Source organism: Gossypium arboreum, chromosome 13, assembly GCF_025698485.1.
Source record: "Gossypium arboreum isolate Shixiya-1 chromosome 13, ASM2569848v2, whole genome shotgun sequence".
Classification (NCBI taxonomy): domain Eukaryota; kingdom Viridiplantae; phylum Streptophyta; class Magnoliopsida; order Malvales; family Malvaceae; genus Gossypium; species Gossypium arboreum.
Window position 1 is genome coordinate 110,067,632 of NC_069082.1, and position 57,769 is coordinate 110,125,400.

Genomic DNA, 57,769 nt, shown 5'->3' on the forward strand with positions numbered 1-57,769 from the left:
AGCTATGTCTGGCCTTGTATGTGATAAGTAAATTAACTTACCAACTAATCTTGGTACTGCCCTTTATCAACTAATCGACCTTCTTTATTTTCAAATTTTACATTTGGATCAATTGGTGTGTCAGCTGGGTGGCAACCACTCATCCCAGCCTCTTTTAAAAGATCAATCACATATTTTTTCTGAGAGACCACAAGACCCTTCTTTGATCGAGCAACTTCCATTCCAAGAAAGTATTTCAAAGGACCCAAGTCTTTGATCTCAAACTCCAATGCTAGATGCTCCTTGAGACGTCTTATTTCATCCACATCATCTCCTGTAAGAATGATATCATCGACATAAACTATAATAATGACTATTCTACCTTTTTGTGAATGTCGATAGAACATTGTGTGATCAGCTTGCCCTTGTGAGTAACCTTGTTTTTTAACAACTTGAGTGAATCGTTCAAACCAAGCTCAAGGAGACTGCTTCAGACCGTATAAAGATTTCTTGAGTTTACATACTCGAGTTCCAAATTTTTCTTCAAAACCTGGAGGAGGATCAATGTAAACTTCTTCTTCAAGTTTTCCATTTAGGAAAGCATTCTTCACATCTAATTGCTGTAAAGACCAATCAAGATTAACAGCAATTGATAAAAGAACTCTGACGGAATTTAATTTGGCCACTAGAGCAAATGTTTCAAGATAATCTATCCCGTATGTTTGAGTGTACCCTTTTGCTACCAACTGGGCTTTGTATCTATTTAAAGATCCATCTGGTTTGAATTTGGTTGTGAACACCCATTTACTGATTTGTTTTTTTCCCTACAGGTAATTCCATTGTTTCCCATGTACCTGTTTTTTCAAGAGCATGCATCTCCTCTAAAATAGCCTCCTTCCACTCAGGAACCTGTAAAGCATCTTTCACATTTTTTGGTATTTGGACAGTATCGAGACACGAAACAAAGGTTGAGAATGTCGGAGATAAGGCTTTATAGGATACAAAGTTAGACATGGGATATTTGACAATATTTCTAACACCTTTTCTTTTGGCAATTAGAATATCTAAATCAGAAAATTCATTGGCTGGATTATGAACTTTACCTGGGCTTTTGACAGGATCTTGTGGGTCAGATTCTTGGTGATGAATCTGGTGGATTCCACTTTCTTGATTTCGATTTCTTCTTGAGTAAACAATTAACTCATTTGTTTGTTCTTTATTTTCATGATCAGACTCTACACCTTCATCCTCCTTTTCATTAACATTAACATCATTAATTTTTGTGTTAATTATAAATTCTCCTTCCCCATTATTAGAATCCCTATGTTGTATATTCCTAGTCTCTTCTTGATCAATTATAGAATCTTCTTTAGTATAATTCCCTCCCTGAAGATTAGAATGAAAATAAGATTTTGTTTCAACAAATGTGACATCCATGGTAACTATAATCTTCCTATCAATTGGATCATAACATTTGTAACCCTTTTTATTAGAAGCATAACCAACAAAGACATATTTTTTTGCTCTAGGATCTAGTTTACCTTGGTTGTGAAGATGAACAAAAACACTACACCCAAAAACTTCGGAGGATAAATCGTAATCAATTTAGAGTTAGGAAAGTTATCTTTAAAGAGACTAAAAGGAGTTCTATAATTTAGAATTTTATTGGGCATTCTATTAATAAGATACGTAGCTGTTAACAAGGCTTCGCCCCAAAGATAACGTGGTACTTGACTAGTGAACATCAAGGCTCTAGTTACTTCCAAAAGATGTCGATTTTTTCTTTCTGCAATCCCATTTTGTTGTGGTGTATTTGTACAAGAACTTTGGTGGACTATTCCATGTTTGGTTAAGAAAATACCTAATTGGTCGCTAAAAAATTCCCCACCATTATCAGTTCGAAATACTTCTATTTTCACACCAAATTGTGTTTTCACCATAGCATAAAAAGACTGAAACACATTTTTAACTTCGAACTTATCTTTTAATAAAAACACCCAACAAAGTCGAGTATGATCATCAATAAATGTGACAAACCAACATTTTCCTGAAAAAGTCGAGACCCTTGAAGGTCTCCAAACATCACTATGAATTAACGAAAAAGGTTTGGAGGCTTTATATTTTTGAGGTGGAAAGAATGACCGATGATGTTTAGCCAATTCACAAAATTCACAATGATATGAAGAAGGACTTTTATTTTAAATAGATTAGGTAACAAATATCTTAAATAATAAAAATTAGGATGTCCAAGCCTATAATGCCAAATCATAACCTTATCAAAATCGAAATGAATTTAAACATAAAGTAGTTGTTGGTTGACTTAGATGGTCGTCTTCAAGAAAGTAAATTCCACCAAATTCTTTAGCATTGCCAATCATCCTCCCGAGACCATGTCCTGAAACTTACATAGAGAGTCAAATATAACATGACAATTTGAGGATGGGATAATTCTTGACCGATATGAGATTACAAGCTAGATTTGGCACATGTAAAACATAATGTAAAACCAAGGAAGATGAAATTTTAACGATTGCCTTTCCGGCTATTGCCGAGAAGGACCCATCTGCTACTTTGATCTTTTGTTTCTGCGCAAGGTGTGTAAGTTGAAAAAGAAAATGACCGCTAGTCATGTGATCACTAGCTCAGAATCAACGATTCATGTGTTTGTTTTACAAGGCTTGACTTTGAAAAAAGAAAAATCGATTACTGATTGGGCAAAAGAGGAAGAAGGATTATTGGATGAGTTAGGAATAGAAGAATTCATCCGAAATTGTGGTGATTGAAAAAACTTGTGTAGATGCTCTAATTGTTCCTTAGTGAATGGAGACCCTTCCAGAGAACTTTGGCCCTCATAATTTCCATTAGTTGTTTGGAAAGCTCTGCTATCCCCTGATTGTGAACCACGACCATTGCCATTCTTTTTCCTTCCATTTGTCGGTTTCCCATGGAGCTTCCAACACGTTTCACGAGTGTGCCAATATTTTTTGCAGTGATCGCACCAAGGTTTTTTCTTTTTTTCACTATCATCATTATTTTTAATAGTTACAAGAGCAGAATTATCATCATTAGCTTCAAACCCTGGCTTTAACATTACTTTTCTCCTTGTCTCCTCTCTTCTAACCTTAGAAAAAATCTTACGAAGTTTTGAAAGTGGTTTTTTCCCTAGGATCCGAGATCTCACTTCATTAAATTCTTTATTTAAACCAGCCAGAAACAAGTAAGCTCTTTCATTCTCTTCTTTTTTTATAGCTTTTACACCATCTCCGGGACACTCCCATTCATCATTATAACACTGATCCAGTTCTTGCCAAAGAGACATCATCTCATTATAATAAAGAGTAACTTCTTTTTCCCCTTGCTAAGCTTTCCACAGTTTTATTTTTAACTCAAAAATCTGTGAAGCGTTTTCTAAATCTGAATAGGTGTCTTTCACAGCGTCCAAAACATCTTTAGCAGTTGGGAGAAAAAGAAAAGGTTTACCTATGGAAGCTTCCATGGAATTAATAAGCCACGCAATTACCATAGAATTTTCTGACCTCCACTTGCTCATCTTTGGATCACCCACCGTGGTTGCTCAACTTCTCCATTTAAATGACCTAGCTTGCCGCCCATCAATTGCTAATTTTACTGATTGCAACCATTCCGGATAATTCTTGCCATTCAACTTGTGAGATGTCGGTTGAAAAGAAAGGTGAGACGCCTCGTCCCTTGAGTCATTGTACTCTCGGTAGTTGTTTCAAGCTGTAGAACTTTTTCCTCTGTTTGATTCTTGGATCTCTTATCTCCAGTGAAAATTTGTTTTAACCATGATGTTACTAGAGATTTTAACCTAGCTCAGATGCCATAAAAGATTTCAAGAGAGCTTTGAATAAAATTGTACTTCTCTTAACTAAAGAATTGAACTTAAATAGAGAAAAAAGTCCTAATCCTAATTGGGAAAATAGTTCCCTTATTCTAATAAACTACTAAAACATAAAAAGAAAATAGTTCCCTTATTCTAGTAAACTACTAAAAATAAAATAAAAATATTTCTAGAATATGAATAAAACTTATCTATCCAAATAAGATTTATCTACCTAAATAAATTTAAAATATATACATATTTCAACAAGAATTACTAGCACAAACAAGTTCTTGATTTTTGGATTTAGTCTATGTTGTCATTATAGAAAATTTAAATAAAATGTTTTGACAATGAATGGGTCTATCTAAAAATAGAATTATTAGATGAATTCACTTATGATTTTCAACACAAGTTTTATAGATTTGAATAAGCTTAATATTTACTCATATTTTTATTATATATAAAAAATCTTTTTATTTAAATTTAATTATAAGCAACATTTAAACATAAATATAATTTTTCAATATTATTTTGAAATAAAATTAATTTTTCTATCTACTCAACCAAGGTTTCAGATAGGTGGTTGAAATAGTCAAATCATCGATTCTTGATTCAACGGTTTAATTAAGTTATCCAATTTAATTAAATAAATTATTAAATACTTTAAAATATTTAAAAAAACAGTTCAATCAAGTTAACTAGTTCAGCCTTTTATTTGGTATTGGTTTTTAACTTAGCTCGTCTAATACAATTCCAAAATCAGTAAACTCAATTAAAGAAGAGTTTTGGGATGAACTTTTTAGAGTAAGCTTCCATAAACTCCAATTACACCAAACATTTATTGGTTTATACATATTATGACAATCCTTTTAATGTTTTTAATTATATAAAATATTTTCTAATTATACAAATTATTATAACCATTGTAATATTTCTTTATAATTACACAAGGCATTATACAACTATACAAATTATTATGGATCTCATTTTGTGTAACACTAATTATACAAAGCATTATTCAATTACACAAACTATTATAACTTCTGCAATATTTTATGTAATAGAAACTCATTCTAAAGAACTTTGCTTAGGCAAGGAAATAAAAGCGCAGACTCCGATACATAAATATCTTTATATTAAAGATTGAGAACATTTTTAAGATTAATTAATATTAGGGTAAACTATAAAAATAGTCACTTTTGTTTACCTCATGTTACGTTTTAGTCACTTATGTTTAAAATGTTACGTTTTAGTCACTTATGTTATTATTTTATTACGAAGTGATCACTCTTCCGTTAAATTCTGTTATATTCTAACGATAATCCTATGTGGCAGTCTAACTAGATATCAAGTGCCAACTTAAATTTTTAAATGAAATGTAAATAAATTTTTAATTAAATAAAATTAATTAATTAAAAATTTTAAACCTTAAATTTTAATAGAAAAAACCGTTCATCTCCTCTATTTTTTTTTAGCTTTTTTTTTATTTGACTAAAAAATTTATTATTATCAAAATTTTTTATTCCCTTACAATAACAAAAGAGGATTCAATGGAGAGTCCAGTATTTTTGTTTATTTGTTTGTCTGTTCTAAAATAAATTTATGTCTTCTTCACATTCTTGAATAATTGGTTTCTTCACGTTGAGGCGTTTTATGTTTTGTGTTTTTGCCCATGTGGGTACTTTTAGAGATGATCGAAAGAGTATGTTTCATCATGCTTAAATTGTTTGTATCTAGTTCTTTGGGGTTTACCTTCCTGTTGGTTGCTAAAAAAAGAAGTTTAATTCTTTACATGTAGCTGACATTTAAGCTCTTCGATATTGGAACAGGTAATTTTATTTATTTTTCGATTTTTCTAACCATTTTTCCCTCATTTAGGGTTTCATTTTCTTTTTGTTCGTCGCTGAAATAGAATTTTTACGGAAAGGAATGAACATTTTCTCGAGAAACAAACAGATTTTTTTGTTTAAATTCACAATACTGTGTCGGATAAGATAGTATGGGAGCTTAATTTGCTGATTTTCAGCTTTGGATATTCTTCCATGAGAAATATGTGTCACTGATTTTCAGTTCCTTTGCAGCGAATGCAGCCTCTGGGTTTATAAGTTTCATTTTTGTTTTTACTCAGGTGAAAGCCATATCCTTAAAAAGTTTGTCTTTTTCTTTCAAAAAGTGAACAATTTCTTAATCTTTGAAGCCCAAACCATCATTCCCGGTGAATTATTGTATCAAAGCCTGCGGTAAAACTGGGTTTTTCTATTCAGCCATAATTGCAGCTAACAATAAACTTCACCTTCATTTCTCAGTTGAAAACATGCAAAATTTTGTGGTTGTTCTTGTATCGAAGCCTGTTGTAAAACTAGTTTCTTCCTGAATTTCATTTGTGCTTGTTCTTGTAAATTTACATATCTTTATTGTGTTCGTATAAATGCATGAATATAAGTACATAAATTTTTATGGATTTAAATTTAAATTTAATATGTGTGTGTCTGTTTACATTGTTGACATGGGTCATATTATGTTATTTGCAATGCAATACTAGTTCAGGCTAAGATTATGAAACAGAAAAATACATGGTTTACTTAATTACATGTTACTGCTAGTGAAAAGAGCCTTCCTTTTTATTTTTCTTGCAATGATCATCTTATTTTTAATATAATTTATATAGCTTGAACTTAATCATTTATAGATACTGTGGTTGCTTAATTTTTGCAATAAATTGTGATTGCTCAATTTTTGTCGCTGTCCGAGCAAAACAAGCCTTATTTTTTGTCAGTCCTTTATGCTTATGTTTCATCTTTTCATTTTGACTCAGGTGTAGTTTGATGCAAGTGTATAAAAAATAATTGATTTAAATATGTATATAATGTTAGTTTGATGCAAGTGTATAAAAAATAATTGATTTAAATATGTATATAATGTTAACTTCACTCTAATTGTCGAAGTAAAGATTGAAGTTTCCCAATTTTGCCACAATGTGTTAACAATTTGCACTTGTATCTTAATGTGTTAACTTCACTCTAATGTGCATATTTATGCTGTTCAAATGTAACTTACAGCTGCTGTCACAATGTATCTTAATGGTCATATTTATGTTGTCAAAATGTGAATAATGACTATTGTTTTCATGTTCTAGATTGTGTATTTTAATGCTGTCTAAATGTGAATATTGACTGCTGTCCGAACGTCCTAAAATGTTCATGAATTCATTAGTGGTGTGCTTTGAAATTGAACTGAAGTTGATATAATATTTTTTCAGGTTTGAATTGTTGTGCAATTTGTTGATACTAATATAATGTTTTATTTTCCTTTTTTGGTTTAGGGTTTGATGTTGAACAAAATACTTTAGGGGGAGATTTTGGAGGAGAAGCGTCTGACTTAGATGATAGTTCATATAAAGCTTATGAGTCAGGTACTTCTTATTCTGATTCATTTGAGTCTGATGGTGATAGGGTAGACGAACCAGAGGTTGAACTAGTAGGTGAAATGATACAGAAGGAGTTAGACCACTTACTTGGTTCAAGTTGTTGGGGTTTAGAAGATGATTTTGATAGTAACAGTGATGATGATTTGAATAATGATGTGGATTATGATAAATATGGGAATAAAAAGTACCCTCTATTCAATCCTCAAACTGATATGAGGAACCCTATATTGATAAAGGGTTTGGTTTTCCCTAGTAGAGACATTTTAAAAGATGCAATTAAACAGTATGGGAGGATAAATAGGGTAGTAACCAAACTAACTAGGAATGACAAGCTTAGGGTGAAAGCAGTCTGTGTACCTAGTTGTCCATGGACGTTGTGGGCATCCAAATTAAATCCCAAGGATCCAACAGATGGGAGTTGGCAAATTAAGACATTAGTCAACCACCATAAGTGTGGCAAGGCAATGAAAAATAAAAATATTACTTCAAAGTGGATGGCTAGACATTATTTACACAAATTTCAAGTTGATCCCAATTATTCCTTAACATCTTTACAAAATGATATTAGGGTAGATTTTGGAACAATAGTGTCTCGGACTAAATGTATGAGGGCTAAGATTAGGGCTCTGGAACTAGTTCAAGGGAATCACAAAGCCCAATATGCCAATATATACGATTATTTACTTGAGTTAAGGAGAAGCAACCCTGGTACAACAACCATCTGTAAATTAGACTGTAGGCTATTTCAGAGGCTTTATATATGCCTTGAAGCGTGCAAGTCAGGTTGGTTAACTGGTTGTAGGAGAATTATAGGGTTAGATGGGTGTTGGCTTAAAGGATATTATGGTGGACATTTACTTGCTGCTGTTGGGGTTGATGCCAATAATTGTATATATCCAGTGGCTTTTGCTGCAGTTGAGAGTGAAAACAAACAATCATGGTTTTGGTTCCTCGAGTTGTTACAGAGGGATTTGGAGATCGACAACTCTTACAATATATGCTTCATGTCTGACAAACAAAAGGTACTATAAAGTCATAGTATACGCTAAATTGTTTATATAAAAATGATTGCTTATCATGTTGTTTTAATTGTTTTACAGGGTTTAATAGAAGCGATATCTTTGTTGTTCCCTAATGCTGAAGCAAGAAATTGTGCCAGACATCTTTACAACAATTTTAAAAACATAGAAGGATTTAGAGGCCAAGTTATGCGTCTCACTTACTGGAAAGCTGTTAAAGCAACTTTTCCAAGACAATTTGAAGAAGCAATGTCTGAAATGAGGTCACTGTCAGAATCTGCTGAGGGTTGGCTGCGTGACAAGGATCCAAGGACTTGGTCAAGAGCCCACTTCTCAACTAAATGCAAATCTGATCTACTACTGAACAACAACAACGAATGTTTCAACAAGGTTAAAATTTATTTTTTAAATCTGACTATTTATCACTTCATGTTGTATAATTATTGTTGAAGTTATTTAAGGACTTTCCTCTTATTGCAGATCATTTTAGAAGCTAGAGATAAACCTATCCTAACGATGTTGGAAATAATTAGAAGAAAAGTCATGACTAGGTTGGTTTCTATGAGAGAGGCTGCTGAGAAGTATCCTGGACCTTTATGTCCAAGGATACAGAAGAAGTTGTTTGAAATTGTTAGTCAGTCTAATAAGTAAGTGTTGCTAACTTTTTTTTACTAAGCTTGAATTCTGTTACTTGGATGGAAAAATTTTTAACTTTAAAATGTTACTTTGTTTGTAGTATATGGCCGGTATATGCTAGAAATGAGAAGTATGAGGTAGACTGTGGATTAGGTAACAAGCATGTGGTTGACCTCCTCAACTCCTCCTGTTCATGCAGAAAATGGGACTTGTCAGGAATCCCATGTAAACATGCTGTTTCTTGCATGCAATTACTTGCTGTGAGCCCTGAAACTTACGTCAATACATGTTATACTGTCACTACCCAGTTGAATATTTATAGCCACTTGATTAACCCTGTAAAAGGTAATAGCCTTAAAACTCTAAACCTTTATGAAATATTACTTATTTATAAAATGTGTCTGACATCTTTAAATTTTTGTGTATAGGTCCTATACAATGGGAACATGTGAGGGACATGGAACCCATTCTTCCTCCCATAATTAGAAAGCCCCCCCGGAAGACCCAAACAAACAAGGAGGAAGGAAGTAGGTGAAGAAAGAAAGAGTGGACCAAAATTAAGCAAGATAGGACAGCAAGCCAACTGCACCAAATGTGGCAAACCAGGCCATAATACAAGGACTTGCAAAGGGATGGGTAACCAAATGGCAAGCCAATCATCGAGCCTACAAATTTCGAACCAAGCCACTTCAATGGATAACACATCAAGCCAACCACCCTTAACCCAACAAAGCTCAAACCTTACAGCAATTTTTAGGGCCAAATTACCTTTCAAAAGGAAATATGTTTTGTGAATAAAGAATATATCTTTTTGAAAGGGTTGTTGAATCATGTTAACAATAGTTAGATTATACATTTTGTCTTAATTGAGGGTTAGAAACAATTTTTTTTTTAAACTATTGGACAATTACTTGAGAAATGTTAGATTATACATATTCTCTCAAAGGGGAGTAAAATAGTTCAACTCTTCTTACATCTTTTAAGGATATCATCTATATGCCATTTTTTGCCTCACTATGCATTATGTTCAACTCTTTTAAGGATCTCATTTGCATATCTCATAAGTTTATTTTCATCCTTACACTAATATATATAGATAAATTAAATATATATCTTATAGAGCAAACTTATAGAGTAAAATTTTCATAAACTATCGTGAGCTATTCATGGTAAAGACAATCATATGTGAAATTAAAATGGATTACTTTCATTTTGTAGACCAGATCAACAACCAGTTGAAGTAAAAAATATATATAAATATAGGATCAAAATAATGTAGTGCCTATTTATTTCTTTCTCTCCTTTTTACAATGCTAATTAAGTAAAAATAATTATTAACTACGAGACAAAAGATTCTGATTTTTCTAGCATGAAATTGCTCATATTATTTGGTAATTAATTTCAAATTTACATGTCTGTTTCATATTTTATTTACACCCATGATTTCTTCCTCGTCCTCTTCGACCATGTTAGCTTATCCTAACCAGCTCTTAGTAGGAGTGGATCGACAATGCATAAGCATAAAAAGTATTTTTAGGTGGGACTGCAGCAGCTTGATCATCAACAAACGTAAATTCTCAATCTTAAATCTGAGCTCTCCTTCAGGAAGCTATTTCCTACAGTGCCATCCAACGCAAAACAAACATAATTAGACTTAGGGGAAACAAGGAAGCTTGAATGAAACTATGACACAATGGTTAAGAAATATTCATAGGGGTGAACAAATTAAAAGTGGAGCTATCAAAACAGCGTAAATTGTCATCATTACAAGAGAAAGTACAAACATAAATGCCCAAAGATAGATAGCTAAATAAGGACCTCCACTCTGTAATCACAAAATAAAGATTCACCATAGTCATAGAAGGATAACAATAATAGCAAAAAGACTAGAGAGTAATTAAGACCATAAAATCTCATTGTTAAGCTAACAATTGTCTGATTATAATAGAAAGGACCGGTAATATTTGACCAGAGAGACCAAATGCTAGAAATGTACACAATTTTACTTGTACTATGACAATAATAGCAGAAACAATGGGTGGACCAAGTACAATAGCAAGACATATTCCTTTGATAAGGTCCTTAAAGAATAGCCATATTGTTTGCTGCCAAACATATGATAAAATAATTAGGAACAGCAAGATAAGTGTGATCTTAAAATTTAAAAAAAAAAGTTCCAAAAATAGCAGTAAACAAAGAAACAAGAAAGAGATTTAACGATTAAGAATACGAACTTTATTGAAACCATGGCTGGCCTTGATTACAAAAGTTGAATAAAGAGAAAAGGGTAGGTCAGTGATCTGCAACATAAAACCACAAATAAATGGTCTGTGTTAACTTACACAAAATGATAATTGTATTAAGGGATGCAGAAGACAAAGAAAATATCATGAACTAACTTGTGGCCATATCATAACACCAGCCAAAAATCAAAGGGTGTGCAATATTTCATTCTCTTCATTTAGACCAAGAAAAGGCAAGAAAATTCCTGATTTCTGCGATAAATAACAATTAATTTACAAGATAGTGACAATCAACAAAAGGGATGATCCATTTATTAAACAACAAACAACTCACATTCCAAAACCAAGACAATATGCCAAAGAACAAAATTGTAGAATCTATCAGGATCGTCACAAACTCATGAACAAAATGGAAGTGGCTGCGAAATAAGAGAGATGCATCAAGGACTATGTCAAATCAAGTTAAAAGGAAGCTTGATTATTCCCTAATGTAACAATGTAATCTAGTAAATGATCAATAAAAACAACAAACCAACCTCTTATAGAGACTATAGGCTTGGAACTTTTCAAATTTCTCTTGGCTGATTACTCCTTCCAATGTTTTTGGAAGAGTTGTCAATTTGAGAGTAGCATGTTGCCGTAAGTCCAAATAAGTTTCAAATAAGTACATTAATATCATAAAACCTGTAAATAACAGAGGGTAAGTTGGGAGAGAAAAAGAACAGAGCACTTACAAACTCATAAATAACCATCAAATTAGTACAAGAATGAAAAAAAACTTCTTTAAGAACATAACCGAGTGATTAACAAGTCCCACAACCTGTGTCATGTACTTTGCACAACACATTCCTGAATAAGCAGAAAAAAAAAACTAAAAGCCAAAGAGGTTGAAATGCAAAAGATAAAACTAATAAACAGGCTAAAATTATTTTACAAATCATTGGACCCTCAAAATCAATAAGGTATATTCAGTTCAATCAACAGTTTACAGCAACAAGAACTATCTAAATATTTGGAATTATCCTTTTACTTATGTTCAGTGTTTTTTTAGCAACCAACAGGAAGATAAACCCCAAAGAACTAGATACAAACAATTTAAGCATGATGAAACATACTCCTTCGATCATATCTAAAAGTACCCACATGGGCAAAAACACAAAACATAAAACGCCTCAACGTGGCATAAATGCAAGTACATGTTTTGGTACTTTCGAGTGAAAATTTTCATTATCATGATTGCCCAATTTCCTGCAACTTGTAAGCTACTTAATTAGTAAATCAACCCCCGTCCTCTTCCAAAAATCACTAAATAGGACACTTGAAAAATATGGAATCCCCACAAAAGGATTATGAACAAACAAGCCGGTTCAAATAAAAAAAAACGGATTGAGAAACTAATTATTCAAGAACGTGAAGAAGACATAAATTTATCTTAGAACAAACAAACAAAAAAAAAAATCGGATTGAACAAATAAGCCACTTGATTTTAAGTCTTAGAACGTAAATTTATTAGTAAAGAAGATATACCGGAACCTCCATTGAATCCTCTTTTGTTTTTGTACATGTAAAAAATTCTGATGGTAATAGAATTTTTTTAGTCAACTGAAAAAGAAAGCTAAAAAAAAATAGGGGAGATGAACGGTTTTTTCTACTAAGATTTTGAGTTTAAAATTTTTAATTAATTAATTTTTTTAATTAAAAAATCTATTTACATCCCATTTGAAATCCAAGTTGGCACTTAATATCTAGTTGGACTGCCACATAGGATTACCGTTAGAGAGATAACAGAACTTAACGGAAGAGTGATCACTTCGTAACAAAATAATAACATAAGTGACTAAAATGTAACATTTCAAACATAAGTGACTAAAACGTAATATGAGGCAAACAAAAGTGACTATTTTTATAGTTTACCCTTAATATTATTTCTAGTAATAACATAAAATGTGAAAATGAATAATAAAAATGATCCTAACAAGAAAATAGTTGAGTGATTAATTTTTTTGTTCGTATTTCAAATACTAGGATTAAAGTTTTATTATGCTCATCCCCTCCTTAATTTGTATATACAAAAAAAAAAAAAAGCTGCTGGTAGAATTAGCTAAACTTAAACCAAAGAGTAGAGTACAACCAACAAAAAAAAAAAAAAGGAAGCAAGGAAAGGTGACTAAGCAAGGCCTGAGGAGTAGTCCTGATTATTGCGTTTCCATGACTATTTTAATTTGGAACACATTGGGTCTAATCCTTTAAAGCAAAATGGGGTTATTAGGAGGGTAAATAAGTTAAAAGTTGAAATTCTTTGTCTACAGGAAACAGCCATGATAGGAAATTTAAAGGTTGGAAAGTTGTAAATAACTATGAACAAGCACCAAATGAGAGAATTTGGGTACCTTGGAAGGGAGATTGGCAAATTGATGTGGTCATTACTCGTTCTGTCACTTTAGGTGAGCAGCAATTTTATCGATCAGCTGTTTATGGTAGTAATAATAGTATTGAGAGGAGAATTTTATGGGAAAAATAAAAGTTGTTGCTAATTGTTAATAGTCCTCATGAGAGCTTTGATTTCACTAGAAATCAACCTGTTATAAAGGAAATGTAGGATTTTTGGAACTGTCAGAATGCTCTGGAAATTTTGGACCATACATTGACTGGCCCGATCTCGTATAACGATAGAAATAATGAGCCTCTTTCTAGAAAACTGGATACAAAGTCCTTGTTTACTTTGAATGACACTCTCTTTACCCTACCTCTATCATAGAGTTTTTATCTGTATCATTGCTAGGGTACGAGGGCTTAACAAACTAGACACAAAAATCATAAACAAGTAGATTTGTCACTAATCAATTAAGTTAGTTTGGTTAGTCATCTACAGCTTGAAGTTCCAGGATTAAAATCTAAAATAAATCTAGGAATAAAGCTTAAAATTATGGCTTAGTCTCATTACCAGATAAGGATTTAAGAGTACGGCTACATGTAAAAAAGATTATAGTACTTTTACGACGTCTATCTAAAGTCAATCTTACAAAATCGGTGATTAAAATTTTCTGACTTAATAAATTCTAAAGTGACTTAAAAGTCAACAAATCTAAAATTTAAAATTCAATAATTATAATGAAGAGGTCAAAAACAGTGTTAAAACTAAAAGAAATTGAAAGGAAAAACCTAAATGAACAAAAAAAAACTTATTTTAAAAAAACTTAATACTAACCATATACATATATATATTTCTAACCTGATATCCAAAATCTAGTTTCAAAATGTAATATATATATATATATATTTAAGAAAAGGAAAATCTAATCTAATGCCTAATACTAAAAATCTAAAATTTTATAAGCTTTGAAATCTAAGCATCTAAAATCTTGAAATCTAGTTCAAAGACCTAATATATAAAGTTTTAAATAAAAATCTAAGCAAATATAAAAAGAATAAATAAAATGGAATGAAATGAGACCCTACAAAATAAAATTATGTTAAATATCCTTCATTTTCTCTGTTTCAAAAAACAAAACAAAACAAAAGGCTAAGGATTTTTCCTCTTTCTTAATTGAATAGGAAGTAATTAAATTCAATATTTGAGTTAAATATTTAAATTATTTTTAGTAGACTCATTCTATGGACCATTCCCACTACCTTATATATGTCCTACTCAATTATTTTATGTTACATCAACAAATTTTTAAACTAAATTAAAAGGATTAAAACAATTTCCACATCATATTAAAAGGATTTAGGGTTTTGATGATTTTATTTATTTTTCTTTTCTTCAAAATCTCTTCACTGTTGAAAAAAAAAAGATTTAGGGTTTTGGGCAATTCAAAATCAATAATAGAAGGATTATAGGCTAAGCAAAAAAAAGAAAGGATTACAGAATCAGATTCATTCCTATTTCTAGTAATTAAAATAAATAGTTTTAATCTTTTCATGCAACTATAAAATAGTTACTGAATTTAGTTCATAATAATTTTTTATTTATTAGAAAAATAAAAAGAAAAATTAATTGAAGTAAAAATGTGAAGAGTAATCCTTTTGAAATTTCTATCAATACATATGCAGTGGGCAAGTGATCCCTTCTTGTATCTCAAGTCTTTTCTCTCTGAAACTCCATTGTTTTAGTTTAAAGATAGCTAACATAATCACAGCCTTTGTCCGAAACAAGTTCAGGGGATACAAATGGAAATAACAGTAATCAAGGTATTGATATGTACATTGATGCTTGTCTGGTCTGTGAAGTTCAGCTCATTTTACTAAAAGCTGGGACTATCAAGAGTTAATTGACAAATGAATTAGCAGGAACTGTTGTTGGTGCAGGCATTCCTCATAATCATGTAGGGCAGATCTTGCACAGTGTGGTTCTTGGGACCTTTAATGTTGGAGATCAAGGTGAAGGCATTATTCCAGACCTTATTAGGGTAAGTATTTTCTTTTTCTTTTTTAAAATTTTTGGATCATTTCAGTTCAAGTTAAGTGTGTTTCATTCTTTAATTGACATGTGAAATCAGTGATATTCTTTATTACTTTATAGGTTATTGGGGTTGTTTTAAATTCTTTTGGAGTTGGAAGCCAGCCTTCTGCTACTAGTAGTATCACTAGGCAGTCTTCAACCTCTGCGAATAATGCTTGATTTCAACATTTGACATTGGGTGGCTTAGAAAAGGCATGATTTCCTTTCACTCAGTGCATATTTCCCCCTCTCTTTCCTGTTTTCACAATTGCTTCAGCTTGAAGAATTTCAATTATTTTACTGTTAACTCTAAAGTACATGCCAATGATTTATATAAATGCAGTCAAAAGTCAAAACTCCATTTTTTTTAATTGTTGAAAGAAAATAGGGGAAATACTACTACTAAATTTATTAGTGGCATTTTCTCACTGAACGCATATATTTTTTCCATCACTTTCCCTAGATTTTTTAAGTACTCAACAATAAAGAAATACCCAAAAAGCCTACATAGCCAGAAGGTCAGTTAACATCCTATTTATTTTGTCTTTTAAGTTTTGGTTTATACCCAGATCGATATAGGTTTAAATTTTCTTTTACCTTTTTACTTGGAATTTGTTTTATTTAGGAATTAGGTGTTTGGATCATTTGATCAAAATTTTAGTTTCTGTTTGGTTTATTAGAAAGTGAAAAAACAGAAAGAAAATGTAAATTCTTTTTCGAGTTTGAGGTGAACAAGAATTTTTTTTTTATAGTTGTGAGCTAGAATTTGCGGCAATTAATTATTTATTTTGGAAAAAAAAAGAAGTTAACTCTTTTGAGTTTATCTCTACTACACAAGATGAAACTAGTGTACATAACTATTCGATCTGATTTAAAAAACTGCTCATAGAGTTGATTTAAAAATCTTCCAGTGTACATAACTATTCGATCTGGACTAAGCCATGTTCCTACCTTTTCATGCATGCTTGAGCCCGTTTCTTCCACAAGATCAAACACTCAAAGGCCAACATGTAACACCCATAACCCATATTTGTTACCAAAATAGATTACGAAGTGTTACCAAAATAGATTACGAATTATTACCAAACCAAATCACAGCTATCATACATTCACATAATCATATAGGTCATTTTCGTACTTATATAAATATACAAGTGATTAACTAATTTACAAATCGAACTTGCACAATTAATCATCTTGTATACACATCCAAACCAAAAATTTCAAATTTATCTTACCGAGCATAAAATATAATATATATATATATATATATATATATATATAGCTTTAGTAAGATAGAACATGGTAAAACAAATTTATAATTTCATCTAAATAATTAAATGTTTGACTTCTAACTCACATAGCATTTTAATATGGTCAATTCTTTCTTGCATAAAAATGAGTGCCATTTTACCTATTTATTTAATAATAACCAACCTATTATTTTCTTAGCATATCATTTGCGCATAAGTGTAAAACAAATGAATCTTTAAAACCAATTCAAAAGACCTACATAGTTCTCACTCAAATTCATCATTCAAGCGTACATATATGCATTTCTAAATCCATTCAACTTAATCAAGATATACATAACACATACGACTATAGTCTATCATTTATACAATTATTATACCAAATAACATTAGTCATTTCATTTTGCATATATCAAATACTCCACATATATATAAATTATGCATATATCAAATAACATCCATTACTTACCTTATGTTGAATGCAGATAACCAAGCTTTTTCCAACACATACCAAGTATACAACATATTATATACATTGACCGAATCATCAAAACTAAATATATATATATATATATATATATATATATATATATAGAACCACAAGTTAAACATAGCATGAAACCGAAATTAACTTCATAAACTAGCCATTTTCGCATGGCTTTTAGTTATATACATGCTTCAAAATTTAACATACACATATTATCCTATACATGCCATATATTTGAGGTTTAATTTTTTTTTTTTTAAAAAGTACCAAAAGTGAAAGATAGTATGGATGACTTCAACGACGATCCTCGAGCACGTAACGACCTCCAAAAATTAAAAAAAAAATAATTATATAAAAAAAAACATATACAAAGTAAGCTAACTTAGCTTAGTAAGCCTTAAGCAAATTAAACAATTAATGTATAATAACATCTCAATTACTAAATCATTTCAATTAAATAAATCAACTTATGCATTTGTAATCACATATAATTTCAAGCTTTTAATTCCATACATTAATAGCATATACTTTTATAGAACAATTTCTCCTTGGCGAATATACATGTATACCTTATCAATATATTCTCAAATTTCCAAACCATATTGTCTTATATAATCGAATATACATATATATTTATAGACATATATTCATCACTCAAACTTTAACATTACATTCATATTCAACTATATTCAACTATTAGGCCAAATATATTTCTCATATTAACACATATACTACAACAACTTCATGTATCCTTTTTCATCACATATCAAGAAATCAATTCATCCTATTTTCAAATAGGTAACCAACTATCACGTACCTGATTGTTTTAGCTCGTTTAACGTATTCAATTACCACATCAGCATAAAGTCTTTTAGGCATAAACTTATAATAATTCACCGGCATAAAGCCTGCTAGGCCTAAGCTTGTATCACACACCGGCACAAGGCCTGCTAAACTCAAAGCCTTTACCTGTTTTGCTTATTCCATATGGAAATAGACACAACGAGGTTTAATTTCATATCTTATTCACCATCAACCCATGTCTCTACAATTTCTTGTGATTTTTCAAAATCTCGTTATTTCTGATACTTGAATCTGTTTTTAAGTTACTTTCACATTTTTCTTAGTTTTCATGTGATAGTTACTACTTAATCATACATACTATTAAACATGTATATCATCAGCCACTCTATTAGCTAATCACTAGCAAGTATTTACACATCATTCATTGATCATATCATATCAAAAGAAACCAAGTTCCTATACATGCCATACACAAAACTAAACGTCTAACTATACCAATGTGATTTCTTCGATAGTGTGATCGGGTCTCCGACGTTTCCTTCGATCCCCGAGTGGCTTGATAAAAACTCGATACAAAATGTGACTAAACTTTACAATTTAGTCCTTTACTTTTTCTTTTCCCCGATCTACTCCCGAATTTCACTCTTCTTGATCCTAGCTATGGAGAACCCTTGAAATTTCGTGCTAATGAAGAAGATGATGAATTTTGTGTTATTTTTCCCTTTTTATTTCATTTAATATCCAAATGACCAAAATGCTTTTCCTTATTAAACTTTCAAAAATTCCATCCATGTCCTATTTTGTCCATGAACTTAGAAATTGGTCAAATTGTTATTTAAACCTTCCTAATTAATATTCCAAAGTAATTTCCTTCTAAAAACTTCTAGAATGCAAGTTTTGCAAATTATTCGATTTAGTCCCTAATCTCAACTTAAGCACTTTATGCATAGAAATTTCATCACGAAATTTTCACACAATCATGCAATCATATCATGAACCTCAAAATAATAATAAAATAAATTTTTCTACCTCAGATTTGTGGTTTCGCAACCACTATTCCGTTTAGACCCTATTTCGGGATGTTACATTTCTCCCCCCCTTTAGGGATTTTCGTCCCCGAAAATCTTACCTGTGAAGAGATTTGGGTACTGTTTTCACATAGCCTCTTCGGGTTCCCATGTAGCCTCGTCTACCCCATGTCTATTCCATAGTACTTTCACAAGTGCAATACTTTTGTTCCTTAATTGCTTTATCTACTAATACATGCTTGCCTAATGGATTCGATACTTTAATTACAAATTCTGTAGATTCTATAGGCATACTTGTATTAGACATCAATTTCTTGCAAACATATGAATGAGTTGAACCTGGATCAATCAAAGCAATGACATTAATATCATATAGAGAAAATATACCCGTAATCACATCGGGGAAGGATGCCTCTTGGCGCACGAATAGCATAAGTCCTTGCAGGGCTCTAACATCCGGTCTCACAGTAGAATCTCTTGAGGTACTCTCATTACTTGCTCCTACTCCGGTTGCCTCGGTGATCTGCCTCTAGTAGGATCATTTCTGGATCTAGCACTCTGTGTTATCTCTCGATTAGCCACATCGGACATTCTCGTACAAAATGATCTGGAGCACTGCATTTATAACAAACATTTTCGCCTGCCCGACAAGGACCATAATGAAGTCTACCACACCGTGAACACCCTGATCTACCCTGTCCAACATTACCTACACTCGCAGTCGAGGTGTTCTGAGCCTTCGAATCCTTAAATGTGCTGCCTCTATTCTGACTAGAATACCAGGCTGAGAAACTAGATCTGGTAGAAAACTCCTTTGGTCTTTTGGATGTAGCCTGGAATGACCTGCTCATCTGTCTCTTCTTTGTATCTTGTGTCTCTATCTCAACTTTGCCTTTTGTTTTTAACAGCTCCTCTGCCTTACAGGCTCTCTCAACTAAAATAACGAACTCTTTTATTTCTAGGACACCCACTGACAGTCGGATATTATCATTTAACCCATCCTCAAACCTTTTACACATAATAGCCTCTGTGGACACACATTCTCGAGTATATTTACTAAGCCTGACAAATTCAAGCTCATAATCGGTCACTTTCATATTACCTTGTTTCAATTCCAGGAATTCCTTTCTCTTCTGGTCAATAAACCTCTGACTGATGTACTTTTTACGAAATTTCTCCTGAAAGAAATCCCAAGTGACCTTCTCCTTTGGTACAAGCGATACAAGTGTCTTCCACCGTAGTAGGTGAGTCTCTAAGAAGTGATACTACACATTTCATACATTCCTCGGTGTACAAGATAATTCGTCAAAGACTCTGATAGTATTTTCTAACCAAAATTTTGCTCTTTCTGCATCATCATCTTTTGTTGCTCGGAACTCTTCTGCCCCTTGTTTCCTGATTATATCAATTGGTGGCTTTTCTCTTATCACTGTACCTGTGCTGGGGGAGCTTGAGCTACATGGGTAGCCTGAGAATCATGAGGGGGTGGAGGTCTAACTGCCGGATTCATACGAACGAACTCGGCAAACAAATCATTCAAAGCTTGGAAGAGAGCTTCTCGAGTCACTCCTCCCTGATTAACTGTTACTGGCCTATTCTCAGATGGCGTTGCCCCTTCCGCGGGAGCAGGCACATTACTTTCTACATCATCATCACTAGCTCGCTCGGGATCCATTACTATAAAACAAAATATCTAAAAATCGTCAGGAGTTGTCACACTATCAAAATACAGGTATGGCATGTATAGCTAGACTTTTACTCACACTAAATGTTCCGAGAACCGACTAAACCTGCTCTGATACCAATAAATGTAACACCCCCTACCCGTATCCGTCACCGGAATAGAGTACGAGACATTACCGAGGAGTACAAAAACACTTACAGATAATTTAAATATATTTTCATAACAACTTGTCTCGATTTCATACTATTTCATATTTAAGCTTTACTCACCAAAGTATTTGAAATATCATCTTTGTGCAAATAGCACACATGAGGTACATAATTCCATAGTTAAGAATGAACACATTTATCAAACATATTCCACATTCATATATCAGTGTCTTACATTTTCATATATCAATAACCGTCATTTTTCTTGTTTTTCAGATAATTATGTGTAACCATTGATAAGCATGTAATTCACTGTTTCTTCCTGTCAATCACAATTTCAAATGACAAATTCATGTGAATCAGCTCAACCTCATTAGGTGTTTAAATTCATCACTTTGATTCACATACTCATAATTTACTAACATATCTTGTCAAACACAATCTCGAATGATAAAATCACATAATTGAGCTCAATAATAATAATGATAACATTACTTACATTTCTTTTTCCACATGTTACATTTACGACTTACCAACTTGTCCATCCAAGGAACGACTTACGGATTTGAGTACATCGTGATCTGAAGCCCGAAATCTAGCTGAAGCACATAAGTGCTAAACGGCAGCCCGAAGGCTAACTGAAGCACAAAAGTGCTAAACGGAAGCCCGGAGGCTAACTGAAGCACATAAGTGCTAAACGGAAGGCTTGGAGGCTAATCAAGCTCATCGAGTGAACTGAAAACCCAAAAGGGTTAAGCGAAACTCATATGAGTTAACGGAAGCTCGTAAGAGCTAAACGGAAAGCAAACACGAGAATTAGCAACAAATGTTGAATCTCGGTTTACTTGGGGTAATTTACCGTCAATTCATCTTTTTCTTTGAAAGATTGTACTCATTTCTGCGTTAGTTCCTCCGAAATTCTCGTTTAATTTCATAACTTTTGTACATAATTTACTTATTTTCAACAATTAACATACATAAATATTAATCACCATTCATAAAATAATATTGAAATTTAATAATATTAACAAATGGTCACTAAATTTAGTTATATAAACTCACAAGTTCGATTTTTGTATTATAGCGATAATCATAATTTCATAATAAATATTCCAAATAAAACATTATATCGTTTCTAATTCAACACTTATCGATTATAATCGGGCATGTAATCAATTTATACACGATTCATTCATAAATTTTTGTATATTTTTCCTCCTCCTCCTCTCCATCCACATCCTTAGTATAAACAACACACTTGTAGGTAACATTATCTATAATTTTCACTATCTATTTATGTGAATATTCAAGCTGTCCATCTGTGTCATAGTCACTAAATTATTTTTATCTTGAGCTATAGAACTCCAAATTAAGATCCATAAATCTTCCCAGAAACTATATTCACATATCTTCTTACCATAAAATTTTCATAATTTTTGGTTGGGCCAATTAATACAGTTTATTCATTGAAGTCTCCCCTGTTCTGCTGTCTGACAGTTCCGACCCTCCTTCACTAAAAATTAATTATCTTCTCGTACAAGATTCGAATGATGCCCTCTTTTGTTTATCTTGAAAATAGACTCATTCAGGATTCTAAACATATAAATTTAAGCCTCTAATTATTTTTATCCAATTTTTTATGATTTTTCAAATTCAATACAGGGGAACCTGAAATCATTTTGACCTTGTCTCAAAAAAGTTATTGTATCTCATGATTTAAAATTCCATTGCTTACATAATTTCTTTTATAAGAAACTAGACTTAATAAGATTTAATTTCATATTTTATTCATCCTCTAATTCCATTTCTACAATTTTTGGTGATTTTTCAAAGTTAGACTACTGCTGCTGTCCAAAACAGTTTTAGTGCAAAATGTTGATTTCCATTTTGCCCCAAATTTCACAATTCATACAATTCAGTCCTTGCTCAATTAACCCCTCAATTAAGATAATTTTCTCAATTAATACTTTTCTTAAACATTGTAAGTTATTTCATAACTATTTAAATTCAGAATTTCCACATAAAACTCTAACTTCAAACTCTTTTACAATTAGGTCCCAAACATTCACTTTCTATTCAATTCTTACAATAAAATCAACATATAAACAATTTAAAACTCTAATTCCATGTCAAATCATTATATACTTCCAGAACATATGTATATAAACTTTCAATTTCTTTCATAGAATCAAAAACTAATGAATTCAACAAGTGGACCTAGTTATAAAAGTCGCAAAAGCACAAAAATTTCAAGAAATAATTAAGAATTGAACTTACTTGGAGAAAAAATATGAAAAACCATCTTAATAGAACTCCTCCATGACATTTTTCTGATGAGAATGCAGAAAAATAAAGAGAAATCTAGATAATTCCACTTTAGTCCTAGCTTTAGTAAGTAAATTTTGTAATTTTCCAATTTTACCCTTAATTCTCCTTATTTTCTTGCTGATTTCATGCCCTTGTCGTCCAACCCAAATAGACCTTGGGTCTATTTTCCTTTTAAACCCTCTTTCTTTTATCAATTTAGCTATTTAATCATTTCCCACAATTTTGCATTTGATACAATTTAGTCCTTTTTGTTCAATTAACTATCAGAACTTTAAAATTTCTTGACGAAACTTTAATAATAACATATTAACACTCCATAAATATTTATGGCTCGATTTAAAATTATCGAGGTCTCGATACCTCGTTTTCGATTCTAATTATTTTAATATTTATTTTTAGTACACTATTCACTATTTTCAAATTTTTTTTTCCTAACTTCACATTTAATTTATACTCACTAAATTAATAATATTTCGTACTCATTTTTCAGATTTAGTGATCTCGAATCACTGTTCTGACACCACTGAAAATTAGGCTGTTACAACTCTCCCCCCCTTTAGGGATTTTCGTCCCCGAAAATCTTATCAGAAGAAATTGCTGTCAACACTCATGAAACACTTTTACTAACTTCTCAGTTTCACAAAGAAAACCCCATTTTAGCATTTAACTTGGTTGAAATCAAATCATCATCAAATAAAGCCAATCATGTAGTCAACATTCACAAAATAATCAAGATTTTCCAATACGTATATAATGTAGAGTAACAACCCGTATAAACAGAATAATAGCTTTACATGAATCTCACCATTTACTTTTATCTTCAGCGTAACAGAATAGTATAACAAATAAAAAATGAAGAAGTCCCAATCATAATTTAATCAGACCAACGATGCTCTCATCAAATATTTTAGCTAGCTAGCATTCTCATACAATAAGAATTTCATCAAAAAACGAACAGCCACATATTCCTCTGACTAATTCTGTCATCCCTAATCCCATAATATTTCATTCATTAAAAAAAATCAATTCAAAAGAATTTTCCGGTAAGTACACTATTTAGACATCATATCTGAATAAGTCAATTTTCTGAAATTAGCTTCTTCTCTAATCATGACATTGCATATCTCGAATGATCTTTAAAACATTCTAATACCTTTTTTCAGAACTGTATTTACTTTTCAAACTATTCTCGTTTCTATATGCCTTACTAATCACTTCAACACTATACTCTCCAATTCTACAGGTGTGAATTTATTAACATAATTCTCATGAAATTTTGTCATAATTACAACTCTGGTAAGGGGGTGAGGTCGTAAAGCCTCTAACTCAACTCTCATAACTACACACATATGACTTGACATTCATACATAACATTATTGTTTTCACATAATTCACTTCAAGCAAAATTAATACACTTATATAGTCTATCAATATTTTCTGCCATATACAATTTCAAACGATGAATTCACTTAGTTTAGATCAATATCAACAATTAATCAATTTCAATCTCTTAAGTCCATTTATACACTGAAAATAAGCCTGTTAGGCATAAAGCCCGATTTAATTCACCAGCACAAGGCTTGCTAGGCTCAAAGCCTAAATATCACTATTATAAGGCTGTCTCATAAACAATTCATATATCAAAAATTCTAGATATTCTATATAGTTCATACGAACTTTCAAATGTTATAACTCTGTCGAATTAAACTCAAATACATTATTTCCATGCTTAATCATATTCGGCTAACTCTACTATAAATCTATGAATTCCAAATCAGCATATTAAACTAATTTACATTCAAAATTAATGATGTTTAATTGCTTAAAGAATTACCTCGGATATCGACAAACAATATTAATCGATTATTCGACTATTTTGATCTTCCCCCGATCCAAATCCGATTTTCTCTTTTCTAGATCTAAATTGATATAAGTTAAACTTATTTAATCAAATATTCAATCAAATTCATTCAAAAACACATAAATGGGTAAATTGCACTTTGCCCCAAACATTTTACACTTTTAGCAATTTAATCCAAAATTCACAAAACACAAAACAAGCATAATTTGCCCATGCTATGCTTAGGCCGAATACTCCCCATACACATACAAATCCTCACATTTTGTTTATTTCAAAATTTAGTCCCTTAATTAAACACTTTGCGATTTAACCCTATTTACTCAATTTCATCAAAATTCCAATACAAAAACTTGTTAATCCATCACATAACTTTTATTTACCATCATCAAACACAAAATTCATCAAGCTATCAACAATGGTAAAATTGAAAATATACATAAAAATCAGAAATTCAAGCATGGGTCGAGTAGTATTTGAAGCAACGATCTCAAAAACGTAAAAATCAACAAAAACCGAGTTAAAACTAACCTTGAATTGAGCTTTTAACCTAGGCCGAACCTTTAAACACCCTTTTCTTTTCTTTTTCTTTTGTTATTCACGGCAAAAAGATGAACATGCAATCTTGTTTCATGTTTTATGTTATTTTTATTACATAATTTATTAAATTACCTATTTAGCCTTTTTATTTTTATTCCAAATCCACTAAATCAAGTCCACAATCGTCCATGCAAAAATTCAAAGGTATAATTACAACATAAATGCTTTATATTATAAAGACAACAACAATTAGGCACTTTCACATTTAACCATCAAATTTTCGTTTTACGCGATTAAGTCCTTTTATTTAATCGGGCACTCAAACGAAAAAATTAAGTCATGAAAATTTCACACATGGAAATTCACATAAATTAAACACATAGAAAAATATTAAAATATTTTTCTGACTCAGATTCGTGGTCCCAAAACCACTTTCTGAATAGAGTCAAAATTGGGCTGTCACACAACATCAACTTAAGTGCATCTCCCACCAAGAATGAGAATAGGAGCTCTGTCATTTTCAACCAGACCTAAGTTTGAAAGAACGAACATTGGCAGTATGCATTCCATTTCCAGCGCACCACCAATTAGAATAAGATCAGTTGTACCGTTAGACTAGACATTGTTTAGAAGCAATGACATTGTTCTATAATGGTTAACCATTTTGTTTTCAACTAGTCTATATTTGATTGGCTAAAGAAAGTGTACAAATTTGACGAGTTTATGAATTGAATATGCTTTCTTATTATTTTTTTGAATTGTTTATTTTGTATATTCTTAAGAGCTGATATTTTTCCAGAATTGTTACCTATTGATTTGATGGTGTAGTATTTTTATTAAATGAAATTATACATTTTACCTTCCAGAAACAGGAAAATAGCTCATTGCAAAAGATCTTGATAAGATCCAAACATGGGACATAAGGGATTAACATTGGAATATAAAATAAGAAATTAACATTAGAATATAAACCAAATCACTAGCAAAAATCTCATTATGAAACACCAAAGAAATGTAGCTAAAGAATTCAACATTTGATTAAAGAACCTCACATGAGGAAGTGCATATATTCACGATCACACCATAGAACATTCAAGTCTTTTATACATTGTAATGGTCATATTAACGACCATGTACAAAACAACATTTAGTTTAGCATCAAATGCCATTAAGCACCAAATCTAAAATTTGTTGTAGCAATATAGCTTCACCATGATGTGCAATTTTTTGACTTTCAAAAACACAATTCAGGGTTTTATCCTACATCATTGGAACAATCACAAAAAAGAAAATAATTCATTGATAAAAGAATAAGCATTAGTATGAAATAAATATATGATTAACGCTTAGAATTTGGATATCTTTGGTTACGTGTAAGAGATTCTTATAATTAATTTATTAAAATAATTAAAGTCACAAAAATAAATTTTAAAAAAGTTTTTTAATGGAAAAAGTTCACTTGAATATTTGATGTAAAATCAAACATACTATATATCTACAAATAAAATAAAAATGAATACCTGACCCAAATTTGGAGCTATTACACCAGTACTTTGTTGCATGCTATTATAAGGTAAACTTGAACCACTTAAACACCAAATACTACTTGGGGTCTTAAGAAAAAAAACAAATAGTTTTATTTACATGGCATTCTAAGAAGATATCGATGTAATATAACTATCGGTTGTGGCTACCATGTTGAAAAATTGCATTGCATTTTGACATGGATATGCATAGATATTGTTTGCTGGCATCACCATTGAAGGAATGACTTATAATGCCGACAAAAAAAGGAGTTAATAATTTGTAACAACAATAAAAATTCTTCTATGTAATATGTGACTAACTAATTTTATACTTACAAAATTTTTATAACTTAGAGTAGAGCCAATGGGTACATCTAAGGACTCTTTGATTACTGATTGTTTTCTTTTTCCTATATAAAATGTAACATTTATTAAAATAAATATAATTAAAAAATAAATTTACAACAAAGTGTAACTTTATAATCAAATTACTTACCCGACTTGTGCAATTAGGATGTTTTTGGTTTTATTTTCTCAAGGTGACCTTTAAGTTCAGAATTAGAGATCTTTTTCGACTTAACACATGGTGGATCTAAGATTGGAAAAGTTTTACTTTCACCCTATTTTACAACATTATCTTCATTGCTCGATAATTCTTCAATTATTGACCTCTTCACGTTTTCTAAATTAAAAATAAAACAGTTATCACTTATGTAAGAAAAAGATAAAGCACTTAAAATTATTGATTATATAGAAAACTTACTAGACCGAATGACTACTTTTGCATTTGTCTCATTCTTTTTGTGTTCATGATTCTTAGAGACACATAACTTTGTCAATTCTTTCTCAGCTTCCATGTCTAATTCATATAAAATCTTCTGACAAAGTTATTTTGTTTTCTTCATTTTCTTGACTTTTTATAATAAAATCATAAGCAAATTGAATCACACGAATACGAAATACAATTTCAAACATTACCACCATACATGTTTTTTTAGCATCTTTAGTCCATCTTCGAGAGAAATACCAATCAGAAATTTTCTTGACATTTTTAACACAAAGAATACATAAAGCATGAGAGCAAATATAGCCACAAAAATCAAACTTCTTACAAGTACAATGAATCTCCATAGTGGCTGTGTTAAAATAGACTGTTCGAACTCTTGAACTATTTTCATCCATCATTACTTCAAAAGTATAAGATGTACCATTTTGTGCAACTTCTCTCTATATCAATGGAACACCATCAAAAAATTCTTTCTCAAAGCACCTATATATTTCATGAGTATAAACTTTCGATGCATTAAACAAAATACCACAATTTTTAATTGCACACGTGATTGAGCAATTTCTGCACTGAAAATCCTTCTCAACTTCGGAAGAACGCCATCTTGCCACTAAGTTCTAGAAATTAAAAAAAATTGATAAAAGAAGTAGTGGCTTTAGAAATACCATGCAAAACATTATTTGCAACATTGATCCTTTGAGAAGATTTAATTTGAGAAGAAAATATATCGATGCTAAAAGCAGTACTCCATTTTTCACAATATTTGTACAAACCTTTCAACCATGAATAATCTTGAAGATTATGATCATTTATCATTTTTTCCAAGTCTTCTAAAATTCTATTTCAGATTCACAACATTGCATGCATTTATGAAATAAAGCATGAAAATCAACATTTCAATTAAGATTACTAAGATATAAAGGGGCATTTCTAAAAATGTGCCATAAACATAATTTATGACATGAATCAGGAAAAATTTTTCCTACTGTTTTGCTAATTGCATGATCCTGATCAGTCATTATAGTCTTTGGTGACTGATTACCAATTGATTGCAAGAAAGACTTGAACAGCCATGCAAAGGAAGTAGTAATCTCATCTAACAAAAAATGCAGACCCAAACACTATTGTTTGTCGATGATGATTAATACCCACAAAGGGAGCACATATTAGGTTATACCTATTGGTACAATAAGTTGTATAAAAAACCACAATATCTCCAAAGCAATCAAAATCAATTCTTGATCTACCATCTCTCCAAAAAAAAGTTTGCCATTCGATTTTCTTGATCCACTTGAACTGTGTAAAAAAAATATTGGATATTCACTTGCTTTAACCTTGAAATGGTTAAGTAAACTTTGACCATATCCAACTTCAATCATCATCATCTTTTGTTTGTTAATGTCATTATAAAAATCTTGTTTTGTAAACCAGACATTTTTAGTTCCACCAACTTTATTTGACATGTAAGAGTAAACATTGTAGGAGCACTAACTATTGAATTAATGACATTAGCTTTATCTACTGGAACTGATTGAGCTAACCTGAGTCGATATCTTTTTGAAGGAGCTGTTAACTCATGATTATGCTTAGATAAAACAAGTGACTTTCCATTGATCATCTTGTACTGTAAAGCGAATCATTGTCGGACATCCAGTTCTTGTTTCCAATTTGTTATGTTTTTTTTTTTTTTTTGTATCCTCAACATCTTCAAAATATTTGAGACTTTGTGTGGAACAATAAAAGTCTTTAGTACGAATAATCTTTGTGCCAAAAATATATCTATTTTTGCCTTTTCGAACATTGAAACCAATGCGATGGATATAATTAGTATACAAATTATAAGCTTCATCTTCACTATTCACCACAAGTCCCTTCAAATTAGCATTATCAATTTCTATCCTTACTATGTAAGTAAAACTTTAAAATATTTCCTCATCTATGTCATGAATTATATCTCTACCAAATTAATCATATAATTATATAAAACAATTACAAAATCTAAAAAAAAAAATCAAATTACTCAAATCAATAGCAAGCATGGATGATATGGTAAGGAGGATTCATAAAAAACTTTCTCATCCACCTAGATATTGTGCAAAATTATAAAAAGTAATAAAAGAGATAAAATTATAAAAAAAAAAATTCTCAATCACCTCAAACCCAAAAAAGACCTTACATTTTCTTTTTGTTCTTTCGCTTTCTAATCAACCAAACAAAAACTAAAGTTTTGATCCCACCATCCAAATACCCAATTCCTAAATAAAACAAATTCCAAGTAAAAAGATAAAATAAAATTTAAACCTATACTGATCTGGGTATAAACCAAAACTTATAAAACAAAACAAATAAGATGTTAACGGACCTTCAAGCTATGCAGGCTTTTTGGGTATTTCTCTGTCGTTGAGTAATTCAATTACCACAATGCAAATTAATCTAAATATATTAGACGTGGATGAGTCGAATAGGAGGTAACTAATATATATATATATATATATATATATATATATATATCATTAGTTGTCTTATTTGCACTTCAAATCTTTTGAAAGAAAAGGAGCAAATTTTTTACCATTATCACAAAAGTTTACACAAGCTCCTCGATTACTTTAAAAGTTATACATAATAAAAGTTGTAAGGTACATAAGTAAATATTTTTAATTATAATAAATATATAAATATTTTATTTATATTTATTTGTAGGAATCTTTTGGAATTTTTAAAGTAGCAATTACACCAATACTAATTAAAGATGAGTCGTGGTATAATTATTGTAAAGAATGTAAAAGTTATATTTCTTAATGGGAATGGAATGGAGTGAAAACACGTGATGATTTTATTCAGTGTGGTATAAAGTATAACATTGGTTTATAAAATTGTATATCTTTTAATCTTAATTTAATTTTACTTTATAAAATCAATGATTAAACTATTTTTGTAAGTTCATGGTAAAATTGAATGTTTTGGATAATAATGAATAAACATTTATGATTTTATTTGACGATGACATAAATAATTATATGTTTATTTATTTCGTGAACTTTCTATTCGAGTTGAAAATGGAATTGAACCTATAATATCTGATGAATTAATACTTTTGGTAGATGAAATGGTGAAAAATATGAGAGTGAGGAAACATGTTAGATGAAAATTTTATTTCAGCGTAATACATGATTAATTGTGCAATTTTGGCAACAACAAACAACAATGTAGACAAAATCAATGAAAATGTGATGAATATATTTTCAAGTAATAGTAAAACATTCAACAGTTTTGACCAAGCTTTGGATAATACACATATTAAATACACTTCTACCAAATGGTTTGGTTTCACACAAATGAGACTTAAATGTAAGTTGTTCGTTGATACTTTTAAGAAATTTGGATTCATCAAATAGCTTGTGTAATGGAATAAGAATAGTCTGTAAATGTTTCAATAATAATTGTAATATGCACTAAGAAAGCGATTGGTTAGCATGTTGGAAAGCAAGCCCTTTTATCAAGAATTTCACTCTCACCTATAGAACATGAAAATATCTTTTTTAGTTTAAGCGAAGGCAATTTCCAATACGTCTTTATTTTTCTTTGATTATTAATAAAACACAAAACCAAATAGTACCAATGGTAAGAGTGTATTTTCCACAACATTTTTTTTTCTCTTATTAAAAAATTTATGTTGCATTATTTATTGGAGTGTTAATGTCTTCACAAAAGTGTTAGTCAAGTAGAAAAATAACACACACAATATATATATATATATATACACAAAAAAATATGGTATATAAAAATATGTTACGACAAGAAAAGTACATATACAACATTTATTTTATAAAAAAGATAAAATATTATGTGCATTTATAATATAACTAATTTATTTATATCCATTTTGTAACGACGGAAGAGTCAATGGTGTCGAGAAAGTGTGGTTTCAAAACTTTGTTTATATAAACTATTTCAAAACTTTGTTTATATAACTGGACTCGTAAATATTTTTATTAAATATTTACAGAGTTATATTAAAATTAGATTGAGTTTCAATTAAGTAATTTTGTCGAATAAGGGACTAATTAAGGTATAAGAACTAAACTGTAAAAGTGTAAAAGTTTAATTCTTAAGGGATCTTTAATTAAAATTCAAAGTAAGGGACTAAAATAATAATTATGCCTTTAGAACTATAGTGGTCGGTTTTATTTGTAATTTTAATAACATTTTGGTTTAAATAAAATCATAAAATAAAGATTTAATTAAATTAATCATAAGAAACAAATAGCCGTAGTGGATTGAAAGAGAAAGAAAAATTTTCTTTTTACTTTCTCTTAGCTTTCAAAACAAAAAAGATGGAAAAGGTATTTTCAGGTACATACAGTCGTGTTCCTTACACAGCTTAAAAGACAATTGTGTGATTTGCAGGTTTTGGTTGATTTTTCGTGTACACAACCATGGTCTATTACCCAGTCTAGCGACACGGCTCTGTGACATGTTTTAGAATATTTACACTTTTGACCCACACGACCTTGGTCAGTGTATACGGTTGTTAGCAAGGTCGTGTGGCTCCAACCTCATACGACATCAGTCTATTGCACGACTTGCCTACACGACCATGTGACCTATCCTACATGGCTTTAGTAATTCCACACTGTCAGGGGACACGGCCGTGTGACCTCTGTTTGTAGATTTAATAGATTTAGAACTAAAATTTGTAGTATTGAAAGAGGAACTTAAAAAGCAAAGTTTGCTCCCTTGCACATATTTGTTTGCTACGTCTAGTAGGTTCTTATTTCTTTTAAGTTTTCAGTGTGTGTTTTTGTGGTTTTTTTAAGGTTTTTGGGTTGCGCCATTAAGATTAATTACTTGATTTCTTTAAATTTAATGACATTTTGTATGGGCAAAATAGGGGAATAGAAATAGGTTTTACTATATTATCAGTGGATGATAAGGAAGAGGAAGCTGTTCAAGTGCAAAGAGGGCTAGATCCAATTTCTGTGGAAAAAAGAATTATGTTTGGTAGGGTGTTTTTTAATAGCAAGTGTTATACATTTTCCAGCAATGAGAAGCACAATGACAAATCTTTGGCATCTAGTTAAAGAGGTTCAGATTTTAGATTTGGGTGAAAAAAGATTTTTGTTTAGATTTTTTCATAGGATGGATCTAGAGAGGGTTTTGAAAGGATTTCCATGGACTTTTAACAGTCATTTAATGTCAGTTCATCATTTGGGAGAGGGAAAGGATCCGCTGAAGGTGCCTTTAATCTTTGCAAATTCTGGGTTCAAATTCACGATATGCCTTCAGGATATTTCTCTGAAGCGCTGGCAAGATAAATAGGGGACTTTATTGGGAAGGTCTTAGAAAATGATGGCATAAATCTAGGTAGAGGGTGCGAAATCATCTTCGTGTGAAGATACAGATGGATGTGAGGCATTCTTTGAGAAGGAAGAGGAAGGTTTTAGCTTCATTTGGGATTTGCTCGTATCAATTTTAAATATGAAAGATTAATTTTAAATTTTTTGTAGTTGACTAGGTCATAGCGATTCTTTCTGTCAAGCGAATATGGATCTAGGGTTTGAAGTAGTTGAGATGGGATATGACCTATCTTTAATAGCTCAATCTAGAAAAGCACTTATGATAAAAAATGTATGGTTGAGGGAAGAGGAGGAGAGACAAGATGGGGGAATAATTATGAAGGGGCTAATTTGGGTAGAAACAAAAGGGGGGAAGAGAATGTAGGAGGGTTCAGAGGCTGTATTGACCCCATATTGGGGGTGAATTTAGAAAGGGGTCGTAGTCAGAATCTGGATATGGAGGGATCCAATCGAATTTACAAGGTTGAGTAGATATGGACCAAGATTCGGCAATGTGTGCAATGAAGGGTTGTGATGGGAAGAAGAAGCCTAGAAAGGAGAGTCATAAATTTATGGAATGGCAAGATGTGGGGTCCTTGGTTGTGAGGAACAAGATGGTATTGGAAAAAAGTCATATTATATCGATGGCTGTTAAGGGGCAAGTCGACCGGTCGCAATGAAAATCTGCAGTTAGAATGTTCATGGATTTGGGAGTCTACGGGCTATTAAAAGGTTTCGGTATGTATTAAAACTGTACAATCCCTAGGTAGTCTTCATCATAGAGACTAAACTGGGGAAGATATGAATGGAAAATGTTAGAAAGAAATGTAGTTTTTTAAATGAGATTGATATTGCACCGGATGGATCAAAAGGAGGTTTATGTTTGGCATAGAAGGATAACACCAATGTTTGTTTAAAAATTCATTCAGCCTATTACATTGATGTCGCATTGAAGGAAAGTGATGATGGAAAAGAATTGAGGTTTACCGGGTTTTATGACTCCCCTTATGCGCAAAATAGAAGGGCTACTTGGGGAATGTTGAGAAACCTGAGTCGATTTCAAGGCTTACCTTGGATGGTTTGTGGAGATTTTAATGAGATTCGTTATTCTTTTGAAAAGGTGGGTGGCGTACCAAGGGAATAGATGATGATGACTGCTTTTAGGGATATTTTGAATAAGTGTCAACTGATGGATGTTGGTTTCTTGAGTACTTGGTTTACATGAGAAAGAGGGTACTAGAGACTAATATCTGTGAAAGGCTTGACAAGGGAGTGACAAATTTGGAATAGAGGAATATGTTTCCATTAGTTGTAATCCATCATTTTTCGCATTCTTTTTCCAACCATTGTCCCCTTCTACTTAATACAGATATAGGATTGAATCTCATGCCCAAAAAGGTATTTAGATTTGAGGCGTGGTGGGTTAAAGAGGAGAATTGTGCAGATGAGGTTAGATGATTGTAGCAGGAAAGTAGATGCGATATCTTAGAGAAGTTAAAGGGTTTACAGTGTGGGCTTAGGGGCAGCTGAGCTTAGACATACGAGGGAAGGGCGTAAAAAGGAATTGATAGAAAAATAGAGTTCCTATTAGATCAAGACAAAATTGATGAGAGTATGGTTGAGTTGATTAATACTAGAGTTTACCTTAATTTAGAGATTGATCAGGACGAGATGTACTGATAGCAAAGAGCTCGGGTAAACTAGTTGAAATTAAGGGATAAAAATAAGAATTTTTTCATGATTATGCCTCGCAAAGAAGGAGAAGAAACACTATTCGTAGTTTAAGGCATGATAATGGAGAAGAGACTTGTGATGAAGGGGAGATGGAGGAAATTGCAAGGAGTTATTTTCAACAACTTTTCTTGTCTAATGCCTGTGGGGATACTGAGCATATCCTTGTTGGGATTGAGAGGTGTGTTTCTGAGGAAGAGAATTCGAAGTTGATGGCGAATTATATGAAGATGGATGTCGTGGCGGCTCTTAAGAAGATGAGTCCTACGAAGGTGCCAGAGAGGATGGTTTTCTATATTCTTTCAATAGTTTTGGCATATTATGGGCTATGAGGTAATGGAACATTGCTTGGGCATTTTAAATAAAGGTATGCATGTGGACCTTTGTAATTTTACTAATATCGTGCTTATACCTAAAGTCTCAAATCCAGTGAATTTAGGAAATTTCAGACCTATTAGTTTATGCAATGTTCTTTATAAAATAGTTGCCAAAATTAGAATTGATTATTCGATCGAGTCGAGTCGAATCAAGTAAAAAAATTCAAGTTAGTCGAGTTAACAATCATATTTTAACAACCGAACTCAATTTGAATTTTTTTTCGAATTGAATCGAATTGAGTGAAAAATTTTAAGTCGAGTCGAGTTAACGAATCGTATTATTTATACTCAATGTTACATTTATATGGACCGATTATTTAACTAGTAGACGAAATACAAGATTATTTAACTACATAAACAATATAATTATTTTACCTTTTAACTTAACGAGTGAATATTTATCAAAACATCGAAATTTTGCTTTTTAACTTAATAGTTTTAACTTTTAACTTTAGAAAAGGAAAACATTTATCAAAACGACATAATTTTGCCTTTTCTTATTCGAATTTTTGAATAACTAGAATTGTGTAATTCATATTTGAGTTAAACAAAAAAAACTTAATTTTTTATTCGAGTTGATCCGAATAACTTGATTAACTCAAATAACTCGAACTATTTAATTCGAAATGTGAATTTTTTATCCAGTTTTTGAAATCGAATTGGATTTTACTCACCCCTAGCCAGAATTATTGTGAATCAATTCAAAAGTATAATAGGCAATTACATTGATGGTGCCCAAAGTGCCTTTATGTCAGATTAATTTCGAATAATGTGCTCATTGCCTATGAGATTCTTCATACCTTTAGACAAAAAAAAGTTGGGAAGAAAGGGTTTACGACACTTAAGTTAGACATGAGCAAAGCGTATGACAAGGTAGAGTGATATTTTTTAAGAGTAATGATGTTACGGATGTGATTTCATACTTTGTGGGTTGAAAATATTATGAAGTGCTTCACATCGATCTCATATTCAGTATTTATTAATAGGAGAAATGGCCGTACATTTAAACTGGGGAGAGGGATTAGACAAGGTGACCCTCTTAGTTCCTTCTTGTTATTAATTTGTAGTGAGGGTCTTTCGATGCTTACGAGATGGCTTTGAGGAAGGGGTCAATTAAGGGAGCAAAGGCAAGTAGAAGGGGTTCATCGGTTTCTCATTTATTGTTTGCCTATGATAGTATATTGTTTGGAGAAGCTAGTGAAAGGGGTGCACAAGCTTTGAAATCAATTCTAAGGAAATATGAAAGATGCTCAAGATAATGCGTCAATTACGACAAATTAACGATTTTTTATAGTAGCAACACTTCGAAAGAGTCTAGGCGAATCATTTCTAAATTCTTGGGGTGAGGAATTCAAATAATATGGAATGATATCTTGGTTTGCCGAGTGTGCTGAAAAAAAAAAAAAAAACCTTCTTTTCAGTTCTTAAAAGATCGCATGAGGCAACAGATTGAGAATTGGAGTGTGAGATTCCTTTCTCAAGGAGGTAAGGAAGTGTTTATTAAAGCTGATTTAGAAGCTATACCTACTTACACTATGACCTGTTTTTTGCTTCCAAAGTTTTTTTGTGTGGAATTGGACAACATTATGGCTCGTTTTTGGTGGCAAAAAGGACATGGGCAAAAAAGGATTCATTGGTGCAGTTGGGAACGACTTTGCGATATTAAGAAGAATGAGGGTATGGGATTCTGTAGTTTATCTAAATTTAATGTTGCGTTATTAGCTAAATAAGGTTGGTGTATTCTTAATTATCTAGATTTAATATTAACAAAAGTTCTAAAGGCTAAGTACTTTCCAAATACAAATTTTCTTTATTCTGAGTTAAGACGACTACCTTCGTATATCTGGAAGAGTGTATGGGAAGCTAAAGGATTGCTGAAGGATGGGATTTGTTGGCGGGTGAGAACGGGTCAAAATTTTTCATTTGTTGCTGATATGTGGCTCCCTGGATCTGTAAGTTATAAGGTAGAGTCAATCAGGAACAACAGTGAACTCAGTAAAGTGGTAAATCTAATTGATAAACAAAAGAGAAGAGGGAAGGTTGACTTATTTTATTCTACCTTCTCTAAAGAAGAGGCAGATAGAATTGTGCGAATTCCCTTAGCAATGGAACCGCATGCGGACTTTATGGACTTTATGGTATGGAAAGGGGAGGCTTCTAGAGAATTCTCTATACGAAGTGCTTATAAACTATTACATGTCATTTTCCTAATTATTTACAGATTGAGACTAAAATATTTTACAAAAAATTGTAGAATATTCACATTCTAAGGAAAATTAAAATCCTAATTTGGAAAATTTATTGGAATTTTATTCCCCACTTTGTGAATAGTATGTCCCAGATGTGGGGCAACTGCTAAAAACATTAATAATATCTTCAGAGATTGCCTTGTGACGTGAGAAATTTGGATTAGTTTGAATCTGGAATGGGTATTAACAGAGATAAATTTGTCACACTGGAGTGACTTACCTGGGTGTTCAAGAATAATTCCAGTATACAATGTCAAGTGTTTTGCTGCTTTTTGTGGGCAATCTGGACGGAAAAAAACAAAGGATTACGTGAAGGAAAGAAAAGTATGGGCCCAAAAGTTGTTCATGGATAAATAGATATATTAAGGAACTAGAGGGGTGTGAGGTTCGAGATCTTACCATGAGGTATGAGTGTATGAGTTGGTGCCCACCAGCTGGTTCCATTGTCAAACTTAATTTCGATTCTACTTTTGATGAATCTCGGGCAAAATTAGTCTCAAGGTTGGTGGCTAGAAATGTTTCGGGGGAGATCCTCGCCTTCAAAATAGTGGTTCACCGGAAGTGGCCTTTTCGTTTGCGGCAGATGCCATTGTGTGCCTCCAAGTAGTGTTCATGGGAAAACAGATGGGGTCCACATCAGTTGTTATCGAAGGAGACTCAGTATCAGTAATAAAAAAAGAAAATCAAATAAGATTGATAAATCAATGATTGTGGGTATAATACGAAACGTTCAGTAGAAAAAGTAATATTTTCACCAAATAGCCTTTCAACATACATACAAATCTGCAAATCTAGTGGCTCACAATTTAGTTAGAGTGGCGATGAGAGAAGAATCGCGAGCATACCTGATCAGAAGGGTCCCTGAGCAAGGAACATCGGAGATGGATCTGCAGAGAAGGAAAGAACCTAACTGGGTGATGTTCAATAGGTGGCCTGTGAGTGGGAAGAGAAAAGGAAATTGGGATAGTTGATGGGTTTTGGAAGCCACTTTTCTGAGGTCTGGAATTGGTGCATCTATTGCGCATATGCTGATTGGATTCTAGCTGTGATCAAATTGAGAGTTTGTTTTAATTTTCTGTTTAATTTTTTAAATCGTTTTTATTTTTTTTAGGTGTACACTTAACCTTTCTTTTTACAAACTGTTGCCTTTTGTTTTGTTTATGATGGGCTTGCTGATTTTGTTAGCCTAGTTGTATTTGCTTTCTTTATTTTAATACAGCAGTCTGATTTATCAAAAAAAAAAAATTATAATTTGTATATATTTATTTGATATTTATTCGTAACATCCTATTATTTGGGTTTGGCGACCTGACCAAATAAGAGGTGTTACATATTTTAGAGTAATCAAAACAATGAAGATGGAAGAGTGGAACATACAATTTAATATATACATCTTTTAAACATGGTACAAAATAATATTTCGTAATATTATATTATTACTTATAAAATAATATACTTTTAAATATGATTATATATATGATTTATTACTTTTTTAATTCAAAAATAAACAAGTATCCACCGTGACAAATAAAACTAATACAAAAAAAAAAAAAACCATATCTTCGTAAGTTCAAATGTGTGTTTATTTTTTTAATTCGTGCTTTTATTACACTTGGTTGGAGGCTCGGGCTCTTAATTGGATTAGAGTAGGGAAATGGGGAAAGCTTTACTCCCAACCATTCTTAGACTTGCATGGAGAAGTTATATTTACATGATCTGGCAAGAAAGAAACGGAAGGTTACATGGTAGCTCTTCAAAGGAAATACAGGTACTGTTTTGTATGAAAAATACGTCTGATTAGAGATCCATTTGTTGTACCACATACTGTTGTTATTAACTCTCATCATCAAATATGTAGGAACTGGGGATTAATAGTGTAAATTGTCTTTGTTGCTTGTTTGAGCTGTAGCAAATGTTGCCGTTTGTTAGAGCCGTAGCAAACATTAACTTTTTCTTTGGATAATAACATTATACAAAAAATAAAAAATACTAAAAGTAAATTCTAACATCGGAGTCTCCCTTGGAAGCAACTTTATAAGCAACTAAATATACAATTGGTTAGAGCCGTAGCAAACATTAGCTTTTTCTTTGGATAATAACATTATACAAGAAATAAAAAATACTAAAAGTAAATTCTAACATTGGAGTCTCGCTTGGAAGCAACTAAATATACAATTGGTTAGAGCTGTAGCAAACATTAGCTTTTTTTGGATAATAACATTATACAAAAATAAAAAATACTAAAAGTAAATTCTAACATCGAAGTCTCGCTTGGAAGCAACTTTATAAGCAACTAAATATACAATTGTCATCACACAAGGATTCAGATATAAAGCCCATAAATTTCCAAAAAGAGAAGGTGTTCAAAAATTAAACTTAGTCAACCAGAAAATTTATTTACTTTTATCATTGCATAGACATGGTTAACATTTAACAATATAAGCCCATATCTTTACACTCCCCCAAACTATCATATTCATAAATCCCATATTTTTTTCAATACCCCTTACCTAATTAGTGTCTGCTCGTGTTACATCAAAATAAACAAGGCAGCATACCGTCTAGACCATTGATTAATATACTAATTGAAGATCCAAACTACCACATACCCTATAGGGAATGAAGGTAAAATTTTTACACAGATGAAAAGGATGACCGGTAGAGCAATTATGACCTCTTACTAATCTCAATTTTCATGAGATAAAATTGGAAAATCAATGGAGAAAAGGTGAATACCTGAAGAATCTTCCAGGCAGGCACCCACATGCAAATTTTGCCCCCTAGCAAAATCAATCAAAGCTTGTAGTACCATCATTAGAGGGATTGAAAATTTCTAAACATGACTACTACTGGATTAAGGCCTTGAGCTCAAATTGATAATATCCTAACTCTAATTGATCTTTCCTAGCTGCCACTACTGATCCCAGCAACAATTAATTCAATACTGAATGCCTGGATGTGCTTGACATCCTATCTTGTATATCCTACCTTACATTCTAACTATAAGATTCAAATGTATCGCAGAAATCTTTCTCATTGCATCGGAGCCATGTTTGAGGTCGAAAACGGCACTAATACTTGAAGTAGTGATGTTTTGGCCCTGGTGCAGTCAGAATGAATTCAACAAACATTAACCGAACAAGGGGCTAAATCCCCTCCCTCGATGATCTTTTAAGTCCATTCCCCTAATTGCTAGTGAAGATTTTCTACAAGCATTCTTGAGAAACAAATAATCCTTGCTTGGTTTTGTTTACTGCAAAAGGGGGGGGGGGAGAGGAGAACTTAAGGCTAAAAAAATATTGTATGAACTTGTAGGGTACTTAAAGCCAATGAAACACTTCAGGAATCCAACAAAGTAAACCCACATGAGGGCTGAAACATAGGTAAGCTAGTTGAAACAAAAATATCCATCTTGTGCATAGAGACCCACCTCAAAGATACATGTTACAAGGAAGAAAAGAAAAGAAATTTACAAGTTTAGTAAGAAAAAGAAATGATTGATATATATATTACGATTATGCCATTCACCCATTCAATCACAGTGGAATCCACTATGATAGACAATATTGATATAATGTACAGAAGGATTTGAATGGAAATGGAGAGTGTATCATTAATAAAATGTAAACAGAAAAGGAAAGTCCCTGCAAGTATCACCAGGATAACTGCAACTTGTTTCTGGAATTCTCCTCTTAACTACAGTCAGTATGTCAGCCTGCAATGAGATTGATATATAATGAGAAATCGACATATCATGAGAACGCATAAATTTATAGCCAAAACAACACAATGGATAGTATGACAGACAATTAGAAAGAAAATAAAAACATTTTAGTTTTACTGCATTAGGAATTTATACAGATCATAGATACTGCCTTTGTTACTTGGACTCGGGTACGAGTGTCGGAAGTATGTTTAATTTCTTTTTCCAAGATTTTCATTTATTTGGAGAGTGTTTGAATATGCATTGCACAGGGGTGTTGACATAGGTACTTCAAGAAAAATGATGAGCGGAAATGAAATAGATGGTTCTATTAAGGGCAAGCAACTCATGCTATATGCACAGGGAATAATCTGTTCTAGTTGAGAAAATCAGTGAGTGTTGATTTATAAAAGGTAACTGACCTTAAACTTGAAAGGTTGTTTTGAGTTAATTCTCCTCTCTTGTTACCATAGTTAGTATAATCTCTCATCTGCTAGCCTTGGACTAGAAGAAACTGTTGCAAAGATTTTGCAATGTAAACTCTGTAAAAGTACATTAAATGCACAACAAAAGACCAACTGATTTAGAATTCCTGAGGTACCAGAGCCAGTTACCATAGATGAGTAGAGAGTTAAAATCAGAATTTCACTCGAAATCCTCACTTTCAGACTTCCTTCATCACTCCAAAGGCTATGGTAAATTGTAGTCACAGGTATCATTCCAAAACCTTGGAGTAGTGTTAGAGAGCTACAATACTAGATAGCTTGAAGTGGACAGGATACCAATCTGCTATTCTAGTATTAGGAAGGAAGCTTTTGAAGCTTATCACTACTTCTCATATTTCTTTGCGAATTCTTTGAGTAGTAACCTTTGACGAAATGCCAAATATTTATCTAAACTAGTTCCAGCCCACTGCTGGCAAAAGCATTCATCAGAAGGGACCAATGAACCGAGTGGAAATGGCCCCTTTGGAGCTTTCTTTAGGGAAACCAAGAACCGATGGCGGGGTCGAATTCTCTGATCTAGTGACAGGCTCAAGTACATAGGATATTTTGTCAAAGAATGCACCTCATTATTCAGTTCATTGATCAAGTACAGGTACTTAGGCTTTAGATTGTCCTCCAGAGACAGAGATAACACCTAGAAACAAAACCAAAATGTAAGAGAGGAAACAATTTTCTGTGTTTTCATGCAGTTGCAAGGAAACTAACCTGTGTAAGACTAGTCAAGACTTTCAAGATATCAGAATTACGCATCCCAATGCTCCTTAGGAAATTTATTCTGGGTAGTAATCCGTCATCAATGCTGTAATGAAGAAGCTGGGGATGTTTCTTTACCATCTTCACAATACTATCTCTGGGTGCTCCTAACTCCTTTGAGAGAAACATATAGCGAGTATTCCACGATATGTCAATCCGTTGAACAAGAATCTGAGGGCTTAGCTGCACAACTTTACCTAAATCATGTTCATTAATACCAACCTCCTCAATCAAGTATCTCACTGTTGGTTTTAATGAATTTTCAACACTGTATGAAAACAGAGAAGGTGCACACGCAATTATCTGCCCTATTCTAGAACTTGGAATCTCCAGGCTCATTAGGAAAGCTACATGAGACTTCAAGTTGTTCTCCACTGTGTATTCTAGAATTTGTGGTTGTCTCAAAAGTATTCTTCTAACATCTCTTTGTTTCACACCAACACTCAACAAGTAGTCCAACCTTTCCTGAGCTGAACACACGTTGATTTGAAGTGAAGGCATGTGTCTCTCATACATTTGGATAAAGTGTGTATCTTTAAGCCCAAAAGTACTTAGATAATCAAGAAGGGGGAACCATTTCTCATCCAAATCAATTTCATCTGACAGCCGTTGATATCGGTTTTCTCTAGATGTCTTTGACACCAGCTGCAATAGAAGAAAGCATATAAAGCTAATTTACACCATTGATACAGAAGATAGCAAAATTTGACAGCTTATCTCACCATTCTTCCTCCATCTACGTCAAAGGAACCAGCTTCCTTCGTTTTGGTAGAACTACGATAAGAATTCCCTACACTTTTCCTCTTTAGACCATCATTACCATGTCTGACATCCATTTGGTCTTCAGAAATGATAAGACCTTGTCTTGATTTTAAGGCTTTTGAGCCTTTGCGTTGTTCTTGCAGTCTTCTGTTTCCTGCACAAACAAATGAATCCTCTTTGTTAAACTCCACCAACACCTATGTCAAATCTTGTGATGGGTTCACATGTATACCTTCTCTACCACTTCCCTTGCGCGATTTAATTTTCTTGCCGTTAACAACATATTCATGCGGTTGAGCAAAGTCATCCTGAAATGAAACATTTATTTCAGACTAGAAGCCGTTTCATATTCTACTAAAACATGAGCTAAACCATTTTATTTAAAATAGAAGCACAAAATATTTGTAAGTCAATAATACCTTATCATCGATACAAACACAGTAAAAACATAGTGATGGGTAGTTTTCTACAATCCTAAAAACAAAATACCATATTGCAAAACATATACTTTTATAATTTTATTACTAAGATTGCATCTTGAACAACAAATTACGCTAAAATGCCTGCTAGTGAAACAATTATCTTAACCTCAATCCAAATACATTAAAATGAAACTGATGAGTCATTTTCTACAATTTTAAAAACATCAAACCATATATCTCAATTTCCCATGTTTGCATTACAAATATTGCATCTTGAATAGTCCAATCACAGTTTCTAGCAAAATATATACTACTTGCAGCAACTAAACATTAAAACATACAAAAAAATTTGTTGCTTTTTAATTAAGGGAACGTGATTATTGCAAAGTGAACTTACATTCATCAACCAATCATCTCCAGCCATGCCATCATCATTGTCATCAAATTCTTCATCTTCATCTTCCTCCTCTTCCTGATCAGTATCATAAGGAGTAATCCTTTGACCAAACCTTGACTTCTTATTAGACTTGAGAATTTTGGGATTTGAGTGAGTTGATAAAAACACCAAAAACTTCCCTTTCTTGAATCTGACTTCATTGTTGAAAGCAAAACTCAAATTCCAGAAGGAAGAAGAAGAAGGAGAAGAGAGAATTGAAACCAAATGATTGAAATTATGAAGAGATAAAGCTGCCATTTTGAGGATAACAGGAGAAAGAGAAAGTGATTAAAAAAAGAATATGCTGAAAAACCCTAGAAATTGAGAAGAGAGTATATGCTGAAAAGCTTTATCTTGTAGCTATGGCTGTCGATGAAAGCTGAGGTTTTACTGGGGGTTTTTCTTTTGTCCGAGAAGATTTTTATTTTAATTTATTTTGATTTTTTTTATGTGGTTTAAGGCGTTTAACGGTTGGTTACATAAAGCGACGCCGGATTGTGTCGTGTTAAGTAACTAGAAGGGCGGCAAGAAAATCAGGCTTTTTTTTTTAAATAAAAATAATATTAAAAAATTAATTAATTATAAAAATGGGGTTGAGAAAAAATTAATTACGAAAATAGGTTTGGTCAATCATGTAGCAATCATGTTCAAAAAAATTTTAGCCGTTAGTGCATCAGACGATATCGGTATGTATTTTTAAAAATATTCATAAAAGTAAACTGTAGAAAAAATAATAAAAAAATTATTAGTGTCGTCAATATACAAGGAGACACCACTTAAATTAAAAAAAAAACTGTAAAAAAAAAAGCAGTTGAAATGAGAAAAGTATTTTTTTTTCATTGGTGCTGCTGATCTGTTAGGCGATACTACTTGAATATTTTTAAAAAATTCTATTAGGAAAAAAAAACAGTTGAATTGTAAAAAGTGGTTGACGTCAGATGGTGTCGCTGTAGTGTCAAGTGACACCGATTTAAAAATCTATATCCCAAAATGTTGTCAGGCGACACCACTCTCCTATATAAACCCCCATTCGCGACCAAAATATTGTTTTCATGTGTTTGAGAGAAAAAAATTGTGTTTAGCAAAAGGGGATATAACAAGAAAAAAATATAAAAAAATTTTGATTAGCAATATGAGAGAGAAAAAAATTAGTTTAACAAACTGGGAAAAAAAAGTTCTTAGAAATCCAAATTGAATATCAACACATTTGCTTTTAATTTTAGACTTCAAGAATTAAGTTCGAGTTCATAAGATTAGTTTGAAATTATTTTTATGTAATTATATTTTCTTTTACATTGATAATTAGTAATATGATATGCAAGTTATATTATATGATAAAAAGTATGTTTGTTGCTATCAAATGGTATGGATTGTTTTAATAGGAAATCATATTTTTTTTATTTTTAATTTATTTTATAGATTTAGTATAAAAATGAAAAACAAATTCTTCATATACATTCATTTCGATGGGATAATTTTACAAACAACAGTTGGTTGTCTATTTGAATACCGTCATCAAATAGGAATAAGGTTTAACAACAATGTAAAAGTCGATGATATGAAACAAAAGATTAGTGCAAAGATTGCTCGAAATTTTGGGAGGAGGATGTCCAGACTATTCTACAAATTTCTAGTTTGTCAAATCCGCGCAAATATACAGAGATGGAACTTGTAGGTGATGATGACATGGACACTATATCGCACTTTATTGCTCACCTAGGAATGTTGAACCAGTTGAGTTGTTAGCTGAGTTAGTAGATGTTGAACCGAGTCAAAATGTCACTCCATTAAATCATCATTTAGACCCATATACAGAGGTTCTGAAAGCGTCTGTCGATAGGCAATCGTCTGTACACGAGTTTGACTTTGATATGGATGTTGGGTGGGTAGAAACTTGCAATTATAGAGCTACCTCGACATGGGCTAGGAATTTACACAATGCTTTGACTATGTAAATGATCTGTCATAATTTGATACGTCAAATTAGGCTCCCCAATACACTCAAGGAGCTTATTCTCAAGAAAATTAAGTGTCTTTTACATGTTTTTATTGATTTTTAACTTTAAGTATTAATAAATGTTTTTGCTTAGTTTTGCCCCTTTTAAAACCTAAAGTGGTCAAACAGTGCCATGGGGAACCTAAAGATGTGATTTAGTTGGTGTAGGGAAAAGATAATTGCCCAACCTTGAGTAAAACATCATTCAGAGCTGGTGTCACAACACTGATGCCATGGAAGTCACAACACCTAAACCTATCACCTTGAGGATCAAAACTTTAACAAAAAACCAACGTGGAGCTTACTATCATGGGAGTCACGATACTGAGGGATAGAAGTCCCGACACCGAGCCAATGTCGCAATACTGAGCCTCCGAATTCATGATAACCCAAAAAGTGTTAAAGTGAATAAATTAAGGATAACTCCAGTGATCTCACAACACCGAGACCCCCAAGATCTATAAATTCGCCACTGTTTTATGTGTAGCGACATCGAAGCCTGGGTATCGCGATACCACTACTTGACGAGTAGAAATTAGTTGTAGGGTAGTTTTTTGTCCAACACTTTACCCAATCAAAACACAACTTCTAGGGGTATTTGTAACGCCCTAAAATTTAGGTATTTATTTTTGTGGTGTTGTGTTGCATAAATGTATGCTTACTTTAGTGGTTGAGTGTCTTAAGAAGTGTGAGAGAGGTTCTGAGTTCAAGCCTTGGCTTGTGTAAATTTTGATTTTGGCTTGATTAAACCCTGTCTTCTGTTGGTAAGGTTCTTAAATAATTGTGGGAATGAAGTGACATAAGAAGCATGTTGGTCTATGGGTTAGTGGCGTGTGGAGTGTTGAGGGGGGGATGATGTGACATCTCTAATTTGACCCTAGTTGGGAAGTGGTTTCGAGACCACAAAACTGAGTCACACAAATAATTGATTGTTAAATTTCATGTCTATTTTATGTTACAATTTATGTGTGAAATTTTGATGCTTTGATTTTGTCAATTGAATGCGAATTTAATCAAAAGGGCTTATGTGAGAAACATTGAAAATGTGTTGGTTAATTTTTAAAATGGCCAAATTGTTGCATGGATTAAATATGGGGACTTGCATGTCAAAGTCCCCATTTTTCATGATAATGGCCGACCATGATGGTTTTAGGTGAGAAAATATGTATTTTATTTGTTGTAATGATGGCTAATAAATGATATTATATACATTTTGTTAAAGAATTAAATAAAGACTTATAAAATATGAAATAAAGTTTTTATAATGGAAAAAAAAAGGGGATGAAAATAAAGTTTTATCCATTCTTTCTCTCAATAGCCGATTCTTAAGATCAAAGAAGAACAAAAGGGGGCCCTTAGACGTATGGCAATTATATTAGCAATTGGAGGTATGTTTGGCTTAATTTCTTGATAATTTTGGTAAAGTTGAGTTGTTAAATAGATTTTGAAGTTAGCCCATTCATTTATTTTTGAATTTAAGAAGAATGATACATTCGACTATGCTTTGATGTGCTTGGATTGTTGTTCATTGAGTAAGTGATTGAGGAATGGTTAGAAGAATTTGAATGCTAAACTAGTTGATTTGTTTATAATGTCCGATTATGATCATTTATAGAGATGTGAATGAATTGTTGTTATGTGAATAAATATTTATTTGATGATATATATATGTATTCGGCAATGGGGTAAAATGTGTATTAAGGTAAGTTTCATGGTGATTATGCTTGTGATGTTGGGTTAATATTCGGCATTGAGTAATGTGGGGTAAGGTGATTAATCGGCTATGAAATTAGCTAAATTGAATAGGTATGTTTAATGATATGCTTAGTGTAATGTATAATCTTATAACTCAGTTTGGTATTGAGATAAAGGTTAGTGTATGATTGGATTTTGGTATGTGTTAAATTGGTTAATCAAAGATTTAATATGACGAAATGTTAATGAATAACATAATTGGTTTGCACCTTAAATAGTTGAAATAAAGCTTGCCGATTATGATTAAATGTTTAAATTGTAATGGTCATATATAGGTATATATATATATATATGCCTTATGTATGTACCATGTACACATAAGGACATTTGGCAATATGATTAAATTCATGTATAAGAAAGCATGATAAATTAAGTGACTCTTTGCTTGTGAATGTGAATTAGATATAAATTAAATAAGCATGAAATCGAGTCATGGCATGTTTTATTAAATATGATACATATTGAAATCTATTGTTTTAGATATAGATTAAATGATATGTGATTGCCAAATGTGATTGTTAAGTGAATAATATTAGTTAAGTACTTAAGCAAATCTATTGTTTTACTTAAGCTTAAGAGCAAAGAGGATCAAAGTCGGATAGGGGAAAAGAGAAAGTAAACGAATAGCCGTGGATATCTAGTCGTCGACCACTTCCGAGGTAAGTTTTAAGTGATTAAATGTTGAGTAAATTCAATCATAATAGGACATAATGAGTTGATTTAATAAGATGTGATGTGGCCATGATATGTTTTAAACTCAAATGGTAAGTACATAAGTGTTTGGACTTGGAAATTTAAGAGCAAATTGTAATAATTTGCTTAGGACAGCAGCAGTAACGTGATTTTAGAAAATCACCATAAATTGTTGGTGTGGAATTATAGGCTGAATAAAATATGTAATCAAAGCTTAATTAGTCTAGTTTCTTATAAAAGAAACCGTGTAAGCAAAGGAATTTCTTATAAAGAGATATTTAAAGTTGTGTGAGACAGTGTCAGAATGACTCCGAAATCCCCTGTTTTTTTTTTATAAAATCATTATAAATCACACAAAAAAATTGTTATAAGATAAAATTTATATGCTTAGACTCCTTAATGAGTCTAGTTTCAAATGAAATAAACAAGAACATATTTTGAATTCTGTACAATGAGAAAGTTGATTCGTAGTGAAGAGTGGTCAGTATATTCAAACAGTGAAATAGGGGAAAGTTTAAGAAAAATTCTGGTATTGATTGGTCAAACCAAAAATTCTGAAAATTTTATGGATAGAAGATATATGAGTCTGTTTTCAGGGAAAATTAACAGCACTTCATTTGGAGTTTCGTAGCTCCAGTTACAAATAATTTAATGACTGTTGCTCAGGAAAACAGCTTGTAGTGAATATGTGATTTTGTTGTAAACATTGATGAAACTAATTGAGTTGCTTATAAGCTATTGCTGAAATTGATGTACAAGATAAATATATATATGTGTGGTAAAGCCGAATGGCTAGTGTGAAATATGTATGAGATATGTATATGTGGTAAAGCCGAATGACTAATGTGAAATATGTATGAGATGTGTATGTATTGTGGCCGAATGACCAAATGTGAAAGGTGTGTATATTTAGATATTTGATGAGACAAATAAATTACAAATATAACAGTCGATGTGAATGTTGTAACATGTGATTAAATGTACATGAAACTTGGAAATATATTCCGGGTAAGACCCGATGGCTACGTGTGGAGATTATGCCCGGGTAAGACCCGATGACTACGTGTGGGGATTATTCGAGCTAAAGGTCTCACTGAAGATTCGAGTAAAGCATAAGATTATACGACTTCACAGTAACAATTGGTATTAAATACGTTCAATGCGTTAAGTTGGTCAGGTATGTATTTTGAGATTATATTTAAGCTTGATTTGGATTAAATTACAAGGTTGTTATGTGATGCATATGTGAGTAAAGCAATAAGACTGTTCTATGATTATTGCGCATTTAGTCAATGTGAAAAGTTAGGTGAAAATATGTAATGTACCTATGTTTATAAGAGATCACTATCAAGTGAGAATTTATCTGCTTATTGTGTATTACGTAATTGTGTATATTCGGCCAAAAAGGGTAGTATATCTAGAAAGAGGTTATATGAGAATTCGTAAGATCGACTTTTAATTTGGTTGGTCAGGTATGTGATAAATACTTGTACATGTTAGACCCATCAGAATTAAATCATGATTGTAAAGTGAAAAGCAAATATGAAAATGCCATATGAATATGTGAGTATTCTGTTATGGAGAAATACTATAGGATATTGGGGGATATACATTTTGATTTGTCCGATGAGGATAACTATAGATATGAAATGAAATGTTATATGTGAATCAAGTAAACAAATTGGTTATATTTGAGTTCACTGGTTTTAAATTGCTTAAGACTTACTAAGCTTACAAAAGCTTACTCTGTTGTTATGTTTCTCTGTTTTATAGATTGTTGATTTTGGCCTTTTTGCTCGAGGATCGTCAGCAACTTGTCACACTATCACTATCCATTGTTTGGTACTGCTATGTTTTGGATTATCTTATGGCATGTATAGAATAGACTAGTAGTGGGAGGATATTTTGGTTAATGTATATAAGCTATGCGAATATGACATTTTTTGAATGTTTACTTTTATAAGTTTTAAATTTTATCCCTGGTTGTGTCTAGCAATTATCCAATTGAATGATCTTTACTCCAAGAAAATGTTCAAAATTTTATTGATCTGGCATGAGTTACCAGTCCGGTAATGCCCCTTACCTATTCCGGTGACTGTTACGGGATAGGGGTGTTACAGATGAGGTTCGAGTCTTGTCAGTGCATAAAGAGTATTTTGGTTTTGTTTTGCTCCCTGACATGGGAAGGTGTTGTAGTGGGACTAAAATTGAGGTGTTAGAGGTGTGTGAAGAGTGGTGGCCGAATTCTAGGGATTGGATAAAGGAAGTTTCGGCTGGTAGGATTTGGGGGGAGGGGGATAAGGTTGAGAGATCTTAGGAGTGATAGGGGGAAAGAAATTAGGAGTTTGAATGGGGTAGTAGTGAGTGTGTCGAATATGGACTCTCACTTTTGGGCAATTTGCGTTTTCTGAATAAAAAGCCTAGAGTTTGGTCATTGTTGGTTTTTCGGCTCTTTTCTCCTTAATGTCACTTGTTATTTTTTTATTTGTTTTGTTTTGGTGGTTCGTTTAGGCATTTCGGGGATTGTTCTTTTTTACGTTTTGGTCACTAACCTTTTGTGCTCTTTTCTCTCCCTTTCGTATCAAGCCTCTTGACCGAACATATTTCTTTCTTTCATCTTGCATCTTCTCTTTTTTTCTCCTTCTTTTGACTGAACATATTAACTTCCCCTCTTATGACCCTTGTAGTTATCGAAGTTTAATTTTGTTCATCTAACCCTAGAGGCCGAATACCCCTTTCCCTTTTGATTGAGGTTTGGTGTTGTTCTTCAGCAAGTCGGTAAGTAATCTTGTACTGTTAAGGTCAAATGTTATTTCCTCCTTGCTGGTTCTTACTCTCTTTTTCCTAGGTGTGGTGTACCTTACTGGTTTTTGAGTTCTTTGGAATTGAAAGGGTTGCCGTGGGTGTCGAGCCGTTGAACCTTTCTCACTTTTCTTGATCAAGGTAATTGTGTTTGCGATTAAAGGGTTCAATTAATGTGTGACTGGTTTAGTTAGGGTTTGGTTGAATGCCTATTTCCTTTTATCTTTGAGTTGTGTTTTCAGTAAGTCATATTTTAGTCTCGCGACATGTGTTTTGGTCATCGTTGATGGGTTGTTGTCAATGTAGTTGTTCGATTAGGTAAGTAAGCCAGCTTTCGTCAACGATTCGGGCAGGGCTAATCACCCTTTGATCAAGGCAAGTATTGGTGTTATGATAGTTTGGATTAAGAAGGGTGAATAACCCTAGTATAAATCGATTAACGGATTATCGCGACAAAATGTAGGTTTGGGGAAAACTTTCAGGCTAGGCGCACATGTAGGCAACATGTGTGTAATCACACTACTTTTATCGTGAAATGACAAAAGCCGGAAAACTTGTCAAAAATCACTTTATAAAACTTGTATATCTAATAAAAACCATCAATAATTTAACAAGAAACTTCACAATACCTAAGTATTCAACAATGGCATATCTCAAAATCTTTAGACATTTCGAAATCTATGGTACGGGCTAGCTAGATTGAGCTGCAACGAGCTCGAAAATGTAGAAATCATTAAAAACCTAGCAAAAATCATACCTAGATGAGCACAAATAGCTTGGCCGAACCTTAAACTCTCCAATGGATATTTTCTTTCTTTAATTTCGCTGATGAAGAGAAAATGGAAGAAGATGATACAATTTGTTTAATTAAATATTAACCTTATTTACTAATTTACTATATTAACCTTTAATAAAACATTAGAAAACCAACTATAACATGTCCAAGATTGTCCACTTACAATATAAATGGACTAATTACATAATAAGGACTTCCATATTAATAAACAATAGCTATTTAATATTTTAAACAATAAAACTCAACTTTTACCAGTTACACGATTTAGTCTTTTTTACTGAATTAAGCATTTAAACAGTAAAATTTCTTTACGACACTTTCACATAATAATTCTATCATACTGTAAACATAAATAAATTAATAAAATAAATATTCTGACTTCAGATTCGTGGTCCCGAAACCACTATTCTGATTTGACCTAAAAACGAGCTGTTACATACTTGACCACTCAAAATGAGTTAAATTTGCGTCAACAGAGGTGGCTTAAGTTACTAAAAGACTACGGTCTGGTGATAGACTATCATTTGGGTAAAGAAAACATTGTTGTTGATACATTGAGTCAAAAATCCCTTTTCGCTATCCGATCGAAGAATTCTCAGCTTAAGTTGGAGCGTGATAGTTCTATTTTAGCCTAGTTAAAGGCTAAGCCTTTGTTTTTACAAAAATTCAATCTGAATTTTTATGAAAATATAAATTATAGTCTGAACTATGCCTTTTAGCTAAAAGGAAAATGGTTAAAATGGTCAAATAGTCGATTACATAATTTATATTTTTATAATAGATTGTGTGTACCTAATGATATGCAGTTGAAACAAAACATTTTAAATGAATCTCAAAACTGTGTTTATTCGTTACACTTAGGAAACACGAAAATGTATTGTAATTTGAAACAAATGCATTGGTGGTCAGGAATGAAACGCGAGATTTTTGAGTTTGTATCTAAATGTCTTGTGTATCAACAGGTAAATCATGAGCATCAAATTCTATCTGGGTTGTTGCAGCTTATTATAATTCCCGAGTGGAAATGGGAGCATGTTAGGATGGACTTCGTATCGAGTTTACCGTTCACATTGAGAAAAAAAGACGCAATCTGGGTTATATTTGATGGATTAACGAAGTCTGCACATTTTATACCAGTATGTACAGATTACTCGCTTGATAAATTGACAGAATTGTATGTTTTGAATATAGTCAGATTACACGGTGTTCCATTATTGATTATTTCGGATCACAACCTGAGATTTACCTCCAGGTTTTGGGGTAAGTTAGTCAAGGCTCTAGGGTCAGTTAGAGCGGGAAATTTAGGTACTCGAAGACATGCTTCGATGTTATATTCTTGAATTTGATGATAGCTGGGAAAATTTTATTTCGTTAGTTGAATATTCTTATAATAATAGTTACCAATTGAGTATAAAAATGACACCGTATGAAGCTTTGTACCGGCAGAAATGCAAAACTCCATTGTATTAGATTAAGTTAACTGATAGAAAGATTTCTGTTACAAATTTGATTCGCGGGACTGGAGATAAAGTCAGGATTATACGAGATAATCCGAAAGCTACTTCAGACTTTTAAAAATCGTATGCTGATTGAAAAAGATAAGATATTAAGTTTCAAGTTGGTGAAAAAGTATTCCTGAAAGTGTCGCCCAAGAAGAAAGTTCTTCGTTTTGGCCGAAAAGGAAAACTCAGTCCCAGGTTTATTGGTCCATACGAATTTTTGAAAGAATAGACCCTGTAGCATATTGTTTAGCTTTACTGATAGAACTTAAAAAGGTTCACAATGCTTTCCACGTGTCAATGTTGAGACGATAGAGATTAGATCCTTCTCATGTGATTTCTCTGGTTGAAATTAAGTTACAGCTCGATATGACCAACAGTGAAGAACCTGTTAGAATTTTAGCTCGGGAGGTTAAAGAACTTTGGAACAAACATATATCTTTAGTGAAAGTTCTCTAGAAGCATCATGGTATTGAGGAAGCCACCTGAGAACCTGAGGAAACTATGAAATTACAATATCTAAACCTTTTCTCTAGTAAGATTTTCGAGGATGAAAATTCCTTTAGGGGGAGAGTTGTAATAGCTCGTTTTCAATGGTGTCAAAAATAGTGGTTTTGAGACCACAATTTTGACTAGTGAATAAGTATTTATTTATTTAATATTTATATAGTTATTACATTGTTGTATTAAATTTTGGTTCGAAAATTTTAATGTTTAGATAGTTATTTAAGTAAAAAGACTAAATCGTAAATATCACAAAAGTTAAATGTGTTAATTAGGAATAATATTAAGATTTGAGGATTTGGTAGGTAAATATATCCTATATATTTTGAGTGGACAATATAATAAGCTATATTAATATGTTATGTTAATTGTTAAAAGGGTAAAAAGGTAAATTAATAATAAAAGGTAAACTAATAATAAATTAAACATAAACTAAATAAGAAACAAGTTATCATCTTTTTCCTTTTCATGAAGCAAAATTTAAACTCCATGGATGTTTAAGTCAAGTATTCAACCACGCTTAGTTCACATTGCATGGTATGCGTTTTAATAACATTTTTAGTGATCTTTATGTTTTTGAGATTGTTTTGACATTGCATGGTATGTTTTAATAACTTTAGTTTTCCCCTGATCTAGATCCGAATTCTGCTTTTCTTAATCTAAATATATTCAAAATTAATTTATTTACTAATCTCTATTCAATTTAATCCAAAACACACATTTAAACATGTTCACACATTTGCCCTTATTGTTTCACCACTTTTACAATTTAGTCTTTATTTCATAAAATCACAAATTAATGAAATTCAAGATAAACCCATGCTAGCTGAATTACTATAATGCCCCTAGTAGCCCACATTTATAAACTTTTCACACATTTAACCACACATTTTCACAAATAAATCCTTATTTTGCATTTTTACTCAAAATCACTTTATAAATATGTAAATCTAGCAACAAGATTTCATATTTCATCATCAACATCAAAGAACACATATTTTTGTCAATGGAAACTTTCAAAATCTTTAACAGTTTTGCAAAATAGTCTCTGGGCTAGCTAGACCTAGTTGCAACGATCTCAAAAACATGGAAATCATTAAAAATGGGAGAAAAACTGACTTACAATTGAGCACCAAAGTGACCGAATGCTTAAAGCCCTAGCTATGGCTTCTTTGCTTCCCATTTTTGGAAAATGAAGATGATACCATCAAAATTTTGGTTTTTGTTTTATTTAATTAACCTTATTAGACAAATTACCAAATTAACCTTATTGATAAAACATTTATATTGTCCATTTCATGTCCATTAATGTTCACTTACCTTAATAATGGTCCATTTATCACTTAAGGACCTCCATATTTAATATTCATAGTCATTTAGTGCATTTAACAAATAGAATTCAACTTTTACGCTTTACGCGATTTAGTCTTTTTTACCAAATTAAGCATTCAAACAATAAAATTAATTTACAAAACTTTCACACATACATGCTATCATGCTGTAAACACTTAAAATAATATAAAAATAAATTTTTAACCTTGGATTTATGGTTTCGAAACCACTGTTCCGATTTAGCTAAAAATAGGCTGTTACAGTTCAAGTTGCTCAAGCTTGACCTCGACTTGATAATTACCAAACCGAGTTCAATATTTTTAGTCAAAATAGAAATGCTTGTGAAGACTAGTGTCTCATTTACACCCCTAACACAAGCAAAGGTACAAGTACGAAACAATTGATCCAAAAAATTAGTATGTAATTTGCAAATCAAACAAGTGTCTACAATTGACATACCTCTCTTCTGAAGCTCAAATTTAATGGAAAAAGTTAATTGTATAGTTTGCAAAGGAATAAAATTATCTTGAATAAAACTTTATTCTCCAGAAGGATTCCTAATTGAAACTGTAGGAAGGGATCGTTAGACTATGCATTTTTTGTCCAAAGAAGCTCATAAGCTGTCCTCAAAGAGAAATATCTATCAAAATAGTATTTCTCTACAAATCTATCCAGCCCCATTAAATATTGAAAAAATGTAATAAGTTAATTCATTCAACCAATTATTGTGTCCTTATTCTCGTTAAGAGATTATCTTCAGACTTGGTAACTTGGATGTATAAGATAGACAATCCTCTTTGCTTGTTCGGAGATAGGTATTGTGTGAAACATAAAGGAATTTGGTTCCACTGCCAGCTTATCACCATGAAAATTTGAATATCCATGCCTAGTTTCCATATCTCCCTCTTTTAAAGTATTCTTTTTCAATTTTCGTAGAGATAGAAGCTTCCCAACATATTCATATTCCACCTACAAAGACATAAGCTAAAACACGCTATGAGAGCGAAAATCCAAAGTTCTAGATCACTCAATTAAACTAGTTTCCTACTAATTCTAGTCTCAAACAAAGCTAAGTTATTCATGTCATGCTCTCGACAATACTCCTTAATAAATCAATCAAAACGGGGGTTTTCTTACCCATTAACAATTTTAATCAAATACTTTAAAAGAGATAATAAAAAAAGGGAAAGTAGTACTGATTGACTTTAGTATTGCATGCAATCAAACCCATTCAATACATTACAGTTGATAAACTCCACATATTCATTCATGACACCCTCATCGCATTCAATAGCTGGTAGGATTTCAACAATGGCTTCAAATTATTTTTTAGTTGACATTAAAGGATCTTTTCCTTTCCTAATTTTAAAACCTTTCCCTTTGAACTCTTTCTAGCCTGACCTATTTAACCACTGAGCTTTTTGATGATATTGAATAAGCATAAGTTTTCTTAAGCAAGGTGTAACCTCCCTTCCAATAGGTTAAAGTTAAATTTTTTATTAACTATCACTGCAGATCATTACCAAACTGAGTTCAATATTTTTTATTCAAATAGAAATGCTTGCGAAGACCAGTGTCTCATTTACAACCCTAACTCAAGAAAAGGTACAAGTGTGAAACAATTGATCCAAAAATTTAGTATGTAATATACAAATCCAACAAGTGCCTACAATTGACATACCTCTCTTCCGAAGTTCAACTTTAATGGAAAAAAGTTGATTGCATAGTTTCCAAAGGAATAAAATTATCTTGAATATTAATTCTCCATAAGGATTCCCAATTGAAACTATAGGAAAGGAATGTTAGACTATGCCTTTTGTGTCCAAATAAGCTCATAAGAACACCTGATAGAGAAAAATCTATCAAAATGTTATTTCTCTACAAATCTATCCACCCCCATAAAAAATTAAAAAATGTGATAATTTAATTCAATGAACCAATTATTCTCGAATTGTTCTTGTATAAGAGATGATCTTCAGACCTGGTAACTTGGATATATAAGATAAAATATCCTCCTTTTATCTTGTTCGACGATAGGTATTGTGTTAAACATAATGGAATTTGGTTCCACTGCCACCTTA

The 57,769-nt window shown here is 32.0% G+C and overlaps 2 protein-coding genes and 2 long non-coding RNA genes across 11 annotated transcripts; 1 reads left to right on the forward strand and 3 right to left on the reverse strand.

Moving 5' to 3' along the window:
- Window positions 1-5,302: 5,302 nt before the first annotated feature.
- LOC108461508 (uncharacterized) lies at window positions 5,303-9,850 on the forward strand. Of its 6 annotated transcripts, XM_053023810.1 has the most exons (8): window positions 5,303-5,652; window positions 5,905-5,951; window positions 7,146-7,235; window positions 8,151-8,272; window positions 8,351-8,659; window positions 8,750-8,916; window positions 9,006-9,250; window positions 9,334-9,850. In XM_053023810.1, exons 4-8 carry the CDS (start codon window positions 8,255-8,257, stop codon window positions 9,438-9,440), a joined length of 846 nt encoding a protein of 281 aa, XP_052879770.1. In that variant the 5' UTR covers window positions 5,303-5,652; window positions 5,905-5,951; window positions 7,146-7,235; window positions 8,151-8,254; the 3' UTR covers window positions 9,441-9,850. The 6 variants fall into 6 exon arrangements, with proteins under 6 accessions (XP_052879770.1, XP_052879766.1, XP_052879768.1 ...); XM_053023806.1 differs by having other exon boundaries at window positions 7,146-8,272; XM_053023808.1 differs by lacking the exon at window positions 5,905-5,951.
- Window positions 9,851-10,159: 309 nt separating this feature from the next.
- LOC108463642 (uncharacterized) lies at window positions 10,160-11,370 on the reverse strand. Its single transcript, XR_001868111.2, has 3 exons — window positions 11,305-11,370; window positions 11,140-11,205; window positions 10,160-10,521 (listed from the first exon to the last, which is right to left on the reverse strand). It is a non-coding gene; the product is annotated as an uncharacterized LOC108463642 (long non-coding RNA).
- Window positions 11,371-37,195: 25,825 nt separating this feature from the next.
- On the reverse strand, window positions 37,196-38,863 carry LOC108461514 (uncharacterized). The gene is made up of 3 exons (XR_001867776.2): window positions 38,129-38,863; window positions 37,950-38,012; window positions 37,196-37,430 (listed from the first exon to the last, which is right to left on the reverse strand). It is a non-coding gene; the product is annotated as an uncharacterized LOC108461514 (long non-coding RNA).
- A 2,258-nt stretch (window positions 38,864-41,121) lies between these two features.
- Window positions 41,122-44,758, reverse strand: LOC108461835 (transcription termination factor MTERF9, chloroplastic). 3 transcript variants are annotated; one of them, XM_017761790.2, is made up of 7 exons: window positions 44,273-44,758; window positions 43,686-43,761; window positions 43,414-43,607; window positions 42,644-43,336; window positions 42,047-42,572; window positions 41,855-41,946; window positions 41,122-41,444 (listed from the first exon to the last, which is right to left on the reverse strand). In XM_017761790.2, exons 1-5 carry the CDS (start codon window positions 44,567-44,569, stop codon window positions 42,261-42,263), a joined length of 1,572 nt encoding a protein of 523 aa, XP_017617279.1. In that variant the 5' UTR covers window positions 44,570-44,758; the 3' UTR covers window positions 41,122-41,444; window positions 41,855-41,946; window positions 42,047-42,260. The 3 variants fall into 3 exon arrangements, with proteins under 3 accessions (XP_017617279.1, XP_052879819.1, XP_017617278.1); XM_053023859.1 differs by having other exon boundaries at window positions 42,034-42,572; XM_017761789.2 differs by having other exon boundaries at window positions 41,855-42,572.
- Window positions 44,759-57,769: the final 13,011 nt, after the last annotated feature.

Excerpts from the sequence above, each read along its gene's own strand:
- LOC108461508 (XM_053023806.1), top strand. The coding sequence starts at position 7,310 with ATGATACAGAAGGAGTTAGACCACTTACTTGGTTCAAGTTGTTGGGGT. Across the intron at positions 8,273-8,350 it reads TCATGTCTGACAAACAAAAG|GGTTTAATAGAAGCGATATC; the intron begins GTACTATAAAGT and ends ATTGTTTTACAG. Across the intron at positions 8,917-9,005 it reads ATTGTTAGTCAGTCTAATAA|TATATGGCCGGTATATGCTA; the intron begins GTAAGTGTTGCT and ends CTTTGTTTGTAG.
- LOC108461835 (XM_017761790.2), bottom strand. The coding sequence starts at position 44,569 with ATGGCAGCTTTATCTCTTCATAATTTCAATCATTTGGTTTCAATTCTC. Across the intron at positions 43,337-43,413 it reads ACGTAGATGGAGGAAGAATG|CTGGTGTCAAAGACATCTAG; the intron begins GTGAGATAAGCT and ends CTTCTATTGCAG. Across the intron at positions 42,573-42,643 it reads TCTTGACTAGTCTTACACAG|GTGTTATCTCTGTCTCTGGA; the intron begins GTTAGTTTCCTT and ends TTTTGTTTCTAG.